A 72,089-nucleotide genomic window follows, 5' to 3' on the forward strand; every position below is an offset into this window, starting at 1 on the left:
AAACCACGCTCCTTGAACTAAACTGTTCGCCTCAAGGACCTGCGGCACAGCTTATCCATAGATAAATAATCCTCTTGTACATAAATAAATATCTAAATAAATCATCTGACAAGAAGAACTATACAGAAGTAACACAGACACAAACCAGTCAGCAGATAACGCATTAGATGGGCTGATGTTTGGATGTGATGCACTACACTGTTTGAGCAGTTCAAAGGGGAGCTTCCTCAGAATATATCAAAATCTAATCCACTAAATTCAAAGTCATCTACTCTACCAACTGTATGTATTGATACTACTCTAAACATCGTTTAGAAGTACAAAAAAGTCTACCTCGGCTATATTTGCAAGGAAAAGATACAAAATTGGTTTTAGAAAGTCTACAAAGTATAGTTAGTTGAGGGTAAACGAATCGAATCTTTCTGATAGTGTCATATGTACTAACAGTGATGACAGATTCCACTTATATAGCACTTATTGAAGGTGGGTGAGATGTTTGTAATGCACCTGCGGCACAGAGTCCACAGTCCTCACAGAAATATATTGAATGTGGCTGATGTCAGGCAGTGATTATTACAGTTAGAGTAACGCTGACGTGATAAATCGACCTTTCCTGGTGCAGAAAAGGACGCTGGGCTCTTCTAATCTAAGCTAATATTTAACCACCTTCTCACTGCTCGCTACATTTGCTACGACGCTTTTTCATGCACTGACTTTTCAGCTTGGTTTAACTCACAGTAATAAATCTGAAGTGTCGGTGTGTGAACGCAGCAGCAGCAGCGTTTGATACAGGCTTACACCTCTGCAGCTGCACCCTCTGGCTGATTTTTTTTAATGTGTATTTAGCAGCCGGTAGTTTCGGTAGCTTGTGAGTATTTCTTTGTATTGTCCAAATCTGCCATGCAATACTGAGCAACACATACATGCCTTGAAGGGCTGTGTTTTCTACTGAAAACAGCCTACGCTATGGTGCTAGGACTAAAGGAAGTGTTTTATTCAAACGCATAATGACACAGTTGCACATTCTCCGTGGCCCTGTGAGAGTCTGTGGAGTGAAGTGGTGTCTGCTGTCTGACCTACAGACTGTAAACAAAGCCTGGAGAACTTCAGACGATAGACCTTTGTTAGTTCTTTTAAACAATGTGCAGGCTTTCCATTAAAACAGGACGTCTTTTTTAGCATGTCTGGTACTTCTTTTGTGCTCAGGTGGAGGGGCAGAGACGGATTACAGCAATCCCTTCCCACAGGACCAGACATGTGATGTGTCTGCTGTTAGCTGTCACACCAGAACGTCAGACGGTTCATAGTTCTCTGACTAATAGTATGTAGATGTTTTAGTTACCTCAAATGAAGCGTGGCCTGGACAGTCTGTTCAGCGGAAAGATTGAATACTAGATTTTCCCTTAAGGCATTGCATGGGTGCAGACTAACGTCCTAATTAATGTTTTGATTAGGATCTTGTGTCCTCATCGATAAGCTGTGCACTGAACATCGACGACTGGGATCAGTTTTATTTGTAATTCACTGGCTCTTGAAAGGAAACTAACACTGTAACGTCTTGTTCAACCATCCACGCGTGTTTGCACGGCCGTGCTGCGGTCACTGACGGCAGCGGATTAGTCTGTCAGAAAACATGTCACAGCCGCCTGTCACTACCCACAATGACACAGTGATGACTGACTGCAGCTCAGTGTCAGCACCTCAGGTTCCTCCTGTGTATTCTCTGCTCTGTGTGAGCACATATTTGGTCCCTCTGAGGAGGAAAATGCTCCTCTCAGACGCTCCACTGCACCAAACATGTCTTCTGCCAACGCACAAAGCTTTATACAATAAGATTTAACATCAGGGACCAGCTGGGGACTAGTTTCTGTTAACTGAGCACGCACACACAGATGCAGATATGTCATTTACAGGTGGACTTCCCTTTTACATTGTATACATGTGACTTGTTATGTGAAGATGCTCCGTATCTGGTTATACATGCAAAAAGTAATCCTTCAGTTTGACGTACAACCATCGTTGTTTATCCACTCTTGTATGTTTATTTCTCCTGCTTGTTTGCCCAGCTAAGACTTTAGTCTTTCTGTAGGACCACCAGCAATCCTACACCCACTAAAACCGTCTTCACTTTTCATATTTTTGGGATCTGTGGCGCTCCAGTCTGTGCGAGGATTTTCAAAACATTTGAACTTTTCTGGCAGAAGAAGCAGAAATCTGACGGTTGTTTTTCTTTTCTGTTTGTCGTAATTTAACCGTCTATACAGGAAAGTATTTTTTTCCAGTTATTTGTTCGGTTGGTAGGCATCACCTGCCTACTGAAAACACTACACTCTATGTACACTCATTTTTACTATTTACAGCGCGCGTGGAGAACCGCCTTCATCTATACAGTGTATTAGACAAGCATCACCGCTCCTGTAGTAAACAAGCTTAATGTTATTGATATTGTAAACATTTCACTCCTTTTTTCAAACAGCGCTTCGCCTCCTCAGCGAAGACACGTGAAGCTGTACCAGTAAAGTTGGTGATACAGGAGGATGCAACTCAGATGGATTCGTTTTGTTTGTGTTAGACCCTCTCCTCTATCGGTGGTCTGACGGCTCCTCCAATCCAACCTGCCTTTATAAATAAACTGGCCATGACCCTCTTTTCAACTTCACCGTCAATCACTCTTTTTCTCTCCCCAACTTCTCTCTGCTAACGTTGCTGCAGCAACCTTTGGTATTCACACTCCTCGTCCCTCAGAAACACTTCCTCTCGCCCTTCGTCACGCCTGTATCCGTGTGTGTTTGTTATGATCTGTTTACACATGCGTACATATAGTGTGTGTGTGTGTGTGTGTGTGTGTGAACATGTATCTGAAGTATTTTAGCATCCCTGCATCAAAGACCAGGACACCTCCAGGCTGCTGTGAGCCCCTTTAAACAGATGAATCTTACACTTGTTTCATGTCGAACTGTGGACTGTGTGGACTGTTAAAGTATATGTGTGTGTTGCTGTGCAATGTTCTTCGAGAACTTCCTCCTTCTCCTTTTTAAAAGCCGTTGATGTGGCAGTAGGCCTCCAGGCTGGAGAAGAGGATGTAGAGGAACCACAGACCCAGGAACAGCAGGCTGGTCAGCAGGCGGGGCACCCTGGGGCCGCCGAGCTCTCCCCCGATGGAGGGCCGGCGTCTGAACAGGAGCACGGCCATGGAGATGAAAGCGAAGATGGTGAAGAGCGTGACGGAGAAGGCCAGCGACCCCGGCTCCACCTTGAACTCCTTCCCTTTGATCTTCCAGTAGATGGCGGCCACTGACCACGCCACACCGATCCCCAGGAACACGTTGACAGCGTTGCTGCCGGTGACGTTACCGACAGATGCATCGGCGTGCTGGTCCTGCATGGCTGCCACTTTGCTAGCAAAGGTGTCTGGGATGAGAGAAGGGAGGTGGAAGAGAGTAAAGCACAATGAGAGCACACACTAACAGAGGTAGCTGCACTACGAGGGGAGGATTCAGTCCAAAACATGGATGCGGATTCATTTTGGGCTGCGTCCCAATTGTCACAGCCAGGGATAACACCAGTGGGTGGGCCGACTGGACGCATGACGACTGTGTGACTGTTGGACCAGTCAGACCAGTTGTTCTCACCTTGCTGACGATGAGAAGCTTTGAGAAACTGGTTCAATAAGAGATACTGTGGCACACGGAGGGTGTGGTGGCACCACTGCAGCTTTATGCAGCCCTTACGCCTGTTGTTTCAACAGAGAAACGCCCCTCTAACGTTCTCTGTGGATGGTTTGTGACTTTCTTGACAAACAGGTCCTGGTCTGTCAGGGTCAACACCACAGGATGTCCCCAGGGCTTTTCCTCAGTTTTTATTAGCTCGTACATGAAACTGAATGTCATGTTTGTGCTGTGATTTATTCTTGCAAATGCTAAAATTGGATTAATTACATTAGATGAATTGGATTTATGATTACAAGGACATAAAAGCAGGCGTCTGTGTGACTGTTAAGTGAATGTTAACACTTTCTTTGGGAGAGTCGATCATAGAACTACACAGAGACACAAAACAACTCCACAGAGACACAAAACAACGACACAGAGACACAAAACAACTAAACAGAGACACAAAACAACGACACAGAGACACAAAACAACGACACAGAGACACAATATGACTACAAAGAGACAATAACTGAGTGCAAAGACACACAAAACTAACAGAAAGAGACACAAAATGAGAAAATAAACAACTACAGACACTAAACAAAGAGACAGAGAACATCTAAATTGGATTTATTGGTTTTGGATTGATTGGATTAATGATTACCAGGACATAAAAGCTGCCTCCACACAGTGACAGAGGATCCTCACTCACCTGGGATAGAGGTCCCCAGGGCCACAAACACCACAGCGGTCACCGTGTCCCGGAGCCCCACGGTGCAGCCGAAGTGCGACGCCAAGTCTCCGATGAAAGCGGTGAGGAGGCCGATGACGCTGATGGAGACGAGGAAGCACGCCCAGCCGTTCCAGTACTCTGTGGGCGGCACGCAGGCGAACAGAACCTTCCAGAAGACGGTGAGGAAGTGCATGACGTAGTCGTAGCAAGACGGGAGACGCTCCTCACGACCCTCCTCATCGTCATCACTGTCGCCTACGGAGGGGACAGACAGGAGCACACAGCACATTATAGGAACACACTGATGTGAAAACAGACAGAAAAACAAAGTAGTATATTTACTGGACTGTACTTAAGGACAGTTTCAGGTACTCTTACTTACCATTTTATAAAATTTCATACTTCTACTCCACTTGTTTTATTTAACAGATTCAGTAACTAGTTTATTTCAGATTAAAATTTTGTGCTCTTGTTAAAGATTACACTCATACACACACATACATAATAATATAAGCACATCTAGCTGATTATACTTGAGTATTTTTACTTTTTACTTGTAAAAGAGTATTTGTCCGTTGTGGTATTACTACTTCTACATGAGTAAGAGATTTGAACAGTTCTTCCTCCACTGACAAACAGCATGAATACTGATTATTACACCTGAACAGGATAACTACAGTCTGCAGTGGGCTCTTACTTCCACTAGATGGAGGCCTTAAATCATAAATCTGACTCCGTCCTCCCTCCCTGTAATGTGTCACTGTGACAGCTGCCTGCATCTGTGTGTCTGTGTGTTTAAACATTTGCAGACAAGTTCCCATTACTAGTCACAAAACAGACAGATGGGGTGGAGATCTTTGTCATCATAATAAAACAAACTGATTTAAATATTAATTAAAAGTTACTGTGATAAACTCATCAGCCACACACACACACACACACACACACACACACTCACCTGCGCTGACAGTGACCGCCTCCACAAACTGCTCCCTCCAGGAGTGTGTGCCGATCACCAGCGCCAGGTTGGTCTTCTTAATGAGCTTGTCGACGGTGCTCTGCCAATCAGAGGCACAAAACACTTCATCAGCAGCTAATTAGAGCCGAGGACAGGTGAGAGAGCCCCCCAGGTGAGAGAGCCCCCCCCAGGTGAGAGAGCCCCCCAGGTGAGAGAGCCCCCCAGGTGAGCCTGAGCCCACCATCTGTGCTGGGCGTACATATCACATCTGAAACACCACCGGCCTGTTTCTGATGACACCTTTACACTGAGCTCAAAGTTTAGAGACACTAAAATGATGGACAGATTATAATTTAAAGGGGCCTTCCACCAATTTCACACATGAAGTTCAGTTTAGTCATGAGGAGCAATATGATTTTATGACTCGGCTCTGTTTATTCCTATGAAAAGTGGTGAATGACGCAAAAAAAAAAGTTCTGCTATAGTTCAATTATATATGTGTCATATAAAATTACCAGGATCTTCTGTTCTTTGTGGGTTCTTTGTGGAGTTAGCAGGCTCCTCCACTAACTTGAATGGGGGATAAACTGATTTAATTGTGTGGCTCTTCTAGACTTTCTGAATATTATTGAACCAAACGGATCAAATTCTGTCATTTTGGAGGAAAAAGTGAATCCGCTGATTTACAGAGTTCTCTGTCACAATGGAAGTCAATAGAAATGACATGATGGGACGCTATTGTTGTAATTACACCCATGTCTGTCTTAAGAGAACTGGATGCAGCATCGGCTCCGTTCATCTCTATCAAAGTTTCTCGGTGGCACATGAAGCCAAAAAAGTTCCACTTCCTGGGAATAAAAGTACCCGAACCAATAGAGGCAGCTAACTTCAGGTTAGCTTTCCACTAACGAGAACGGGGATGAAATTATTTAATGCAATCTTTATTATTGAACCGTCATTTCATGGAGGCTGTGATGCACCAAAAAATAAATAAATTACAGATGTCAGTCTATGGAATAAAGTCTATTTGGGCCGAATGGCATCACGTGATGGGCGCCATTGTTGTAATTACACAGTTTGGTCACCATGCCAAATCACACCTGGAGTTTACAGAGTGGGAAGAGTATAATGAACGATGAAAACAAGTTGCATTGTGGGAAATGTAGCAGGAAAAGTCAGGATATCTCTGCTGCTTCAGGGAAAATATACTTATATTTATATATTTTAGCAGTGAGTAACATGAGGATTGATACCACTGTCGTATGTGCACGTTAAGTAAGCATTTAGCCAGTTAGCTTAGCTTAGCTTAGCTTAGCTTAGCATAAAGACTGGGAACAGCTAGTTAGGCTCTGCTCAAAGGTGACGAATCCACCAACAAAACCCAAATCAGTAAGTTAAACCCCAAAATAAAAATAATGAGCAACCTAAGACACACACACACACACACACACACACACACACACACACACACCATGCAGCTCCATTCCTAGAAACATCATCGCTCTCTTATCGTCTCGTTTATTGGTGCACACAACAAACTGAGTCCGCTCACATTGATCTCCTCTAAATCTAAATGTCAATCACACTGAACTCCATTATTCCAGCGTTGGTTCTCACCACAAATCATAAGAGACAGAACTAATTTTATGTCCACCAGGAGTCACTTAACTTTGTAATCAAATAGAGGATGAGAGTATTGAATTTTAGCGCTGTGTCCTGACTGATGATGGAGAGACGCTCTCTCATTTATCTGTTCTTTGTTCAGGGCTCATTTCTTTTGTTCTCTCTCCCCCTTTAGTTCTCAGACACGTGACGCAGGTTTGTTTGCTTCCTCTGTTGTACTGAACTTTTCCATTTTCACATATTTTGTGGCAAGTATTCATCGCTGTATGTTATTAAGGGAAAAGTGGAAAAACAGCACAAAAGGGGGGCTGAAAAATGCCCAAACACACTGTGTGATATTTGAATCATTTATTCTGTGAAACAATAAATTAATAATAAACAATTAACAATAAAATACTTCTGTCTGTGCTTCTGGTGAAACAGGTTATGATTTAGCTCACAGAAAGTTAAACGGCGCACATGAAGGAACTGGAACTTGATTATGAATCCATCGTTTTAATTTTCTCAAGTGCAATTAAAAAAGACGGATTAGCAGTAGAGCATCCCTCTCAGTGAAACTCGGCTAACTTTGACTGCTCGGAGGCCGTGGCTGCTTCTGTTTTACTTAAAATACACCTGAGCCCAATGCACATTTCAATTATTTGGATTGCTCGTGATCCGCTTCCTCTGGCTGAGGAAGCCTGAGAGGAGCACGGAGCAGCGCCCTGTTCGTGCCCTGAGAGTTTGAATTCTGCATGTCTTCGAGTTAGCGGCTGTATCGAGGGCATTTTTAATAATTAATACCCGTATTAGACCTGTCCACCTAGAGGGAGGGGACAGAGTGTAAAGGTGGATTATGTAACATGTCCAGTACCACAAACACCGTCTACAGTGCAGAACATTCCTGCTCTGGTTTCTGGCTTTAGAGAAGAAATATTCAAATATTATTCGACATGCTTTTAATTACAGTCTACTGTATATATTAAGTCTAACATTTTGGATGTTCAGATGTTGCCTGCAGCTTCTCTGTTATTAGACTGCTGCTTCAAAAACTTTAGTCATTTAGGCTTTAATGTGCAGCCTTCTTTGCCACTTCTTTTGTTTCTATTCATTTATTTTTTTAAAGATTACAATAAAATGATCTGGATGTGTAAGAAAGCTGCTAAAGGCTGCCATCAATAAGTCATCAACACATTTATTGGCAGCCACTGCCACCCTGCAGTCCAGCTGCAAATGTCAATCAATCAGGTCGAGCTTATCTATAAAGCACATTTTAAAACAAGCGGAGCTGCCTGGAAAATAAATAGCAGCAAAAGTGCACAATAAAAAGTAAACAAGAGTAAAACTTGTTGGATTAGATTATAAAGTGTTTAAAATCATTTGGAATGATTAATATTAAAACCATCGACATAGTTTCATCTGAAAAGTGTCACATGAGGAGAATAAATGAACGAGTGTTGCACCTTGAACTCGTACGACTCCTCGATGACCACCTCCAGACGGCTGTGCTCTCCCAGGATGGGCTTCCCCATCTCGGCTATCCTGCGGGCCTCCTCCTCCTCAGCACTCATCTGGCCCTCTGCGCCCTCTGTGGGAGGAGAGGGAGGGAGGGAGGGAGGAGAGGAGAGGAGGAGCAGGGAGAGGGGACACCGACAGTCAGTGTGGACTAAAACTAAAATGCAGGTCACAGATATTTCCAAGTTCTCCCTGCATCAATAATGGACAGTGAGAGTGTGTAAAAATCAGAGCAGTGGATCTACAGAGAGGAATGAATGGAAAATATTCTATTATAGCTTTAATATTCTGAGACATTCAAAATGAAATCTTTTACAACCAAAGTGACGTGCTGGCTGAAAGCAAACCAGAGCTGTTCCCATTCGTAGCTGATTGTACTTTCACTGTATGATGTGTGTGTTTGTTTGTGTATTTTACATGTTTATCATTGTAATTCCATATCTGTGGTGTAATGTGATTTTATGATCTGCATGTTTTAACGATTAAGAAATGAGTAAATGAGTTTAATGAGTAAATAAACTCTCGTGCAGGATTTAGTGGCATTTAGCGGTGAGATTGCAGATTTAACCGACTGAACAACCTTCGCCTCACCCCTCCCTTTCCAAGCCTACGGTGGCTGACGAGGATTCACGCTACCTTTGCTTTTTCTCGCGCTAATTAATAAGAATGCTCATTTGTCACAAGACAAAATTGTCCAACCAACAGTTCTTATTCCAAAAGACATTCAGCTTGCAATAGTTTAATGCAGAGTAAAGCAAATCCCATCATTAGGAAGCAGAGAGTGTTTGTAAGTTTTGGTTAATGAACTAAAACGATTATGATATTGTTGTGATAAATTGTCGCGTGGGGCCTCGTCTACTGTCTGAATAGAGATAAAAACAGATGTGGAGAAGCGAGTGTCACTTCTCACAAAGCTTAACCTTGTGCCTGTTCATGAAAATGCTCCACACACACACACACACAGAGTATCTGAGGGACGGAGAGAAGCACCAGTGACTTAAAAGAAGAGGGTGATTAATACTGACTCACTGCCAACCAAGCAGCAACAGCAGCTACACCGACGTGCAGAACATAACTGAGAAACGGAGCCGATCCGGGACTCTATTACTCTTGGTAACAAAGAGAGGCTGCAACAGTCTGGTGGTCCACAGAGAGCTTCAGAGACACTTCCATCCCTCCCCTCTCCTCCCCTCTCCTCTCCTCAAAGCCGGCTAATTACAACAAGGCTGTAAGAGTAAAGCAGCATATGGCGACCGTCCCTGCAGAGTTCACGAACACTGTTTCACACTCTCAGAAACACACTCACACACACAAATATGGCTTCGTCTTTAAGCTCTCACCAGATAACAGGCGTCAGTGAGGCAACAGTGGGATGAGGTGAAGACTATGAGGTGTCAATATCACGTCTGCAGGACTTCCCATCTGATCTTTTAGCCTCTGAATCCTGCTCTAGTCATTTGAGGTTAAAGCTGGAGCTATCTCTGTTTTCACATTCCTTGTAATGAGCAACAAGAAGTATTTTGAAATCCTTCATCAGACAAAAACCACAAGTCAGTGACCTGTAAACACTGCGGGAATAAATTAACACACAGTAAATCCTCTTTATTGGATACTAACCGCTCCGGATGCACGCTCAGTTTACTTTTCTTTGGATACACTCAGCTGCTGCTGTTTGGTTTTCGTTTGTTTATTCTGATTTGTCACAAACTCAGAGGACTTCCTGCTCCAAACTAATTTCAAGTTGATGTTTGGGAGCTTGATTTAGCTGCACTATTTCAAAACTCTCTTTGTTTCAATTTCCATTTAATGTAAACAAATCCACTGCTTCCCTGCAAACCTCTGAGGATACAGTTCTTTTTTGTCCACCTCAATATTTAAGTATAGTATGATATATACCACAAAGCACAGCCGTGGCACGGGTGATTTATCTGCATCAGTACACAGAGTGCGGAGCGCCGACTCACTTGTAAGCATTCGTGTCCAAACTGTATTATGTTGAGTTCAGGCTCACACAGGCAGTTCTGCAGTGATCCAAATGTAAACAGACAAATACCCACACAAAGCTGTGAGAGGGAGGGTATTTCATACACTGTGTGACGGAGTAAACAATGTTTTGGTGAGCGGCTGCAGGGAAAACAAGTGCTCGAACCTTGTTCCATCTGAAATATAAGAAGTTAAACTAGTGTTTGACAACAATCAGCGTCTTCATGGACTTCCTGATTTCAAATGAATTCAGCTTTTTAGCATTTATCTATCTGGGTGCATTGTTATGTTCGTAATAGGATTAATTAGGTTAAAACAAATGGGATTCTGAATGTTGGACAAAGTAAATAAACACGGTGAGACTTCTCTGGATAATTACAGGCTAGAAACTGGCAAAAACTGCATGACATCCAACTGTACGCCTGCAAAAACATGTTTTTTTCCAATACGTTGTCTAAGTTAAGGGACTAAACTGCTGTGCGGAGGTGCAGTTCAGGGCATTTAATGTTTCTTTTTTTGGTAAGAAGGCAAAATAAAGAGGAAAGCAGCAGAGTGAACAGGACGACTGAGCACTAGTGAGGCTGAATTTATTCTCTTTTTAAATTCATTCATACTCAGATGTGGGTTGAACTACTGCTTTTAAATATTTATGATAACATTTCATCAGAAATGGGCTTCATGGCCGTGTTGGTCAGTTTGAACAGTTGGATTCCTCATCAACAGATCAGATCAGCCTCCTGTTTAGAGCTGAAACTATTAGTTGATTAATAGGCAACTATTTTGATAGTCAATTAGTTGTTTATGTCATTTTTTATCAAAAGACATTTCTATGTTTCTGCTTCTAAACTGTGAGGATTTGCTTCTTTTCTCTGTTTTATATCATTATAAACTAAATATCTTTGGGATTTGGATTGTTGGTCGGACAAAATAAGGCATCTGAGGAAATCCTCTTTGGCTTTTTCAGTGTTTTCTAACACTCAGAACAAACAATACTAAATCCTGAAAATGATAATGAATCAGTAATGAAAATGAAACGGTTTGCTGCAGCTCTACTTAGATTTCCTGACAAACCAAACCAAGCTTGGATCCTCAGTTTGAAGTGAAGGGAACAATCAGACGCTCTTACCTTGGTTGAGCAGCAGAGCTGTAAGAGAAGAGAAGAAGAAAGCAGCCGTGAGTAGTGACACATCTAATAATACAACCAACTCCACCCGTCACTGTCGTAGAACTTTATTTTATCTTAATTTCATCCTGTCACTCTCTTCTCAAACAAACATACCAATTTATGTATCATCAAGAAAAAGCCCTTGTCTCATCCTCACGTCTGACTTCTAAAAGAAATCCTCCGACGCTCTAATAAATGCCCCCCCCCCGTTTCTCTGCATCTACAGAAACAAGGAGGCGACTTGGCCCTTCTGTCGCTGTCGTGGCAGGAAATGGATGAGTCGATGTGTGTGTGTGTGTGTGTGTGTGTGGTTGTGTGTGTTTGTGTCGAGGATGAGAGCGAACTTTATTGATTCCTGTGGGTGAAGTAGGTCAGTGAAGAGGCTTAAAAAACAAAACCAACACAACAAGAGACAGAAGCAGAAGAAGAGAAGAAGAAAACCCAAACCAAAGCTGCACAAAACACTTGGATGTGCTCACTTAGCAGAGCTTATTTAAATATGAGCTACAGATTACAAAGCCAGAGACGTAACATGTAAAACAGCATCACTCTTATTGCTTGTATTTTAAATTACATGTGCAGCAGTGATGAACCTGAAAAAATCTGCCATGAGATGAAAAATAAAACAGAGTTTCATATTTAGGGCTGAAACTGGTGCACTGGTGTTTCAATGAGGCACTAAGAGTTTGAAAGTCCCTTAAAGGCAGGGTATGCATCTTATTTTAGAGGCATTTCTTTGTTAGATTTGTTGAAAATCTCATCGTCTGATTAAAAAAAAAAGAAAATAATCTGGTGTCTGGAGGCTTCCACAAGGCTAAAGCTAGCTAGCTAGCTGCATAAGAGAGCCAGAGACTGCTCTGTGCTGCTCGACGTCAAAAATAGACCTGGCGGGTATCTTTAGCGGAGCGGAGCGCCGCTTCGGACATGCTTCTGAAATGCGGCACAGCGCTTCTGGTAGGATTTAAAGCATTAACTAAAATGGTTGTGATCGGCTCAGGCAGTCATTCCACAGCTGGAGAGTGACGAAGACGCCCCTGGTGGGTTTTAACCATTAGTCAGCGTGAAGAAGAGAGCGAGAGAGAGAGACGCCTGTCGTTTAGTGAGCGAACCCGTTAGCACCATGTATGAGCTAAAGTCAACATTACATTTGTTGTGGCTGTTTTTCTTGTGTTTATATGATTGTGGCATTGAACAGAGTTGTTTATTCGTGGACTCTAACGTTAATTAGAAAGCACGTCCATGTTGTTGTGTGGCTTTGAAGCGAGGGGGTGGGATCATTTTACTGCTGCTAGATCCTCCAGGGTTACAGACCCTGACTTTAGTTGCAGCCTCTCCTGCGGCTCCAGCTGCCGACCGTGTTGATTAATGGGAGAAAATCTGCAGCCAAACTACAGTAACTAACTACAAACACCAGCATGCACCTGTCATTCAATGTCACCTCGTGCAGCATCTGTCTAAAATGTCTCCCTCTTCTGCCTCACAGTTTGAAAAGCTGTGGTCCAGGTGACTTTAGTATTCGTTCCTCCTGGTTTGTTTGTAATATATCAGTGTGAACAAACTACCAAAGCAGATGTGGGAACTAAAACTGTTAACATTTTGAAGGACATCTGTATTTTCTGATTCAGTTTGATTGGTGCGAAACGTTGTAATTATGGCTGATCAACAGCGCAGGGAGGCCATAACGAGGTAAAATAAAATCTCATCTCATCTCATTTTCTATACCGCTTGTCCGTGAGGGTCGTGGGGGAGCTGGAGCCTATCCCAGCTGACTTTGGGCGAGAGGCAGGGTACACTCTGGACTGGTCGCCAGCCAATCGCAGGGCGTAAAATAAAATAATCACATCAAATCAAATCAATAGTTACATACCTGAGATTCCTCTCTTCAGCCAGCGTGGCTCCTCCAACACAATGAAGAAATTCTCGTGTTTTTCGTATTCTTCATCATCAATTATCCTCACCTGGAATGTCTGACTGCACACACACACACACACACACACACACACACACACACACACACACACACACACACACACACACACACACACACACACACACACACAAAACACACACACACACACACACACACAAAACACAGAGAGAAAGAGACAGAAACAAGAATTTTTAACAAACTTAAAAACATTTCGTTTTTCTGAAAAGAAACATTCAAGGGATACATGTACACACACACACACATACACACACACACACACACACACACACACACACACACACACACACACACACACACACTCAGTGACAGACACACAAATCAAGAGCAGCATTTCATCAATACGTAATGCAACGCCTGCAGAGCCTTCACTGCAGGTCGTCTTTGCTATCGACATGCTGGTCTCGCAGACCTCACGGCTCATGAATGTATATGTTACACACACACACACACACACACACACACACACACGGTGGTCTCCCTCCTGTTGTCTCTCATCAGGACCAGCTGCTGTGTAAATCAGAGCAGAAGGAAACGGGACGCAGAGAGAAGACATGGGATCAATACGTCCGTCAGGGGTGGGAGCATTGGAAGTAAAACGAAGAGGCAGAAACAGATTAAGAATAAAAAAATAAATTACACATTTCAAAAGAGATTGAGACGGATAAAAGAATCAAAAGTGAGGGAGAGGTTCAGAGGAAAGACTCTGTGATGGATGATTAAATGGTTTTGTTGGTGTCAGGAGATCACAGAGCACAGAGGGAAGTTAAACATGGTTCATTTGCATACACTACCCACACTATAATGACAGAAAGCCAAGTGAAAGGAAAGTTTGTTTCATTTAAACCTGCAAAAACTGATCTTTCAGCCACCTGGGAGCCGCAGAAACAAGCTGCGAACACACCAGTGACGTGTCTTCACCTCTCACGTTGATATAAAGAACAAAAGATGCTTATTTACTACATGAAACAGTTACAGAGCAAACTTATCATTTCATTTGGAGTCGTGTTTGTGTCCACCGCTTTCTCTCTTTTACCTCTGTTTAGCGGTGATACATTTCTAGAGGTGTCAGGTAGTTTGCACTTTGTAATCTGACACATTTAAACTATAACAACTTAAAATACAAGGAAGTCAGACAGAGACTTTAAGTGTGTTTGTAGGATCTTCAGACACAGAAACTTTCCAGTGGAGACATTAAAGTTTGGGAGGTCGACGGCACGAACACGGAGGAGAAAGGGAGCTTTTATGCCATCATGACGTCGGCCATTTGTGAGGAACAAGGAATGATGGGTCGGTATTAGAGGAGAGGAAGCGATGATGACAAGGCCTGTTAGTGTTTCTGAGGACCGGCAGACTGAAATGTCACTATGGAAACCGGCTCAGCGAGAGCAGAAGAAAATGTGCACTGACAAGATGCAGAGACGGGGAGAGAGAATAAAAGATAGAGGTAAAGGTATGGAGGGGTGGACAGGAGAGAGGGAGGAGGAAGAGGAAGTGAAGGAAGGGCAGAAGGGAGGAAGAAAATAGAGCATGCAGGGAAGGAGTGAAGTGGAGAGAGCACAAGGAGAACAAAAAAGAGACATGAGGAAGGTCTAGAAGAAAAGGGTGCATACAGAAAAAGAAACGGCAAAGAGGAGGGAGAGAAATAAAAGTAAAAAAGGTTGTGAAACAAAGAGAGAGAGGAGACCTGCGGTGAGGGAAGACTGAAAAGCAGTGAAGTGAAGGATAGACAGAGAGCGAAACAATGAGATAAGATGGAGGAGAGAGAGATGGAGAGATGCAATCAGTGGGCGGTCACCCTGACTGGAGACCAATGTGGCGTGAAAATGACAGAAATGAAGGATGGAGACGATTAGATGAGGTGAAGTTTAGCAGACAGAATGAGAATAAAACAGCAAGGCGGGAGAGATACGGCGACGAGGACACTGCTGAAAGCTAGAAGCGGTTTTTCCATTAAAATTAATGTACAAACTCCTAAAAAGTGATAATTTCATGTTTCACAGCCCATGTCAATTAGTGGTTTTACTCACTAATCATTTACTTCGATCTAATAACCGTTAATTATCTATCACCTATTCACCGTGAGGGTCTTTGTAAAACCTCTAATGCTCCCACACGCTGAAAAGAACGACTATAAAAACAATAAAACAACAATAAAAGCTGCCGGCAGCATTGATTCAAACACAAGCGTGACGGGGCAGAAAGATACGCTTCACCAACAACTGAAATCATTTATTGGTAGAAGAAATAACAGATGGATCAGATGGAAATAACAGGCATGGTTTTTACATTGTTTTGTGATTGTCCACAGTACTTGATACCTAAATGAAAGTATGGAGTTTATTCTGAGCAGTGCACCAAGAGAGTCCTTTTCGAAGTCTGAAAGTCTCAATATTCTACAAAACCTCTAACAACCTTTTATCATTAACGTCTTTTCTACACGGTGACCAAATTTGAGGTGGATGTAGTAAACTGTTTTGGACTAGTTCATCAATTTACAACCCCTCCAAATGGCCAAAGACACAGCAAAAATCCAAAATGGCCGACTTCCCTTTGGGTCTAATTATGGCACCAGGAAACTTTTATGTAGGTCTTGAGGAAATACACGTGTCTACCAAGTTTGGTGCATGTCCGTATCTCCGGGGATTGAATTTTGAAGTCTGGGACCCATAAAATCTAAAATATAAACATACCTCAAAAGTATTATCTCAGCCCAACCCTGCAGAGATATAAAAGTACTGCAGAACTGCAGCCACCATGATTTTCACAGCCAAAGTTGGATCAGGAGATTTGTCACTGCATCATCAGCAATTAATCCACTGAATGTAGTCGGACAGAAGCTAAAGACGACCGCAACGGGCAGACAGAGGACGCTTGTGGCTGCAAATGAGGTGAAGAGGATGAAGACATTGTCAATTCAGCTGCAGAAATGTTCCAGGTATTTGATCTGAAGCTTTGGGCGAAGGTGACACATACTCAGACACCACTGGAGGGTAAAATTGGAATAAATTCCGCCTTAAAAGCGGAGCTACGGTGGTGCTGACACTGTGAAGTTTGAGATCCACCCACTCACACATCACCAGCCCTGTCTCTCCTAATGCGGGTTTCTGTCAGTCAATGAACCTGCCAGTTCACATCAGTTTAAGGCCGCTGGGATCAATATCACTCAAGAAACGGTCCATTTGAGTTTGTCACATGTGCAGCACAAACATGAAACCAGTCCTGTGCAGCAACATGTCAAAGCTATTAAAAGATGGCAGCACCAATTTATTTGGCAACTAATCATCTGGTTATTCTTGAACGCTGTGGAAGAAAATTAGAAAACTTGGGCGACTCAAGCTGCAGCCGAGGTGAAGAGAGCGTCCGGTTTGGGAACCTCAGAATTACATCTTGGTCCGTTTGGGTTGGCAGCGAGTTGCTTCTCTAAGAGCGGGAGTTCGAGTATCTCAGGGTAAAATTGAGCGTGAGATGGACAGACGGATTGTTTGAGCTCTGGGTAATAACCAAAAGAACGAGATTGCGGATACAAGCAGTCGAAATGAGTTTCAGATCACAGACAGGTGGAGGAGCTGAGACATCTGGATGGAGCTCGGAGTAGAGCTGCTGCTCCTTCGCACTGAAAAGAGCCAGTTGAGCTCAAGAAACCTCCTGCACCTCCCCTTGGAGGTCTTCCAGGCAGATCCCACTGGGAGAAGACTCTGAGGGAGACCCAGAGCCCGCTGGAGGCGTCATATTTCCCATCTGGCTTGGGAAGGCCTCGGGATCTCCCAGGAGGAGCAGGAAAGCTTTGCCACGACGAGCCGACCCCGAATATAAGGAAGAAAACGGATGGACGGATTCAATAACTGAGAAATGTATGCTGTGCAGCCAAAAACCACATGAATGTGCATCTCATTGACACGTCGTGCTGCTCCGTGTATGAACACCGGATTCGGTGTTTCAGAATAAAAAGTGTCTATGAGATGGGAGGCAGCATCTCAACAATATGGAAGTCCTGCTTGTGTCAGCCCACTCAGACTAAGTCCAGTGACAATCCCTCCAACATTTCACTTCAAACCACACGTGGGAACTCCTCTTGATGGTAGAGGAAACATCAGGAGATCAATAAAGTCATTGGAGATACTACGATTTCATAGTAGAAATACTTCAGTGATCCACAGTGAGACATTGCCATCCTAGGAGCGGCTACAGAAGCTTTCATGTCAAATATATTTTATCTATAATTTCACAAATACAATGAATATTCAGCCCGTGCTCCACATTTGGAGCAGCTCCATGTTTCATAGAAGACTCCAGAGGCTGATTAAGAAAAGGAGATTTCAGCCCAAGCGTCAGTGCTTTCTGCAGCTAAATAATCACATTACATTCACACAGCAACGAAGAACCTGAAACACGCTGCGAACTCTCACTCCTCTCTCAAACAACAACATAAGCGACCCCTCGGCTCTGCCCTGATGAATAATGGATGGGAAAGTCGTCTGGCAGGCACAAGACTGAGGAGTGGAGCTGAAGGAGGTGAGGAGGAGAGAAAAGGTGAGAGAAAAGGTGAGATTAAATGAGTGGAAAGGTGAGGAGGGGGCGACAAGATGATGATGAGGGTGGGAGAGGAGTAAAAGGGTGATGAGAGGAAAGTGAATATTCACAGATAAATTCCCTAAAATGCAGCCCGAGCTTTGCAGGAATAAAGAGGTGAAAGCTTATTTTCCAAAAAATGCAAATGTGTTTTTGAAATCAACCAACGATGAGGTTTTTAGACACATTGTGCACTCATGAGGGATTATTCAACATATGAATCAGAAGCTCTTAGATAGTGTAATCCCCTTGTGCAGGTGTAAACATGCAGGCAGATTAGCTGAGCGAGTGCTGCAGGGCTGAGAAATATTCCTCAATTTAAAGGACACAAGACCTTTATCGTGAACAAGCAGGATGGAAATCTATTTTTTATTTCCTCTCCCAGTCTGAGAATCATTGGCGTAAACAACCAGAACATTTTCATTCAAGAGAGAAGAATAATAAAATAAAAGCTGTAAGTTGGACGGACTCCTACAGGCCAGAGAAGCAGGTCTGTGGCCTCAACGTTGCCGGTTTGAAAAGCAGGATGTCAGAAACCATCAGCAGAAGAGCCCTGAGGCAGCAGTGATAAGAAGCACCGCCCACAGAGGGAGGGAGACTCCAACGCTCTTCTTTAGAAATAAAACTCAACATCAGCTGTTCTCGATCTGATCTGACGTCCTGATCGACGGCCGGTCGTCACCCAAAGGCCTCAGTGAGAAAGAGGATCAGTTACCGGTTAAATCCTCAGTGTATCACACCTTCTTTCTCTGAGTGTATTCATATTGAGTATATTTATTCCACGTCTGTATCCTGTGCCAGTGTTGCTTGTGATTGTTTATTCCTTTGTGCTTTGCATTTTTTTTTGATTGATTCTTGTGTTTCAGTTGTACTTTTCCTCTTCAGGAGGGATTTTTTCGCTGTTTAAAATTAATTATCCTTTTTCCCTTAAGAGTGGTTTTCTGTTTATGCATGTTGTTTCTTCGCAAGCACGATTTTCTGTTGTCTAACAGAATGTTTCATTAAATACTCAAGTTGTGCATTTGGATTCATGCCTCAGAGTCCCGTCGTGACACAAATTTGATGTTTAGATGAAGACAAACAGTGAAAACTGTCATCGAGGACGCTGTTTGGATCTCTGTTAGAGGTCAGAGGCTGCAAAACATACCTGTAATTACTGCTTATGACCAAAGGTGCGGCCAGAGAGAATGAAACAGTGTAAACACACTATTGTGCAAAGAACTAAACCTCCATCAAAGATGCTTTTTGACCAGCAGATGGAATTTGTACAGAGAATGCAATGAAAAGCAATAAGGTTTAGTCTGACTCACGTGGTCTGGTCGTTGGTGAACTCCAGCTCTCCCCGGGCGTCCTCGTAGTCGTCTCCAGCCTTGGCGGAGCCGGACTCGGTGTGGTACGGCAGGATCACGGTGCCGCGAGCACCTGAGTTGCGCACCACCGTCACCTCCATGGTGCCCACGCTCTCACTCACCCGCACCATGCGCTCGCTGAACGTGAAGATGCCGGCGTGGTCGTCGTCCAGGATGGTCACCGTGGCGACCAGGGGCTCGACCAAGCGACCTTTGGGGATGGCGCCCACTTCGTCGCTCTCGAACATCCCTTCAGCATCACCAACACGCAGGTTCAGCAGGCGCACAAAGAAGTGCTCGTCCTCTTCGAATATGTCGTCGTCGATTATACCGACCTGGAGACGCACAAAGAGACAGAAGGTCGTTATCTTTAGGACACGTGACCGACTGCAGCAAGACTCCAGGTGTCAAACTGTGATGTTCAGGTGTAAAACTGTGATGTTCAGGTGTAAAACTGATGTTCGGGTGTAAAACTGTGATGTTCAGGCGTAAAACTGTGATGTTCAGATGTAAAACTGTGATGTTCAGGTGTAAAACTGTGATGTTCAGGTGTCAAACTGTGATGTTCAGGTGTAAAACTGTGATGTTCAGGTGTCAAACTGTGATGTTCAGGTGTAAAACTGTGATGTTCAGATGTAAAACTGAGATGTTCAGATGTAAAACTGTGATGTTCAGATGTAAAACTGATGTTCATGTGTAAAACTGTGATGTTTGGGTGTAAAACTGAGATGTTCGGGTGTAAAACTGTGATGTTCGGGTGTAAAACTGAGATGTTCAGGTGTAAAACTATGATGTTCAGGTGTAAAACTGTGATGTTCAGGTGTAAAACTGTGATGTTCAGGTGTAAAACTGTGATGTTCAGGTGTAAAACTATGATGTTCAGATGTAAAACTGTGACGTTCAGGTGTAAAACTGTGATGTTCAGATGTAAAACTGTGATGTTCAGGTGTAAAACTGTGATGTTCAGATGTAAAACTGTGACGTTCAGGTGTAAAACTGATGTTCAGGTGTAAAACTGTGATGTTCAGGTGTAAAACTGATGTTCAGGCGTAAAACTGAGATGTTCGGGTGTAAAACTGATGTTCAGGTGTAAAACTGAGATGTTCAGGCGTAAAACTGAGATGTTCAGGTGTAAAACTGTGATGTTCAGGTGTAAAACTGATGTTCAGGCGTAAAACTGAGATGTTCGGGTGTAAAACTGATGTTCAGGTGTAAAACTGAGATGTTCAGGCGTAAAACTGAGATGTTCAGGTGTAAAACTGTGATGTTCAGGTGTAAAACTGATGTTCAGGTGTAAAACTGAGATGTTCAGGTGTAAAACTGTGATGTTCAGATGTAAAACTGTGATGTTCAGGTGTAAAACTGTGATGTTCAGATGTAAAACTGTGACGTTCAGGTGTAAAACTGTGATGTTCAGATGTAAAACTGTGACGTTCAGGCGTAAAACTGTGACGTTCAGGTGTAAAACTGTGATGTTCAGATGTAAAACTGTGATGTTCAGGTGTAAAACTGTGATGTTCAGATGTAAAACTGTGATGTTCAGATGTAAAACTGTGATGTTCAGGTGTAAAACTGTGATGTTCAGATGTAAAACTGTGATGTTCAGATGTAAAACTGTGACGTTCAGGTGTAAAACTGATGTTCAGGTGTAAAACTGTGATGTTCAGGTGTAAAACTGATGTTCAGGCGTAAAACTGAGATGTTCGGGTGTAAAACTGATGTTCAGGTGTAAAACTGAGATGTTCAGATGTAAAACTGTGATGTTCAGGTGTAAAACTGTGATGTTCAGGTGTAAAACTGTGATGTTCAGGTGTAAAACTGATGTTCAGGTGTAAAACTGTGATGTTCAGGTGTAAAACTGTGATGTTCAGGTGTAAAACTGATGTTCAGGTGTAAAACTGTGATGTTCAGGTGTAAAACTGATGTTCAGGTGTAAAACTGTGATGTTCAGGTGTAAAACTGATGTTGAGACGTAAAACTGAGATGTTCGGGTGTAAAACTGAGATGTTCAGGTGTAAAACTGATGTTGAGGCGTAAAACTGTGATGTTCAGGTATAAAACTCAGTGTAAAACTCCTGCAGTGTGTTTGAAATATAAAATAATATAAGACAGTCGTTACAGTTCCTGCACAGGCATGATGTTCATTCCTGATATTTTGGTGTGTAAACTGCACAAATCTTCTTCTAGTCTTCATCTCTGTTAAATATTAAAGCAAATGTTTGATGTGGAAATGAGGGTCAGTTGGATTCAGTGTCAGTTCTTTGTGGTTATTAATTATTCAAATCTGAGTGTGTCTGCATGATGCACATATGATTTATTATGCAGAATCCTGTTAGTAAAGTAATGGAGATCTGAATTCGCTTTCTTTGTCCCAAGAACCCACCAGAAAAAAAAGACCTCATGATGAGAGCTGCAGCGTCATTTTATGAATTTAAAGCTAATCGATTGGCCTGGATGCTTCAGCGTTGTGTCGTGCTGAATATTGAGAGCGAGCAGGGCAGAGAGCCAGACTTCTCCCTCAGCAGACACATAAACAGAGGCTCCGGTTACAATAGTCATCTATATGAGACTGTTATCGTCCAATCGAGTCACCACGCATTAAGTGACAGGTGGGAGCTCCAAAATCAGATTAGGGTTGGTGCAGTAATCCAATGAGTCGTTGAATCCACGTCCTGCCGTGCTGCATATTCTGGATGGAGACCAGCGACAATGCAACATGGAGAATGTGATTCCTTTTTGCAATAGGATATACATTTTCTGGTGAATGTTTCAACAATCAAATCATTAAAGTGAGGATAAAAGTTGTTTTTGTCCCCTTTGTGGCAGCGGAAACAAGTTGTGAAAGATTACATTGATATGTCATCACCTTTTGAAGGATACCTTTGTTATTTTATAGCACTCTCTGCAAACACACCAGATTCCATTGAGAAAAACAGTAATTTTAACTCTAAGGTTGCTGCTCTACTGCTGTCTTAACATGTGGGTTTATTTGTGTAACTCTGAGACTTTGGTGTTTCAAAGGGTTAGTTCGGATCCAACATAATATTTGTGTAACACAATAACTCAAATAAATTAACTGATTGAGGCAGCGGTAGACCAGCAAGTCCTGGTATTCTGTGAGGTAAAATTACTGTTTTTGTCAATGGAGACTGGTGGCTTTAAAGAGAGAGCTCTTACTCTTTATAAAAAGGTAGGGATCCTTGTTTGACTCTTTGAATAACAAACTGAGCCTGCCAGTGGCAAAAACAAGCGCTTAGAGGACTGGATTTGATTGCAGCCATTGATCTGCTGAACCAGTTATAAAACTTTTCATACCAACTTGTCATGTCAAAACCAAAACATGTAAAAATAATCCCCAGGTTTGAAATTACCAAAGTGATCTTTTAAGCTGATTTGGTAAAATTGACGGCAAACAGTTGCTTATTTTGTATCCAACAGATACGGATCACCATTAGCTTTGTTGTTTGTTTCCCCCTGATGAATGTAAATCCAATATTTACTCTCCTTAAACTCTGCTTTTGTTCTCTTACAACTCCTGAGGGAAATATGTGGCTCCTCAGCCGCTAAATGCTTCACTATGCTCACCAATTAGTTTCTAACTGTGTCTGTCTGCTGTTCAGTGCTGAGAAGTGGCTTTTTAGAGCCTTTTCTCTAAAAACTGCTGCCTGCTGTGGCTGAAAATGAATCTATGACCTGAAGTTGTGGGCTGGACAGCTAAACAATGAGCTGAGAACAACTATAAAGCTCCATGAAGCCGCTGGAGCTGCAGATTCAGCTCACGATTCTCTGCATTGTCATTTCATACATTGTTGTTGTGAAGATATTGACTATAGCTGCTTTAACTAAACACTCTGTGAAAAGTGGTTGAACCTCTCACGTCGCTGCGGTGATGTACAGGAGGACTCCAGGACACTGTGACATCATGTTGGGTGAGGTCTCAGGTGTGACACAGCACACCTGAGACCTCACATGTGGTCAAGGTCAGAGCTAAAACCCATCAGGGACGTTTGCAGCTGATCATGGCCGCTTTAGTTTATGTTTCGAATCCCACCAGTACCCGGCCCAGGTACGCTTGACCGTGTCAAGCAGCACAGAACAGGAAGTCAGGTAAAGAGAATTTTTCAAAATAAAAGCCCCATTGCAGACTTTCAATCGTATATTCCACCACCACATTAATATTCTTTTATCATCGGTGGCACCAGGCCAGACATCAGCTGGTCAGAGGGTTTTTTGACACCGTGGACGACGAGAGGTTCATCCTTGATTGTGGAAAAACACTTTTACTTTCACTTTAACCTGCTGTTGTCTGTTGGCTACAGCACAACCAAGTTGTAAATACATACGAGAAACTCCATAATCCATAAATCAGAAAACACTGTTGTGCTTTTTTTTTTAAACTACTTTCACTATGTTTTCAGGGAATAAAATGTTCTATAAATCAGGCTATGAATGATAAATGAACAAATGCCTGAATAAAAACCTTCAGAATGAAACTGGAAAGTTTGCTGCAGTCTCAGAATCTGAGAAAAAAAACAACACATTTTTAGAAAACGACCTTTAAAGATATGAATAGAGAAATGTAGAGATGCAAAGTGCAGTAAAATATCAGTGTGAATGTGTATTTTGGACATTTTCTTTCCACTAGTCTGAAAGAAGACATGATATGGGAGCATAAACGTCCAAAATAGAAGAAGCATGTTTTGGCCTGCAGCATGTTGCCAATATGGTGAATGGACGGTACTTTTGACCACTGAAAGCACTTTAACACTTCTTTCACTGCTGTTAGGAGGGAAAATTCACACTGACACAATGCTGAAGGAACGTTTTGGGGTTCAAGGACACGCTCTACCTCGCCTATAATCACTCCTCTGACACTGAGAACTAATAAAGTCTGCACACTGAAATAGTTTGACGATCAGTGCATTCGTATAAATGCAGTCGACGACCATTTGCATCAATATTTTTAGACTTGGCTTTCTGGCAGCGCTGTTATCTTCTACTGACTAGGTTGATCTTTCGGTTCGTGACTGAGCTGCAGATTAGAGTCACTCTGTAACTCAAATGAATGACTGTCGCCTGCAGTTTGATGTAACGATCATGTCTGTTCGTTACAACAAAGAGCGCCGCCGACGAGGCCTTTGATTGGTCCCGTCAACCCGATCTCTTCTGGGTTAATGCAGCCCGGGTCGAGCTGCCGGTGAAAGTGGAGCTTCAAGTTTAATTGGTTTCCCCACTGCTCATTTCAGGCACGGTGATCGATGAAATCCACTGGTATGCTGCTGAAATAGAAGCCGCTGACCTTTGTAATGTACTCACTCGCTGTTTCTCCATCCACTCACTCACAGCAGATGGGTCTGTACTTTTTTTTTTTTTTTTATGTCCAGTTCTCTGCATGTTTCTTTTATGTGACTCTTCAGGCTGTTACACCACTCTGGTCTCATCCCGCCCTCCCACTTCTTTTGATCTTCCATCAAACTTTGAATCTGAGGAGAGATTACCCAGCTTACCTCCTGCAGGACCGCTCTCACTTCAGTTTATATGAAGACATCATTTTCTAGGTTTCTGCTTCTCAGGAATTGGATTTTTTATTTATTGGTACATTTTGTTTCTTATATCTTTTGTTTTTAATATCTGTGTTATTGAGTTTAAGCACCTTGAGCTGCATTTTATTTATGGTATAAATAAAGTTTATTTCTTCTTCTTCTTCTTCTTCTCTTGCTCTCATCACTCCCTCGGTCCAGGCTCAAAACAAAGGGGGATGGTGCTTTTCCCCTGGCATCGCCCCCCCCCCCTCTATCAGCCGAGTTGGATCCACTTTTTAAAAATTGATTGTGCAGCACTTTGACTTCGACTGCTGTTGCTTTAAAATGTGCTTTATAAATAAAGTTGGATTGGATTCTCCACCTCCTCCGTAGGCTGAAGACAGCCGACCTCCAGCTCTGACAGTCTTTAATAGAGGAAACATCGAAAGCCTCACAAACCGCATCACTTCCTGGTTTGGCAACAGCAGCTCGGATGAGAGACAGAAACTGAACAGAGCAGAGATCATTTTTCCTCTGATGGACGTCTACAACCATCTCAAATGATCCCTCCATCCCTCTTTATTTATTATATCATTGCACTGAATGTACTAAATGCTCTAAATGGTTTACTTGCTGGAGTTTTGCAAAATACTGCTTGGTTTTTGTGCATAACAATAAAGAAACTGATTGATCTGATTGATTTCAGCCAAAGGTGAGAAGCCAAGCCGGCTGTAAAAATGTAAAACAGTAAAACAAGAGAGAAAAACACATCAGTGCTGAACTGGAACTGAATATATTAAAACACATTAATAAATATATAGAAGTAAGAAGATCAAATGATTTTGACTGAAAACAAACAAACCAAAAAAGAGATTCCATTATTTTAAACATAGTAAATTTTAAATTCCTTTTCTGCAGAACCTCCTGGTTCATTCAGTAAAGCAGCAGCAGAAATTAGTCGTAGTTTGTTTAGCAGCAGCAGCAGCAGCAGCAGCAGTGTTTCTCTGTCCCGTCCTTGACCCTCAGCGTCTGTCTCTCCTGCTGGGACTCTCATCATTTATCTCCTCATCCCTCTCTCCGCTCTGATCTCCTAAAGTATCTCTGCAGATTTCACAGCCACGCTGGAGGTTATTCAGGAGCCTGCAGCCCGTTTACGCAGCTCCACGGAGTAAAACTCATCTCAGCCCAGACGTGGTTATGGGGGAGTCAAGGCTCGTATCTTACAGATTGGTACATTTATATCCAATGAATCGGCTTCTATCTACCAGCAAGGAGCTCTTGAGATGAACTGAGACGAGGGGACACTCACAGAATACCCCCACAGGAATCATCAAAGTTTCTCCTCTGCACCCAAAAACCTGAATTACTAGTTGCTGAAATGCTTCTTTGTTTAGTTTCTTCTCACTTCCCTCCTCCTCTTCCTCCTCCTCCTCCTCACTCACCTTAATCTCTTTGCGAATCTCTCCGGGTTTGAAAACCAGCGTTCCTTCGCTGTAATCATAATCCGACCCAGCGTTGGCCGACCCGTCCTCGGTCCTGTAGTCCACGTAGAAGGTGTTCTCTCCCAGACCCCCTGAACAGCAGAAATAAGTAAGTGTACACACACAGGATCATCTCACGTTCTTTATAAAAACCATTTTGTGTTGTTAAAATCAACCCAAATGTCTGAATATATAATTTATCTTTGTATGAAGAGGTTGTTCTGCACACACACAGTTTTTATATCCTGATAAATCTAAAGTGAAAGTGTTCCTCATTATCAAAGCAAAGCTGCTGCTAGAAGTTTCTACTGTACGTCAATACGGCTTTACCTTTAACAGGAAGGAAAAACAGAGGTACATCTTTTTTTAAATAGAGAAATAGAGACAAACCTTTTACCTTTAACAGGAAAGAAAAACAGAGGTACATCTTTTTTTAAATAGAAAAATAGAAACAAACTTTTTACCTTTAACAGGAAAGAAAAACAGAGGTACATCTTTTTTTAAATAGAGAAATAGAGACAAACCTTTTACCTTTAACAGGAAAGAAAAATATGAATAGAAAAATGGAAATAAACCTTTTTTTGAACAGAAAACTAAAAATGAACCTTTTACTTTTAATAGAAAAGTAGAAATAAAGAAGTAACGTCCTCTTTAATCCAGTGTTGGAAGCACATTTACTCAAGTCCAATTTATTCCAACTATTTAAGTATTAATTAACTTAAAATGAGTATTTCTGTTTCCTGCTCCTTTATAACTCGACTCCTCTACGATTACACATCAGCTGCAGTTATGAAACACAGCATCTTACACGTATAACAACAGCCCTTCTATAAATCAAGAGATTAAATGCAGGAATCTCACTCATTAAACTGTGTTATTTCTGCTTTTACTTAAAGGAGAAGTACGCCAGTTTTACACGCAGTCTGTTTACAGGTCTTGGGGAGCAGAATATAATTTCCTAAACCAGTGCAGTCTTCTTTAGCTAAAAGAGCTGAACACTTTTATTTCACCTCTGTTTTAATCCGGTAAGTAAAGTGCAGGTTAGTGTGTGAACATAAGTCACCACGCTGGTGCTGCAGCTTGTTACTTGCAGAAAAATGTCAAAGGAGCTCAGAGAGTAAAACGTATACAGATCAAAGGCAGATTTGTTCAAATGTGAGCATGAATTTGAGGAAAAGAAGGATTTTATACTTTATTACCACACCAGCCTCAGCCGCCTCTGACTTATTCATGTGATCTCAACATTAGCTCGTGACTTATTTATCTCACTACCTTGGCAGACCACAGCCAGAATCAGAGTGCCGCAGTTCTCCATGCACTGACTGTGGGCGCTTTCAAACGAGATGCGGCTGCATATCCCCAGGTCCTCCTCCTCTGGCGCCTCCTCGTCGGTTACGGCCGCACGGCGAGCGTGGTCGGCTGCGTGCTTCTTCAGGACGTTACCGGCTCCGATCATCATGCGAGTCGCCTTCAGGGAGAAAGTTTGCAGAGTGTCATTCACATTTGTTATGATTTTAAGTAGGGTGTCACATTCCTAGACTGTATAAAAGAAGCACTGTGATGGATAAAGTGACTGGATACAGTGTTGGAGGCTCAGTGGTGCATGAAGCCAAAAAAGTTTGATTTCCCAGGTGTAAAAGTACCAGGATCTTCCACATTATTGGGCCCAGAGAACATGCAGTTCATTGGCTAAGAGTGGATCAAATTCTGATGGAGAAACTAGTCACTTCTCAAAAGTAAGTCTGAGGAATAAAAAAAGTCTTTCTGGGGCCGAGTTATTACACAGATTGGCTGCTATGTCAAATTAGCTTCAAAGCTTGGCTGGCTTTATGTGCGTCGCCATCTTGGTTTTTTGGAGCCAGAGGTTCCAAAAAACCAAGGTAGCCCCGCCCTAAAGTATATCCTGCTTTATGGTCTCTTTTCCTCTAAATAAAACCATAATTTACTAAATGAACATCCTGCTGCGTTGAAGAAGACTGTAAACTAGCGACTGAGATCAGAAATTCATCAGGAAAACATTTACTGAGGCAATAAATCAAGAGAGAAGTCATTTTCTCATAGACTTCCATTCATTCGGACCCCCTGCTGGATATTAGAAAGAATGCAGGTTTAAGACTCTTCAGCGTTGGCTTCACTTTTCAGATCTGGAAGCTATGAACACATCTTTATACAGTCTTTTTTTAACCTGTAAACTGTGAGTCCGACGGAGCGATGCTAAGTGTGTGTTACCTGAATGCGGTAGAAGGCTCTGCTCTTCTGCTGGTGCAGCAGGGCGTAGTAGTTGGCCAGCTCCACCAGCTGGTCCAGCTCTTTGTCGGGATATTTCTGCTTCAGCTCCTTCAGGATGCGAATCACCTGGAGGAGACACAAGAGGACACACTCATGATTAAAATATGTGCACAGCTCACACTGGCGACGTGCACGGCTGACCTGAGGTTGGAGGAATTTAAGCTTTCGGCTTCCAGCTCAACAACAAAATGATTGATTCTCATGTCCTTAAATGCTTAAATTTTCAGGTTTTGTTGGCTAATGGCCGCTAATCATTTCCATGTTTTGACCTCTGTTGAACTGTAAAGGCAGCGATGGAAACATTTGGGACAATTGCACCAAATCGTCAAAGTTTGTCCACTAAAAGTGCTTGTTTTCGCCACTGACAGGCTCAGATTGATATTCTAAGCATCTGACAACATTATAAAAAGGATTTTTACAGAGATAGACCTGGAAGATCCTCTCTGTTTAACCAGAAAAAGCAATTATATTGCTTGATTCAAAGCCACCAGACTCCATTGACAAAAACAGTAATTTTACACAGGCATTGCTGGTCTCGATCAGCAAGTTTGTTTGTGTTATTGAGTGACTTTGGTGTTTTAAATAGTTAGTTCAGATCCAAGAGAATATTTGTGTAAGAAACAATAATACAAGCTAACTGACTGATCAGGCAGCTGTACACCACCTATTCCTGTATTCTGCAAGGTAAAATCACAGTTTTTATCAATGGAGTCTGGTGCGTTTGAGTGGCGAGCTACAACAGCTGTTTCTGGTAAAACGTTCGGTTAAACATTGAGGCCAATTACCCCTAGCAGTCATTTAGACAGCAAAACATATAAAAGTAAGCTCTTATATTGGGTATTTAACATAATTCAGAGGATGAACCAAATCTTGTTTCCGTTCACCTCTTTCATTCGGACTTTGTCACTGTGAATGTTTCTCCCTCGTTTGCCTCCTGGACCTCTCTGTCCCTAATTATTGCATCTTAATCTTTGCCTGTCACACCTCCCACATTGTTCATCTCTCTGTCCTGTCATTAAACGTCTCATTTCCCCTCCTACTTGTCCTCATTAGTAAGAGCAACTGTCTCTTTCCAGGAGGGCTATTAACAGGTGTAGATGAGTGTAAATCTCGATAATGTAATCCTTATTCCCTCTGCATCTACTCCAGACTGTTAACAGTCTTCGGTGTGAAGTTAACGACAAAGTAAAGTGTTAAAAAGTTAACAAAACATTTAAAAAAAGATTTAAATCTAAAGTGCAGCCATTCATCACAGCTGGAAACAGCCCAAACATTTTAAGAGCAGTTTTTACTGTCTCCTGCGGCGAAATTATCCATTATTTTTCGCACCATTCGTGTCATAATCACAGCAGCAGAAATTGTGTTTTCCGTGCTAACTGCATTTTTCAGCAACAAAAAACCTGAAATGAGATTACAGAATTATTACAGAGAGCGATGTGCAGTGACAGCAGTGTCTCTAAATAACTTCTGCTGCAGCTCTGTGGGAAGGAAAAGCCTCCTTTGCTCTCTGTAAACGACCCGATGTTGGATAAATGTTGATGAAAGGAGTGTCTCGCACATCGTGGGAGTTTTTCTGGGTTTACATAAAGAGTGGGAGCATCATGAGCATTAAGACATGACGGGACGAGACATGAATACTTTCCAGGAGTTGTAAAATCCTGAATATTCTGAATATCATAAACCGTTTTGGTGTGTGATAAGCCTTCAGTCTCATGGATCTGTCCCTGAACCTGCACTTCCTGCATCATATTTATCAGAAAGTCTTCAGGATGTATCATCTCATTCTATAATAATCATATCAATACATAACTGAATATATATACGACACAAAGAGACAAAACAAACCAACGCTAAATAAAAAGAGCTTAGATGTTCGACTGAACACATGAAGGCTTCCTCAACCTGATCAGAGCGTCTTAGTGATTAATTTGACACATAAGGAACAAAAAACTGTTGTAGACAATAATGATAGATGATGTTGATGCACTTAAAAATAAACAGATTCCAGTGAAATTGACGCCTGAGTGTGTGTCACTTCCTCAGCGTTCAGGTAAACAACGTCGTCCATTTCTGGTGTTGGCAGCTGTGAAACAAGCCTCTCTCTCTTTCTTTCTGTCATTCGTGCTGGAAAAACTATCTTTGAGTCTCCAAAACTGTCTTTGTGGGTTTTATTCTTTGCAAAGAGGAGCAAACGGTAACAGAGTGATCATGCAGTCTGTTAGAGAAGCCCAGAGAAGGCCAACAGGCGTTGTCCTTTTATTGCAGTAGGACGATGGGGGGGGGGGGGGTTGCCTGCAGAACTGGCTCAAACCGGCCAGGACACATCCTGCAGAACACACGGCACATTAACGTAGCTCTCTTCAGTATTTTGCACGTTACATTACGATTTTACAGTCTGAAACAGTACAGAACACCAAAATCTACCTTTTTTATGTGGTTTAAAGGTGGTTTTAACTCACAGCCGTCCCTGAACACCCCTCCACCAACTTTGCTTCTATCTACGCCTGTATTTTCATCAGATGTTCTCTTTTTGGACATTTTCTCCATATTTACACCACTACTACAGTGTGTGTGAGGGTGTGTAACTGTGTGACGCCCCTCCTGCTGTGTTGGCTGACGTGGGAGCCTGTTTTGGTAAAAGTTAGAATTTAGTGTGACTAATAAAGCAATTGATTTTTAATGGTGAATTATTTGGCTTGTGAGCCTTGTGGTCTGAATGCTAAATTGACTTTAGGTGCAATGTAGATTAAAGTGCCTTTGGCATTTTTCAGGCAAGCTTTTTTTTCCCTCCTGTTTAGACTGTAGTTCATTTTGGTGGATGTTAAAAGGGAGCAGCATCCGTCCCCCTTCTGCTGCATGTAGCTGGTGACTATGGCCACGCCTCAGTAAGTAAGAGCCATCCGTCCCCTTGTCAAGCTGAAGTTGTTGATCTCTGCAGGACACCTGCCAGGTTGGTATTTTCACTTCAGTGTGGTGGAGAATGAGGGTGAAAACAATGTCTTGGGAGCATTTCAATGGTCTCCGGAGGGTCACCAGTGTCTGGTTGCCTTTCTGGTTCCAGTGGAACCAGTAAATAAGTACATACAAGTACATACAAGTACTTACAAGTACACAAGCAACTGGAATTGCACATTAGATGTTTATAAAACAAATTTCAGTTTCAATCTTTTTGGAAAACGAGGATGTTGCCTTGTGGCGGCTGCAGGCTGAAAAAAACGACACTAGAATAATTCAATTTCATGTCAGTTATCCAGCAGAGCTCTCCTCCCTCCCTCCCTCCCTCCCTCCCTCCCTCCCTCCCTCCTGCTCTCACCTCTTTGCGGCTCTCGTCCAGCTCCCTGCTGCTCTCCACATTGACCATCGTGCTGTTGGAGTTGGGCAGGTTGCCCCTGGCTCCCGTTGCCATGGCCCCCGCTGCGCCTCCAATGTTATTGGCCGCGGCGCCCGCTGGGCCGTCCTGAGCTCCGCCTCCACAGTTCTCGGCGGGGACCACGGCGCCCCCTCGGGGTGGGAACTTCCCGTCCATAATCATCTCCATGCCGCCCTTGTTGGGTGTCAAGTCTCCCTCTGTCTCCACGACGATGCCGTGGCGCTTATCGGCACGGTAACGCTTGCCCATGTACTTGTAGAAGAGCAGGCGGCGGTCGGCGATCCAAGCCAGGATGACACACACTGGGAAGTAGAGCAGGGTCACCAGGGCCTCCCACACCTGAAACACACACGGTCAGCTCATCGTTAAAAACATTTAAAGCTTCCTGAGACTGGATATAATCACAGAGACAAACACACAGGTATGATTCTGGTGCAACGCAACACAAGCCGATAAAGACGATGGATCATCAAGGTGATTAAATAACAGCCAATCACATCAGCAGGAGGAGGAGGAGGAGGAATGTTGTCCAGGTGCAGAATCGCCTCTGGAAATTCACAGCAGCTCAAATATTCAGATTTACATCTTCGGAGTCACCGTGTGATAAACACATTACTTCAGGAGACAATGATGCAGCTACAAACTGCACTCATTTGTATTAAGACACAGCATATTTTCATATCTGGGAATAAACCCTGCTGCAGGATGTATCATCTCATTTTCAAGTTTTTCACATAAAACAAACAACTGAATAACACATAACTGAATATATACGACAAAAAGAGACAAAACAAAGAAACCAAAGTTAAATAAAAAGAGTGATAACGTTAGATGATCTGAAACATTTGTCTGATGAGAAAACGAAACATTTTCAAATAAGCAAAATGACGACAGAAAGCTACGTCAAAGAAAATCATCGTGGACATATTTTTAAATTCTTCCGCTTGGAAATGTATCCCACAACAGGCAGTTGAGCTACCAAGGAAGCAACAACCATCATGTTTCTCTCCCCAGCCTCCATTACAATGACCGAAATTTCATCTAAAGTAAAAAAAATACATGTAAAAGTGCTTCATGCCAGAACAAGTGTCTCTACTAAACCTCCTGATCCGCATAACCTCCATTAAATCACTTTATCTGAGAGGGTTGATTTATAAAAAGGACACTACAACTGATGAAAAGCTCAGTGTCAGATTATTCCATCTTTCACCGTCTTCTTCTAAACCACGCGGACGCTGTCTCACCTCCACGACGCCCGGCGTCATGACAGACAGGATGAGGTAGAGCCAGATGTAGGCGAAGATGCTCCAGAAGGCGGTGATGAAGAACACCCTGAGGTGCTTGATCTTGCGGGACTCGCTGTTGGGGATCGTCCACACGCAGATCCCGATGATCACGAACATGTTGAAGGCGGCGCTGCCCACGATGGTTCCTGGTCCCAACTCACCGGCCTTGAAGTCGTGACCGCACACCTGTGAAAAGAGACAGATACTGATGGCGAGCATGCAGACAGACGATGGACGGAGAGCTTCTGCGCTAAAGTATTTTGACAAACACTCTTGTTTGGGCTTGTTTTGCTTTAAAATATGATAAAATATATATGTTAGATAGATAGCAGCTGACCCTGGATCAGATCTGCCTGTAGTCCAGCAGGAGCCATCACATCTGCCCCTAAACTGCCCTGCGCCTCTATTTCTGTGGCTCGTTTTGGCCCAAAGAGCCGTTTTCACTAAGGGATCTGTGCAGGTTATCGGCCCGTTGTGCAAAAACACACACAAGGGTGGATCTCTTTGTGGATCCATCTGTGATCCAGCTCAGTTTCATTTTGCTGCAAAGGAGTCTGAGTATTTTGCTGTGGAACAAAGAAATGAAACACTTGATGGAGATGAAGGAGCAAGAGAGAGGTGAAGGAAGGGAGTGCTAGCAGCCCCTATGTGTGTGTGTGTGTGTGTGTGTGTGTGTGTGTGTGTGTGTGTGTACCTCTATGACAGACAGGAGTATCTCTGGAGCGCTGGAGCCGAGAGCCATGAGCGTCAGATTGGAAACTGTTTCGTTCCAGATTCGAACCGTGGCCACTGAAGTTTCCCCGTTGGGCATCGTGATGGTCACCTCCTTCTCCTGATGATCCAAACACACAAGCAATGTTTATGTTTCCTGCGTTTGGGCCTGCGTAACATAATATACCTTCACATGAACTCTGTTTTATTCACTGTCGTGTCTTCGAGGTTCTTTATCTTCCTCCAGGCCGCCGTGACGAGCAGCTGCAGTCGTATCAAACCTGTGGCTTTATCACTAACAGCCTCTCTAGACTGTCTGCTGCCCACATTCATCCACACAAAGACAGATGTATCCATCTGCCGCTGCTGAATTCATCACTATATGCAATTTACTCAGACTCTACGTCTCCTATAGACTCATAAATCCTCCTTATATGAGAACACACACACACACACAGGACGACCCTCTGCACCTCTCTCTCTCTCCACATATATATATATATACTCCACATATGTCTCCCCCTTATCATTATTTGACACATTTTCCATTAAGTGCAAACCAAATGCTATTCCTTCCTAATGCGCTCCCATCTATTGAGAGTTCACACTGAAGTTTCAAACTGAACATAGAAGGAAACTCGGAGGCGATGCAGATGTGTGCAACGTCCGTGGAGCCGAGAAAAAGGTGAAAGCTGATTAATAAAAGTACTATAGTACTACCTCTGCTGAAACAGGCTGCTATGAGTTTAACTAAACAATATTATCACATACAAACCGCATATACACTCCACATTAGAAGCTGTGAGGAGAGACACTTGTTATTCTCCATCAGTCATTCAGTATTTTCCAAGAAGTGTCACCGTTTAGTAAAATCTTCAGAAGTGGGTGAAGGTGAGCTGCAGTTTAAACTTGTTTCATGGCACAAAGCGACAGTTCAGATTGTTTGAAGTGGGGTCGTCTGAAGCTTTTATCTATAGTCAGTGTTTCCCCTGGTTCCCTCTTAGCACAGGCGCTAAGCAATGTAGCAGAAAGGCATCTTTTAGCCCACTTGAAAAAAATCAATATCAATTTAAATGTACGCTATAATATATTTTCACCGCTTTACATTGCTGTCAAACAGCCTGTTAGAGCTGTTCTCTCTTTCTCTTTCACTTCAGCGAACCATTGAACGAACCATTGAACACCAAAGTCACACAATACCACTTGAAAGCTGAACGATCAGGGCAGCAATAGATGAGAAACTCCAGTTTTCTGCAGGGTCAAAATTACTATTTTTGTCAATAGAGTCTGGTGGCTGTGAAGCAAGCAAAGAGAAAGAGAGAGCGGCTTCAGTTTCCTGTTGAAAGGGCTTCTGACAGAAAGGTGAAGCAGTGAAAGTATCATAAATATAGTGAATATTTACATTTTTTAGGTCGTTAAAATACATATTTTGCTGCCCCCATCTATCTACCACAGACAACCAGTTATTGCCTTTTATTTCCTGCAGTCAGAGTCACAGCATAGTTTCATCAGACAATAGTTCTGTCCAAACTGTCATAATACTCCCAGACAGCGAAGTGGCCCCGAGATCACAGCTTCCGCTCATATAAACAGTCTAAAATGTTTCAGAGTGAACTAATAGGTTTCTCTCTGGAAATCATTTATACCCCAGATGTTTAGCGGAGCACTCTGGGAATCACTGAAAGCAATTATCAGAGGACAAATCATTTCCTCCGTCACATACAGAAGCAGAAAACGCTCCAAGCGACAACAAACTGCTGATGTACAGTAGATAAAATATTCACTCTCTCGCCCACCACACCAGCAGAGCTCTACGAGGAGAGGAACTTTTACTCCGCTTTGAATCTAACACTCTCTTGTCTTGAAAAATTCAGTTTAAGTTTACAACAAACAAGGTTATAGAGCAAATCAGACTACAGAGATGAACACGGGTACAAATACGACTTCACACAAACAACATCCAAACAATACTGTTTTTCTCTGTATCCCAGAGATCAGTCCTGATGCTCGGTCCTCCCCTGACAATCCCATATATCAACTGAGGAAATAAAAAATACAATCAAATCAACTCTAAACAGGAAAGCAAAGCTCTCCTGTTGAATTTTGTAAAGAATTTTCGGCCGAGCTTTCACCTGTCTTGAAATCTGTGTACAATAAATCTGTTTCCAGAGAAAAATGATCCCAGATCTTCTCCCACAATGTCGCTCATTTTTAGGCTTCAAATGAAAAATATTCTCATTCAGATCATCTCATCTCTTCATTTAGATGGAATAGATTAAATGTGTGTTTGAGGTATTGATACATGGAGAGAGTTAAATCAGAAGGCGGACTGGGTCTTCCTGATCTTTTATTTCACTATTGGGAAGTTAATATTTTGAGAAGGAGGAGTTTAAGTCCACTTCTCTCCATTTCTATCATTTCATTTTTGACCGCCCAGCTTCTAATACACATCAAAACACAGAATTTAAACTCACATTTAGTTATATAGAGCTCAAAGTTAAGATATGGGGCCACTTTAAGATTAAATAAATAAAGCGTTTCTATTCATTCGTCCTGTTTAAAGAGCACAACGGGCGCTGCATCCCATCAGGTGACATTTCATTATGTGAAATTCAGAGCAGCTCTGTCTTTCAGCATACTAATACCATCAGTGGACTGTTAAGGTGGGTTCAGTTCAAGCTCATGTTTATGTATATCCCATCATTTCAAAGAAGGAAAAACAGAAAACAGAAAGAGGACAAAACTCTGCTTCACTTTCAGCACAAAGTAAAAGAGCAAAGCAGCTTAACAAAGCTCCTCTAGGCACCGAAACACACAGAGCTGTAAAAACCACAGCATTTTAAACACCACATCTGATGACAACTGCAGCGTTACTTCATAAAGGAAAGTGTGAGGCTCTCGAATCTATCAGGTTAAGTTGCTTATTTAAGTTTAAGGTCTTTATTTGTTAAATAGTCTAATAAAAGTCTTGTTCCGAGGCTCCCACCTCCAACAGAAATAAAATGCAGTATATAATATAAACTATAACACAGACGTAGCCTGACGTTACATAATAAATCTGTCCTTTTCCTGTTAGCCTTATTAAACCTGTGCTGTTGGTGTAATGAGGACAACAGCAGACACAACAGAGTCTTTTGTCCTTCCTCTCTCCTTCCCGTCCTTTTTTTCTCCCTCCGGCTGACTTTCACATCTCCTCGTCCTCCATTCGAACCCCCCAGGGTCCTTCATCTCCGTTTCTACAGCGCTTACGACTGCATAAGCTCAACACCTGAACCCTTCCTGGCCGCCTGAGACGGCCTCGTCGGGCTGTTTGGAGCCAAGTGGACTCAGGTGAAGTCAACCTGCCAGACCTCTGTCCCTTAATGCAGTGAGTTAGTCTGTGATGCCTCACAGTGTGATGGCACCATGTGTTTGTTATGTAATTATGATTAATTCCAGCGTTCAGCTGATGTGTTGTTTGTGTTTTCATAATCAAGAATTGTTGAGATGGGTAAATCCATGGAGCGAATCTCCTTTGACATCTACATATTTTTTGTTCGTGTGTTTTGGATACAGAAACACTTAAAGGGGAAGTTCATGTAAAATAATTCTTATTCTTACGTCTGATATTTAAGCCACAGCTCTCTCTCTCACACACACACACACACACACACACACAGCTGGACAACTGTGTGTGTTGTACACTGAGAATGATCCGAGCTGTCCAAGCAGAATCACTTCAGAACTATTATGATCGGCCTGAGTAAACACTGAGGGTCACTTTCTCCATTACTGAGAATAAATGGATGGAGAGAGGGAAATCTATGTAATCCCCATTAAGGGAAGCCATCAGGCTTCGACTTGAAGTAAAGAAACAATGACACCATGGTGCAAACACGCTCACTGGGAGCTTCACTTCCTCTGTAGTCATCAAACACACTCAATAAACTCAACACAACAAGCGCTAATGAGAATAAAACACACATGTGACACCGTATAATTGAATTAAAGTGACGCAGGTCTATTTTTAGCTGCTCTAACGGCTGTCATGTGTGCAGAGACCCTGGCCTCAGTATTTACAGCCAATATGAGCGTAACACTTCCTGTAATTCTGGCAGCGCTGCATTTTTCCCGTGAAGGAGTCTTTGTGCAACTAACACATTTAAATCCAAGTAACTTTACGTGAAACATATCCAGGACGTTGGAGCTTCTCAGATGAGAGGATTCGTTGCTTTAAGAACTATTCTGTGGTCATTTTTGCCGTCATGTTACAGGTGATGATGAGGAGACAGACGTACAGTCTCTACGGTCCACTTTTCTGTTTTACATTATCAATATCATAACTTTGGGTTTTTAACTCTTGTTTGGACAAAACAAGCTTTTTGAAGGCTTTAGGCACTTTGACACAATCTGAAGTAATCATCAGGAAAATATTCCAGGATTACATCCAGCGTGAAGGATGACAAATTATTTTCCATTATGGTCGACATAGTTTAAAAAAAGAAATCACCAATGACTTGATCAGTGCTTGACCAGATTCACTCTGACTCACCTGTGACGTGATGACCTCTATGGACGCCATGAAGCGGTCGGCGATGATGGACACTCCCAGGAACATGTACATGAGAGACACAAAGTAGACCACAGCTCTGGCCACCTGGCTGCCGAGGCCGGGCCGGTCGGGCTTCCACACGGACAGAATGATGCCGGGCTTGCACTTGGGCACCACGTCACACTTGTCTTTTACGACAGTCGCGTTGCTGTTACTATAAAACATGGAAGACGGGAAGATGGAGGGGAACATGGAGGGCGAGACCGCTCGCAGGTGGGGGTCACTGCTGGCCTCGCTGCGCTGGGACTCTGGCTGGCAGGGAGGCAGCGGGAGGAGGAAGACGAGGAGGAGGAGAAGGAAGGGGGCAGGAGAGGTGGAGAGAGACATGGCGGCGTGTGGTTTCCACGAGAAGCAGGAGGAAGGGGTGAAGCAGAGGCTGAGGAGGAGGGAGGTGGGAGGGGTAGGCGATGGGTAGAGCTGAGGGTGGTGCGACTAGCTCACCTACAGGTGGAAGAGAGAGAGAGAGAGAGAAGAAAGAAAGAGCTAATTAGTTTGTGACACATTGAAAACACCTTTAAAATCCCAGCTGCACAAAGAACAGTGTGGACACACAGCTGACTCGCTCGCCTGAGTGGAAAATGATTCAACTTGGGCAAAAAATCCTGAAGCTTTGTCATGAACAAAGTGAGACAAGAGGAGACGGAGACCTGACAGACAAGAGAAAGACCTGTTTAAGATCAGTCTTAGAAACATAGACAGTAGAAAACATCACAGGTGCAGCTAACTGTTGCACTTGGACACAAAAATGGGACTCCCAGGTGTGCATGGAAGTCAAGAGCATCTCTTCAATTCACCGGAAATACAGAAATCATAGGCGTGTGTGCACCCTAAAGACCCCTGAGCTGCCCAGAAGTCACTCATTTTACCCACCAATAAACCTCCTAAAACAGGACTAGTGCTTTTGTGCATAAGTATAAATCATATTACAACTGCAAAATAACAAAAAATACACATTACTCTGTACATAACAGCTGCACAATCGGTCACCTCAGTGTTGAGAAAACCCTGGCTTCAGATAGAGACAGATGATAAAGCAAAGTTGTGTTGGGCTGAAATGATTCCTCGAGGAACTGAAGTGACTTGAATCCTAAAAATCATCTTCTTTCAGTTCACGTAACCACATGCAGCACACTGTGTTCGACTGTTACTGTCTCACACTGTGGACACTGGAGGAAGGGAGAGAAAATAGTGAAGGGAAAAGACAGATCAGAGAAAATGAGCTTCGGCAAAACATCTTCTATTAAGCCCAGAATGTAATATGGCACTTTAACACTAAATGGGTTCAGATTTGGCAGATGATATTGTCGTATGCAACCTAAGCAATAAGAATAAAGAAGGAAGTTCATTTTAAGAGATCTATCTTATTTTCTTGCTTGAATATTTACAACTGCTTTCTAATGAAGCAAAATTGTTTGAATAATCAATATAATACTTATTTAACCTCTTAAGACCCGAGCTCTTGTTTGATATGCATCAATCGGTCTTAATTTCCAGAAAACACAATAAAGTCACTCTTTATTTCCACCCTGTGTCATGTCTCGTCGTATCTGTTAAGTTGTCTGTGTTCACTTGTGCCTAGTCTTGTCTCTCACATCCTGTTTTATTTTGAAACCCTAATCTCTCCTCTCGTTTCAGGCTGTTTGACTTCCTGCCCTTGTGTGTCTCCCCCCAGTGTGATTGTCTCCACCTGTTCCCCGTTACCTTGTGTATATATTGTCTGCGTCTCCCTTTGTCTTGTGCCGGATTGTCTTGTCTCGTCCAAGCGTCATAGGTCCTTATCGTTCTGAACCAAGCCATGTTTGTAGTAAGTATATTTGTCTAGTGTAGTAAGTATCTTGTCCTGTAAGTTTCTGGTGAAATAAGAGCTTGTTAAAACTGTCTGTGAGCTCTCACTTCATGCTTTTGGGTCCACCCTGTCTCTGAGCCCTGTGCTTAACACCCTGAACACAGCAGTTTTTTTTCCTGACTGCTTTTGCATGTATTTATAACACATACAAAACATATTTTGAACATGTTTTGAAAATCACGGTGCAAAAAACAATATGAAATATCAACAATTTAGCCCACATACATGTCCATACGGCCCCAGCTAAGCAGAATTAACTACTAAGGTAATATAACCCAGAATGTGATGTCCACACATGTGTACGCCAGGTCTTTAGAGGTTAATAAGATGCATTTAAAAATATATATATATGAATTGAACTGCCACTTCTTATAAAATCTTCTTGTTTGTTGTCATTGGACCTGAACATAAGCACAAACAAAAACATCCAACTCTTGCTTTTCTTTTCAATTTCCGTTTCAGGAAGCCGCCCAGGGCTCGTTTCTATCGACATAACTTCGCCTCCGCTCATATCACATTCATATTTCCGCGGCGCACATCAGAGCGGAGAAGCTCCGCGAGTCCTTGAATATCAAGTATGAATTCAAGTGGGTGCATTCAAACATTCAACATGAGCACACACAAAGGAATTCTGGGAGAAAAGCACGATTCACGGCAGATGACGTGAGTCGGTGGAGACCCTGGCACAATCTATTCATGGTAGTGAGTCACCGGAACACAGGAAATTACAAAAAAAAAAGGCAGCGAAGAAGAAAAGAAAGTTAGTGATGGAAAGAAAGACGGACAGAACAGGAGGTCACGAGGAAGAGATGGAGAGGAGGAGGGAAGAGATGGAGGGAACTGGAGAGGTGGATGTGTGAGGCGAGACGACGAAGGTAAAGGTGTTGGTAGGTGTGACAGATTCATTTATTCTAGTTCAGGCCAGTTCAGCCTCCACAACAGCTACAGAAAAGCCATTCGTGCAGCATCTTCTTTAAATCTGAGACAATTTTCTCCTACAAGAGGCAATAAAAGTAACCTTTACCTTTACCTTGGGAACGAAAGAGGGAAAGTCAGATGGAGGAAAAAGAGTGAGAACAAGGCAGAGAGATGGAAAACAGCAGGCACACGGAGAAAAATGAGATGGAGAGGAACAACAAAGGCAGGAAATAAATGGGAGAGACAGAAGAAGGCAGTAGGAGACGAGGAAGATGATAGAAGAGGAAAGACGATAGAGTCAGAGATAGAAAGAAGAAGGAGAAGAGAGGAGGAAGAGACCGGGTCTATGTTTGTTTGTTTGTTTGTGTCGTTCTGTGTTTGGGTTTATTTGAGTCATGCAAACTCGTGACTGTTCACCAAATGCTGGTTTCCTGTCAATCACACACACACACACACACACACACACACACACACACACACACACACACTGACTGTGTATATATACTATATTTTGTTTTGAGGTAAGTTTTGATCAAAATGAGCTCAACTTTTTCTCCTTTTTGGATCCTCATCTTGTGTAACTCTACAACGACACGTGTGTGTGTGTGTGTGTGTGTGTGTGTGTGTGTGTGTGTGTGTGTGTGTGTGTGTGTGTCTCTGCCAACTGGTGAGATTTAAACCTCAGCGTGAAACCAAAGGATGGACAGATGGACTGAACCCTGTTATGTGCATCGGCCTTTAATCTTCTTCTACCTTTCTCTCTCTCGCTCCGTCTGTCCATTTGTGAGGAGGAAGGCACCTGCTAACACCTTCTGTTTTAAAACACACCTCCGCTAATCTCAGTTCATCATCATGTCTTTTCCTTTTATTTTTGCACATCCTTTGCTTCTCTGTGTCTCTGTGTTTCTGACCACGACATAAATGAGTAAAAATACATTTTAAAAGGATTCTCCATAATAGTTTTGTGAGTTTTGGTCTAAACTCCTACATCTAGGTGTGTTCTAATCTTGTTTTTGGGGTATTTTGATGCATGTGACATGATTGGTACATTAATAAGAAGGCAAACATGATAATAAGCATCACCTTTTTACAATTTGCATAAGACAGAAAAAAAAACCACAGTTGTATTATTCAAAAACAAGCACAAAGGGTTGATGTACACAATCACCAGCTGCGATGGACCGACGGCCTCCTGCTGCCGCGCTCTGATAACAATTCAAATTTACTTAACAAACCAAGGTCAGCCTTTTCAAATGTTGGACGGTGGCTGCAAACATTTTGACACAACAAACACGACAAGTTAGATATTTAGATGCTGTGTGGTTTCCCATTGGATTTGTGTATCTGGACACGTTTGCCTCTCTGTATCCACTAAAGGGCAGCAGGACGGTTCTGCCAACAAGCACAACGGGAACGAACTGAGAGTCGTGTTGTCAGGCTGAAAAGTGCTTAAAAAAACACAGATTGATGTGAACTGGTTCTGATAAAATGATAAAATGAAGCTTTAACTGTATAATAGTCAGTACTGGTGGTATATTCAGACAAAAACATACATAAACAGCAAGATTCACACGTGTGTTCAGTTAAGATAATGAACTAGTGAGTATTTCCAGCAGCAGCAGGGAGTTTGTGGGACTGAGTGGAAATAAACTGTGGTTCACTGATGTGTTTCTAACAGTGGAGGTCTACAGCACACAGAGAAACAGTCTGAGCTCCCACCGCTCCACATCTGACAGAAACTAAGTGTCAGTGCCTGTCAGTTCTATTGGCCATCTGAGCTTTGTTAAAGGTCAAAGTGATCTTTTACTTTTCTGTGGTTCAGCTTAAAACCCAGGCAGTTTAAATCAGAATCATAATAATGCCAAGACCACCTCCGAAGAAGGAAAACGCAAGAAGAGCATTAAAAGTTGATTATTTTCAAGAGGTAAGTGACTTCTGGTGTCAGAGAGGAAACATTAAAGAGGAGCTTTATTCAAGTCTTTCAAGATGTAACCTAAACTTTAAAGGTTTTCTATACAACATTCAGAGCATCAATGCAGCAGTAAACAACTATTTGCTATGTAAAGAGACAGTGGAGTGATGTCGACCTGAGCAGAGAGAGAAGAGCTGCTGCCCAGCGACAGACTCAGCTAAGACACTGAGCTAACAGAGTAGCACAAAGCGACTGCAGAGGCAGGATGTGAGGAGGTGCACGTGTGTTTTGGTCTGTGATGCTGAGATATCGTATAGATATTTATCACTAAAGAGGTCATCCTTAACTGTATTAAATTAATGACAGCAACCTGATTATGTTTCACTTACATAAAAATGAATAAAACGTCCTCATACCGAAACAACAGAACAGGCTGATTTCCAATGACTCAGAAAGATGGATACATAGATGATGGTGGAGGGAGTGGGAGACGTAAAAGGAGGCACTGAAGGAGGGATGAAGGGTTGATTAAAGAGGAGTAAAAGAGGTGATTAAACGAGGACGGCCGGATTGATGGAAAGGACGAGAAGAAAGTGAGATAGAAGGAGAGAGAGGAGGAATGGGAGGGTTGATGGAGACAAAGGAATAATGGGAAGTGAAAACAGGGGATCGAAATGGCGGAGGGGGGGGTGATAGGGGTGAGGAGGGTGGGGGTGAAAAAGGAGGGAGGGGGTGACAGTTGGAGGAGGGTAATAAGAAATAGAAAAAGACGGATGGGAGTCGAGGAAGGGAGGGATGCAGGGGCGACGTGGGCCGAGGTCCTAAACGTGTTTATAGTCGCCACTCGGAGTACAGGCGCAGCGTGTTGCTATGGCGACGGGGGCAGAGGTTTGGTGGGGCAATCGATCACCGGGGATGTGAGATGGGGTGAGAGAGAGAGAGAGAGAGAGAGAGAGAGAGAGAGAGAGCCTTCATTCATCACCGGGGCAGACCGAGCTGAGGGACGAACCCACTAATCTCTCCCTGCTGAACACACACACACACACACACACACACACACACACACACAAGCCAAGGGCACGACAAGTTGTCTCAGCAAAAAAAACACACACACACACACACTCACGGTGGATTCTACATAGACTTACATTCATTTCCTGAAGTCTGAACCAAAAATCACCCCGAACACTCGGCTTTTGTCCCCAAATGGACAAATATGCTTTAGTTTGTTTTGTGTCCCCAAAGGAAGCCTACGCCAGAAACACACACACACACACACACACACACACACTTGCCTTTCACGTGTTCTGCTGCTTTGCCATAATTGAAACCCTTTAAAGGGTCAGTTCGTCCTAAATAATTCAACAGCAACATCTATTTCCTGTCGCAGGACCCCATCGACTCTGAATAATCCACAGAAATCACTGTCAGCTGTTTATAGGCACAATTTATTCCTGAAAAGCAGTTTTGAAAGAAAAGGCTTTATTTTACAATCTTTAATTTCTGAAAAGTTTCCAAGGAAGTTTGGTATTGATTACAGGCTGAATGGGAATTTCATAAATATGTTTGTTAAATTAGACAAAAGTCACATTTGCTTTTGTGCACCGAATAAATGACAAGGTCACATTATTCACAATTATTAACTGGAAATTGGATACCAATTGAATATTGCCTCTATTTTCCCTGCAACTGATAACATATATTAGTTCTTTCTAGAGAGATTATACCTCAAAACCTTGACAAACAAAGCAAAAACTATCTGCATGGCTCGATTCCACAAGTGGGATATGAATATATGTTTATTTCCTGGTTTTTTTTGCAACAACTGAACCCAAGTGATCCACTTTCTATGCACGTATCATGAAATAAACAGTGCTTCTGCCTGTGAGTGTTATACCTGCACACGCTCACATACATGCTCCCTATCCATAGACCCGATCGCTCCTCTCCCATTATACAGTAAGTGCCATCATTAGCCTCTGACTGTAATCGTCCACTCATCAAAGAGCCATTTAAACAAGTGCATTAAACAATGATTGCTGGTGCTGATAGGTCTCTTCCTATTAATTCCTTCTGAGGGCGACAGGAAAGAAAAGGGGGGATTTATAGCTGTTGCTGTAATGTGTGTGATCTGTTGCACACACTGTGTTTTCTCTGTCAGTGTCCCGCCTAAAAGAAACGCTTCCTGTAAGGGTTCGGCTGTGCGTCGGCCCGAGGCTCGGCCTTAGTGGCTGTCGCTCGATATAACAGGCTGTCAGACTGAGCGGCCGGCTGTACAAGTGGGGCTGAATGTCACAGCGTTCAACAGAAAGCAGCAGCAGCACCACGTGAGAGCGCTGGGCGGCACGAGGGGCACAAAACGAAGAGGCCGACAGCAGAGAGAGAGCCGAGGGCTTCTGTTTGGGGTTCGCTTCCATTCAAAACAACCACGACTGACCGGTTTGGCGGAGCTGTGGTTGAACGTGTCTGTTTGCATCGGCATATTTGTGACACACTCTTCATTCACACACACATCCCATCGTTTTAAGCTTATGAAATGCATATGAACACAGTCCTTATGTGGCATTTTAAGGAAAATGTTGATGTTCCCAATGGCCTCATACTTCCTGCACTACTGTTACATTACCTGCTCGCTAGCTAGCGACATTTTTAGGTGATGGTTGGTTGGTTGACTGCCATGTTTTACAGCGAGGAGTCTTTTGGGATCTGTGTGTCGTGTTGCAACGGTGCTCCCACGATGTAACCATCCGAGCATGTTGTCATGTCTCCTAAATTGTTTAGTTTAGTCTTGTCTTGTGATTTCTGTCACCAATTGGTTGCAGACTGTCATTTTGAAGCCTCGAGTCTGCCATCTTGGTTTTTTTGGAACCAGAAGTGACATTCGTTCCACAAAGACCGCCTCTCCTGCTTTATCGTTTGTTTTCCTCTAAATGGGACCATAATTTACTAAACGAACATCTGCTGTATGGAAGAAGACTTAAAACTAACGACTGAGACCATAAACTCATTAGGAAAATGTTTACTGAGGTAATAAATCTAGTGAGAAGTTGGCTCATTTTCTCATTGACTTTCATTCATTCGGACTCCTTTTTGCAACCAGCAGAGTTGTCACATCTAATGATCATTAGAAAGAATGCAGGTTTTCACTTTTCAGACCTGGAAGTCACGTCCACTTCTTTTATAGAAACGCACCAGTTAGCTCTGTATCGCCTCGTTGAGGACAAGAGTTTGTCCTCAATCGTTAATGCACTGTATAGTATTGTGTAGTATAATGGATCAGACTTCTGTGGTTTCTGTCTGCACTGATGAGCAGCATGAAACCTCCTGCTGAACCCACCTCAGAGCTACGATGACATTTTGACCCCGAACCACTGATCAGAACGACTAATAAGCCTTTAAGGATCTTCACTGCCGCTATTTCTATGGTCGCATACTGATCACCAGCAGACAATTAAAGACACTTCTGAACATTTTGACATTAAGTTTAAATGCACTACTGAGGGAAACCTGATCAGAATACATTGATCTTCCCCTCTTGCCGACAGTAATGAGTTCTCACATGCCGAATCACACACACATTATCGCTGTTTTATCGTCTAACAGCTGCTCAGTCATGGCTGCATTCTCCGCTGCACCATAAATGACAAATCGATGTTTGATATCAACAAGTAATTTGTGCAGAAACAGACGGTGCAGCCTGTGGATTTTATTACAGCCGTCCAGGTTTCCACAGCAACAAACACAACTAAGTTTTCAGAGGAAAATGCACTCAGATTGGATCACAACACCGAGGCCTTCTTGCTTTGTAAGAAAAAAATGAATGATCCCCCCTCGACCGTCCCCAGTGGAAATTAAACGCTTGCACTCTACGTGCTTCTACTCCTGTAGCAACGAAATACTCTGTTCAAGACTCACTTTGGCTCTTTTACATCTGAGAAACACAGAATTATACGATATTTGACTGGAGTTTGGAGAATCGCTTCAAAGACGCAGTTATATGTAGATAACGACTGAAAAATTAATAGTCATATTCTCGGTTCAGTAACTTCCTCAAGTCAAAACACTGAAACCAGAATCTTTGTGACTCTTCCAGTGTTTCTGATACAGCAGATAACAAGACCTCTTACACACCATCTTGTTTCACCTCTAAAATAATGCCCACAGTGACGTCTGGATTAATCTCATCTTCAAATCCCTCTTTTTGGGATTCTGGGATAATATTTTGCTCTGCTTTTAATGCTCTGAGGACTGAACCACTGCATGTGAAGGTGTGTGGGTCTAATTTATTTAACATGTAAGTTAAGTTAAATGCTCGACTATCACTGGGTCTCCCACTCTGAAAATATAGTGTTGGTGTCCCTGAGGGGGTAATTATCTTTTTACGTATCAGCCTCCATGGGGAGGTCAGAGGTCTGCTTCTGAACAGGCTCCTGAGCCGTTGGGGATTTAGTGTCTTATTTCTTTGCCGTCATGCAGGTTTGCACTCGGGCGCTCCAGTGGAGGGGCACCGGCTGGAAATGCCAACAAGCTGTTTGCAAATAAACAGAGCAGAAACATCCCTCAGACAATCATGCATAAGGTTTCACAATCCAGCAGGCTGCAGTGTCCTCGTCTGTCCACAGCCGGTGTGCAAACAAAGTCGCTCATTTAAGGCAGCTGACGCATTTTCAACAGTCTCGAAAGTCCGAAATCACCTCCTGTTGGCCGAGAGCTGCCTGAAGCGAACCTGAAGTGTTGATTCAAAGTATCAGACACGATAAAACAACAGCTGTAGCCACCTTGTTGTTCATGAGCTGCTGAGAGCAGAGAGAAGAGTTGCCACTCCGTTTGTCTCAGTCCTCTCGCCTCATATAGTAGTTTTACTTTTTACTTTTCCCTCTCAGAAGGTCAAAGTTTCTTATCCTCCCCTTTCTCTCTTTCTAATTATGTTTAATTGGCTCAATCTGATTTGGCTAAAAGTTATAACTCTGATACCTAAGTTTGCTCTTTGCAAACAGAAAAGAGAAAAGAGAGATAAAAGGTTCAATAAAAGATCCGTTAAATGTCACAGCTGATGAAAACTCAGTCTATCCCGAGGGGAACTGGATCCAAAATGAAATCAGCTACAGGAACTCAATCCTTGGGGTTTTTTTGGTCTTTATTGGGTGACGAAGCCGACAGAACACGGAGGAGGAAGATGGTTACGACCATGTGATGTGCTCTGTGGCCTTTCGGCTACCAAGTTTACATGTTAACACCCTATATAATAGATCCTGTCTGCATGTTCTGAGGGAAAAACCATAAAACCATCTGTCGTGGGACCTGTGAGGGCCTGCGGGATTAAAACAGGGTTAAAAGCTGTGAGTTGCAAAGCATTTGGCAAAGTCCTAAAGGGCAGTGACTCAAGGACACCTGCCACTCAGAGGGGCTTCTGAAGCGGTGAGCTGTCGAAAACACTCGCCTCTGGTCTCTTTAAAAGCAGTCGTGACAGCAATACTCTTCTGAAGAGAGACGCTCTTCTGTCCCTGGTGCTTTTCTCAGCCTATTTCTGTCACCCTCTCTCCCTCCTTCTCCCTCCTAGTGTTCACTTCTCCAACACAGCTGTGCAACTTTAACAACTATCCGTCAGTGAAGTTGTCCTTCAGCCAGCAGGAGGTCATTTTAAAAAAACCTCCTTTGTCCAAACTTATGAAAAACAACTTTGCCGTGTGTGAGCGCACGATGAAAAGACAGGAAAGAGAAAAACTGTCCTTCACTTGGCAAATAAACAGCTCACCTGGCGCCCTCCCCCTTCCTCTCTCCGCTCTGCTTCCTCCTCGTTTGCAGCATCTCGTTTAGTGAAGGACTATTTGTTCGATCTCTTAGCCGCTGCCAAAACATCAGGCGGTCTAGATTAGGAGTGTTTGAGGCTTTCAGGCTTTAATCTGCAGATCAGAGGCAGTGGACCACTCTGGCAAACGAGATCAAGAAGTGACGTTCTCCTTTGGTTTTAACCTTTATTCGTCTCTTCATCAGAAACTAGTGATAACTTGTACTCCTCTAATCCTTATTCTGATTTAAATTCTGGTTTTAGCACATCTTTGTTTGATTAAGACAAAAAAAAACATCTAATGCCACATACAAGCTGACTGTTCTTTGTTTTAAACACTGACGACGACTGGGAAGCACAAAAACACTCCATTCATACGTCATATGCTGCAGTGAAGCCCTCATCACCTACTTGTCATGACTTCCTCCCTCCATTAAGTTACTTTCATGTTATCCATCATCAAACAATTCCTGATGGTTGTGACTGTTGATGTGAGGTTCAAAATACTGCGGGCTGAGCCGAGCTTTTGGAAAAATCTCAGTTCCGACTTTGGAACTACAACCTGTTGACGTGACCAGTACTGGGGATTACGAGAACTCTGATGTGACATGAAAGCAGCATTAGCCAAAGTCTTGAGTGCTGCTTCATGTTGTAAACGCTGCAGACACGAGTTGAAGCCTGCAGCGACAGGTGATGAGTGCAGCTGGTCCAGACTTTGTTTTGTGACATCAGTATGTTGTATCTGCAGTGGATCAATCAGCTGACCAACAAAATGACATGACAAACATGTTTGTGGTCATTTTTCAAGCAAAAATACCAAATATGACAGTTTGCTGGTTTTCTGTGTCAAACAGTGGCAGCCGCTACCAACTGCAAGCCCCCTCCTGTTTCCTGACAGGGTGCGTTAGGGTTCGTCCACCCTGTTCCTCAGGACATTGAGGGGGATTTGAGTTCAGCCAAGTCCCCTGCAGGGGCCGGGTGATCCTCCATGGATCTGTCAGATCCTCTCATGGCCAAGCTGGCATCTCCAGCTGGCTAAGATTTTAATTCAACTCGACCACATCCTTACTTTCATCATCTTCCCCCAGGTCAAATGAACAACCTTCTGATACCTGATATCTTATATTGATTATAAATACTGACCCCCCCCCCCTCTCTTTTCCCCTCATGCACCACACCCTCCCTCTGTGTCCGCTTCCTCATCCCACATACAAGTTAAAGGGAACTTGATGAGCGACACCTCTGTAATATCAGCCAAAGCATCTGGCGGAGGTTCAGTGAAAAGCTTTCGCTGCTGTAAATTTGGATGACACTAATTTCAAGGAGGGGATGATTATAAAGTGTTTCTCCGCGATGAACCCCAGCTGTCAGGGATGTTAATGAATGATTCAGCCTTTGTGTATTGAAGGAGGAAATCAGCAACAACCCAGTGTGTTTGTGTGTGTGTGTGTGTGTGTGTGTGTGTGTGTGTGTGATGATAACACCATCTGCTGCTGACTTGACAAGAGAGAAACATCAGAGGGACATGAGGAGGCTCTCTGATGTATTCATTTCAATATAATAGACAAGTGCTGATTCTTATCTGTGACATTAAATGCTTTCATTGACTTCAATTACAAAAGCAAGTTTTTTTCACTTCATCTCTAGAAGTAATCATACAGATTGGTTTGATTGGTGTGTGTGTGTGAGCAGGCCAGTATCCATAGGAATCACACCCATACACTTCATGATTTACATCCAGTGTCAGAAATAAAGTGTGTTTTTATCAACTATAACCACAGTCTGTCCCTAAACTCAACTATAGCGTAGCTGCTATGCACAGATATAATAGAAAGCAAGAATTTTAGAAGTGCTGACATTGCAGATTTAGTCTTTCTTGTTATGTTTTGTCTTATTTTCTCTCCAAAATTGTCCAATACGTGTGTGTTTGTATGTGGGTGTGGTGCCCTTTTGGGAGGTGATGTCACCAGTAACTGGCAAAAACACAAATGGAGGCATCTGTGTAACCAGCAGGATCTCAACACACACACACACACACACACACACACACACACACACACCTTGGAGGACATTACGCTGATGTACTTTCCTAAACTGGTAGAGAAGTGATCTGATGTGTTAAGTACCAAAACCAACCAATCTAATCTAAGACACAAAGATAATCACTTTATATTTAATATAACTGTGTTTTTCCCATTCAGAACATGAATCTTACCAGTTAATTACGACTCAAAGAAGCTGTAATCAACTGGAAGTATTCTTTATCATAAACCAACAGCAGAGGTGGCAAAAAAAAAAAGTGTTTTAATTAAGAATCCCATAATGTGAAATATCATATTTTTCTATTACACACCACAATGCGGCCCATTAATCCACATCCACACACCATTAACACACCTTATGCTTGGTCCCATTCATTATGAGTGACCTATAGACATGCATAGCACACACACACACACACACACACACACACACACACACACACACACACACTGTGTCCCATCCATCACTACAGCTTCATGAATAGTGCATCCATCCAGTCTGTACGTGTATAAGCAGTGTTAGTTAGCAGCTCCAGGCAGCCAGTTAGTATGATGTATGACCAGAGCTGGCAGGGGGAGGCACTAAACACACACACACACACACACACACACACACACACACACACACACATGTATGTATGTATGCAGTTTTTCCTCCATGTGTTTGGAGAGAAGGTTGAGGTGCTGACTCTCCCTGTGTGTCTGCTGTATCTGTTGTGCTGCACTTCAACCCAAGACACCCAGAGGATCATGGGAGGTTTGGTCGCAAAAAAATTCCATAAATCCCTTTTGGAAATGTTTTGGATTAGTGTTTGCTTGATATAGTTTCCAACAGTACTGTGGAAAATATGAATAAACAATATTTAATTTAAACAGCTCCAGGAAAAATCTTTAATTTTTAAAGGACTAGTCTGCGGCTGCGTTCAGACCGAGTTTAATGATTATATACACATGCTTGGTAAATGATTGGTAGTGTGAATGTTGTGTTTGTGCTGTTTACATCATGATTACCGTGACAAAAGGGTTGTAAATCCTCTCTGTGTTGGTGTTTCAGACCGCTGTGCAGTGTTCAGGTGTCTGATCAGCCTTTAAACACATGAATCTGTTACTCACACTGAATTTATGGGATCATGCTTCACTGTCTCACTGGTGCCTGACAACACGCCCCCTCTAAGATGGGACAACTAATGACCATTTTCTGAATAATCAATTCGTTGTTTGGTCCATAAAATGCCAGAAAAAGGTGAAAGTGATGTTGTCAAACCCCAAAATATTCAGTTTACTGTCACAGAGGAGGAAAAGGAACCAGAAAATATATATTAATTTGTCTTCACTTATCACAACAGCTGGCGATCAATTAAATTGTTAGCAGCTAACTGATAAATCACTGCAGCTCTACTCGGAGGCACTCTGCACTCGATCAGCGGGAGAATCAATCAGCGTCGTTGTTTTTGTGTTGAAAGAGCTGAAAGTTCAGTTTCTGCTCTGACTTCAGTGTCCAGTCACACGAGTGACTGAACTTAAAGCCTCCTCAGATTTATTAATGGTATTAAAGCAGTTAATGAACAATATGTCTTCTACAGTTCCCACTTTAACCTTCCACTGTAAACAGACACTCAAAAACAGTGTGTACTTGTTAGTTAGTTGATATTTAAAGAAAGGGATCCAGTGTTTCTGATGCAGGCGAGTCACTAATTCATCGATCCACAGTCGGTTTTGAATCCAACCTCAGATCAGCAGAGTTGACTTTGGTACTCTGAGCTGTAAAGCATTTCATTTGTGGTCCTTCGCTCCTCATGTCAACAAGTCTTTGTTTCTTTGTTTGTTTGTTTCTGAGCTCCACTCAGGAGGAAAATAATCACTTCGACGGCCGATCTCGTCCTCTGTGGTCCCTTCGACTCATTTCCCCCTGAGAGGACTCAGAAAATGATATTATGACTTGAAGTTTCAGCCTGAAGGTGTGTGACATCTCTAATTACTGATTAATTTTCCAGAGAGGATGCATGTGTGTGTGTGTGTGTGTGTGTGTGTGTGTGTGTGTGTGTGTGTGTGTGTGTGCGTGTGCGTGCGGTGAGCTCCTGTCATGTGACTCTGAGCTGTTATTGTTTTGTTCATGCTTCTGAGAACAAACCGATCAGGTGTTAAGATCAGGACAGTCCCCGCTGTGTGTGTGTGTGTTTGTGTGTGTTTGTGTGTGTGTTTGTGTGTGTGTGTGTGTTTGTGTGTGTGTGTGTGTGTATGTGTGTGTGTCTCTCTCTCTCCTAATCTTTTCTCTATCCTGGTCTCTCTTTCTCTTCTGGGAAATGTCAAAGAGCACAAGACAAACAGCACTTTGGCAACAACAAGTGCTGCTTAGCAACACTCAGTGGGTACACACACACACACACACACACACACACACACACACATCAATCAACTCAAGGTTGGAGTGTCTACCAAACATCAGGAGAATCAGTGGATTTAGAAACCAAATAAAATCAGAGAAAAGTGCTTTTATGTTGTTTCAGTCTTTCAGAACTAATGAAGAGCACATTAAGCACTGGGCTGCTGAACCACTTCAACATTCACTCTTTCTTTTTTCATTCACTCAGTCGGAGCTTTCACACAGAACTTCTGCTAAGTGCACCAGTAAAGTAGAATCAGCCAGAAGTTGTGGATGGTCTGCATGTCAGCCAGTCAATAAGGAAACAACACCGCCAAGGACGCTCATGAATATGGAAGAACATTTCCAGCATCTGTGAATTATTCATGTCTATGAGCCAGGTACCAGAGTAAATAGAGAATGTGGAGTCAGTGCATAAAAGAGCTGATATATATTAGTGAAACTGTTGCTTTATTGATTAATCTACAGATTTCAGTCTCCTCGTCGTGGGGCTTCCTCAACCATTTCCTGCTTCATCTACATTTTCACAGACTATTTGGCATGCATTTGACAGAGTGTCCCCTCAGAGATGTAGACGTGATCGCTTCTTTCTAAACTTGTCTGACAAGACAGAGGGCAAAGTGATATCAGCATATAGAGATGATATATATTTCTCATTTCACTAGTTTAGAGATTCAGGGAGAGACAAACTGCCCGACAGAGCCGACTGTAGGAGCCCGAGCAGCTCTGCAGTCAGTGCTCTTATAGAAAATATATCAATACAGCACAGTTAGAATAAATTACATATTAGTGTTAAAAACAGAAGAGAAAAGTCATGTCAGGTTACAAGTCTTTTCACTAGAAAGGTGCTTTGATATTTTTGAAATTGGTGCTAAATGACCAGAGAAAACAGAGGGAAAGTGCACTGCGCCGCTACTCTCAGCTGTGGCGGCTTCTTCCTCCATTATTCCTCCGCTCTGGACTCTGGATCATATATTTGAGCCAGAATGTGTGATTCTTGCTTTGAATCTGATCTGTAGTTCGAACAGCAGGCCTACAGCAGAGGTAGACCGGTGGTTCCTGGTGGAGGCCTGTGTGTTTTACTACTACAGCAGCAAAGGGAGCTGCTTACCTTGATGATAAGCTGGGGGTGGAGGGGTGGTGGGGGGCTTCATCTAACAGCTCACTGAGGCTGCTCTCTGTCGTCTTGTTTTTCGCTGACGTATTTCTAGCGATCAGTGGCGGCGTTAACCTCCTGACTAACACATCACACATCCTGTGGCGTCTTTACAATGAAAGCCACCCTGAGGCTTTCACAGGCTTCTATCAGTGAGATGCAATTATGAACAGCGACTCTGAAGAACACTCAAGAGCTGCGTGAAGGCACTTTGACTCCTGTACCTCTGATATACTGTAGAGAGGTAATTACTGAGTGGAAATGTGTTCAATGGCTATTACAGAAGATATGCTGACTATAAATAGAGTCAAAAAAGAGTATAGCTGTTCACTTCTACTGTTAAAGGCCACCGGAGTGAAAAGGTGGACTTGGATGAGAGGATCTCGGACTCGCTCTCTCTTTAAATGGGTTTTCTGTACATGAGAATCAATACAAATACAAAATGATGCGTTCAAGTCTCGTCTTTAAATGTACGACATCCACTAACCCCTGAAGTAATTCTCTGTTTTTCTCCTTTATGTCCATCTATCTCCATCCATCACCCTGCTGTTACACACACACAGCATGTGGGACATTAGTTTTCATGGAGTTCACTGCTTCACCACGTTAGTTGTTAGATTAGGTATTAAGGTTTGCATTTCATTTAAAATTTTAATTACACTCAGTCTGTCATTTGATCCTGTCTTAACACCCCGTAGTGCAAAAACCACAGCACCTCCTGAGCTCTTCTCTAGCTCTCCTTCTGATTTAATCAATCTCTCTCCCTCAAATTATTAGTTCATCCTCTAAACCTTGGCCCCTCCTGCTGCCTCCTTCCTTTACAGAACTACAGTGCGTTAAGTGTGATGTGTAGTACTGCCATTACTAACTATGATGATGGTGTGTCCAAAGTCTTGGGTCTGATAAAACGTAGCTTCTGGGTCTGAAAAGTGAATCCAATACTGAGGAACCTTAAACCTGCATTCTTTCTAATTGTGTAGAAGTCTATGAGAAAATGATAAATTGATTTATTATGAGTTTAGGGTCTCAGTCGCTAGTTTCAAGTCTTCTTCAGTACAGCAGGATGTTTGTCTGCAGGCGATGCTTCATGGAACTACGGTGCGACTGACCGATCAGAGGCGGTCTTCTTGAAAAGAACATCACGTTTGGGTCCAAAAAACCAATATGGCGACGACCATGAAACCAACATGGTGATGCTCATAAAGTGACATTCAAGGCTTCAAATCAGCCGTCGACAAACCAACGAAAGATGTCATGGAGGCCCACTTGTTTTCTAGTCAGAGGAAAAGGCTCAAAATATTCCAGACTTCTATTATTATTGTTAACAAAACCAATGAAAAAAACAACCCTGTCTTGAAAATGCTGTACTTTTTAAAATGTCAATACATACTGCAGCTCACAAAGGACGTACTGCTGCATGCAGCGTGCATACGATTGGGATACAGTAATTCATCAATGAACTCTTCTGACCTTTTCCTCACACATCCATCGTAGCTTGTAATGCAAAATTTGAATATTGTTGAAAGATTGGTTGGCGCTACATCTCATATCTTGGATTTACAGCAAAGCAGAGCTTGACAGAGCCGCATATATACTGCTGCTGCTCTGTCATCTGTCTGCGCTCGCTTGACGGCTCAGTCGATGTAACAGATCTTCTGCTGTGCAGAGGATTGTGTGTGTGAATACGCAGAAAACAGACCACTAACAGACTGCTAACCGGCTGCAGTAGGACATCCTGGTGTTTTTGGACGCTGCATCACTGAATAGTCTTCTGGCATACTAAATAGAAGTTCATTGGTTCCTGCTGAGGAGTAAATCTTCAAACTATAAAGTGTAAAAACGGTTATAAAAAAAGGCCACTGTAAACGGAGCACATCTGCTCTCGTGTGCAGCCATCCCATTCACCCTACGCTCAACATCGACTATAACACAGACACAGCATGCTCATGTTCTCTTTCTCCTTTTTTTTTGGTCTATGTCATACATTATGTTTATCTCATTGTAATATCAGACAGAGGAACTCCCAGCGTCCACTGGATCTAAACCTCACATGATGAGGGAGGCTAAACAACCCACTCGGTCCCACAAACACTCACACAAACCCTCATTAGGATAAAGAAAGGTGAAATCAGGGAGCACATTGGTCTCCCAACGAACATTTTCTTTATGCCTGCTGAGCCTGAGATCAATTGGATGACACAATCAGTGTCAGTCGACAGAGCAGAGACGCCCAGCGAGGGAGCGGGAGGATGTCACAAAGACAGGCTTAAAAATGCAAACAGAAAATCTCTGTGTGGTCCCAGAACTGCTCTACAGGCGTGACGGGAGAGTGTGTGAGTACGTGACTGAAAATCAGAACAAAGAAACGCCTGATACCCGAGCTGCTCTTCAGCTGAATGTCTCAGACCTCACAGATTAAGTCCCAGCGATGGTAAAATAAAATAAGTTAAAATAAGTTAAATACTTCAAGAGATCTATTTGTATCTTTTGCATATCTGCTCATTTCATTGCCTCTACTCTTCTGTTTTCTTTATCTTTAACTTGAAATAAGGTTTATAAGTCTAAATTGTTCGGTTGTTCTACGTGTTTCTCTTCAAAAACACAAAGCAACTGATGCAGAGAGGAGATCCTACACTGGTGCATATACAGAGAAAATAAACCTGAGCCTCTGCTGTCCTTCAAGCTGATTTATCGACTGTTAAAATGGGACATTTTGTGTGGATTACTGTGCTTCTACCATCACAAACGCTGCACCAAGCTCCCTGCAGCCAGACCCTCACAGTGTACAGTACAGCTATAGGCATCTACTTACTGGATCTACTAATACAGATCATCTGGGCACATAAGTACAGATGCTTTCACTGTACAATAAGTCACTCTAGATAAGGGCACTGAATGAATGACTACAATGTAAAAGCAGATGTGAAATCAGAGCACAAATGGTGGTTAAATAGGGCGTGAAAGGAAAATGTTAAGGAAGAAGAGGCTGCGGAGGAAGCAGGAAAGCAAACGGAGGCCAGGGCTGCGTGTTTACTCCGTATTCTGAGTGTTTTTCTATTGTAGTCTGTTATAAAGACAGTTCTAGTCCTGAGGCTGCTGCCAAATAGCTCCACAGTCGGGGAATTACAGCTGTGCATGCGAGTCCGCTGGAGTTGGTCCTTTCATGCGTACAAGTCTGTTTTCTGTTTGTAGTTGTGTGTATTTGTGTGTGTTCTAGTTTCTCTGTGAGCATCCTCTCAGCCATGAAGCCTCCCATCTACCACCTCTGTTTTTAGCTCGCACTTCTCTAAAACTTTTCACCCCAACTTCTCCCCTCTGTATCCACATATTCACACATTTGTGTTTCTTCACATAACATTTCAATCTAGAGACTACATACTGTTTTTTTTTTTTGGAGAACTGATTTTGCAGCTTTATAACCACCTAACCAAGCAAAATCTTAAATGCCAAACTTTCCCCTCACAGCCACCGTTCAAAAACCGTGACACAGATCCCTCTGAAGCACACTCGCAGCCCGGTTTGACTCACCAGAGGCAGGCTGCCATTTACAGTAAAATCATGCCCCGACACCACTGAGCTGCTGCGACTGACAGTTTGAGAGATTCACTGGCTATAATCCTGCTTTGAATGGTCACTTAGCAGCAAGTCTGCAGCAACCAGCTCAGACCTGCGAGGGGAAAAAAGATTCATACTCTACGGGCACGGAAAGACTCCAACTTTGTCTGAAATCACTCCACTGCTCAGTCATTCACTGCTCCCTGTATAACACACTGCACTGATCTAAATGTATTTAAGAGACGCCATCACTGTCACACAGCTGTAATTCTTGCAGCTACAGAATGAAAAGCATTGCATTGTGGGGTTGTTAGCAGAAAGCAGATGTCATGCACGCTCTGTTTTCCATTTTTGAAGCCACCATATAATCGATAAGACTTCAAGATGTCAGACACTCAGATGAAATGGTGGCCAGTAAATGATTTCAGGGACAGCATTCGTGTTGAAGCTGATGTTTTGAAACAAGATTTGTGCTTTCATTAAAGCAGAAGAAGGTTTTGGATGAATACACTGGAGCCCCATTTGGACGGGATAAACATCACAGGGGGAGGTGGTGACTAACAAGCGCGCTGCTTGCTGTTTTAATTACAGGATGTGGTCTCTAATAGATAAGAGACATGCTGCAGGACCAAGAGCATCAGTGCCCGCCGGCTAACATCAAAACCATTTAATGATCTCTGGTTGATGTTTTTAATTTGTTTGTTAGTAAAAACATGTTTACACCTATCAGATGAGCAAAAATGTTTCTGACTTCCTCCATTTTCACACAAAAGACAAAAAGTCACACTGAGCTGATTAAAAAAAGTCCAGTCGGAGGACAAGCAGCTCTTCCAGTGGATACAACTCAGATCCACTCCATGGGTTTTTGCAGGAGGACCAAAAACAGTGATAAGTACTGAAAAATTACCCACACGAGTCACTCTGGGTGGGATTAAAACCACTGAGTGTCCAGATCACCCACAAATCCAGTCCGAGTGGGGCTTAATTCTGCATATTTGCATGGTTTTTGGGTCTGCTGCTTTGAGTCAAAAGGCAAAAATGGAATCAGCATGGGGATTTTTGTTGACTTGAGGACACCCTTCTGAGTGATAAAGTTGTAATCCGTCAGGTTTTCCAGGTTAATCGACCGACCTCGACAACAGCAGAGCAGCCGGTGCTTCTGTTTACAGTCCAGCCGAGTAAACTCACGTTGTTTTAATTTAAAAAATCAGTCAATAACCAGCATTTTTCTATCTCGAGCGACCGAGATCTGATTTCATGTTGCACGCTGCCTGAGTAGTTTTCACACAACAGCAGGTTTGTTGCTTGCTGAGTAGTTGGAGGTGTGCAGCCTGTTTCCTGTGGCTGCTCCTTCCACAATAAAAGCCTCACTTGGGTGTTATTGATATTAAGGGATAATTGGCGGAGCTCTGATACGACAGTAAACAGTGAGGCTAACATCAGTGAGACTCCACCATGAGCAACAAGCTACATGAAGAAATACTGATATACTGTGATATATAGTTTCAAAAATTAGGTTTGATCTGATGAAAATTATCATTTTTGATCGTTCTACCTGTTCCGATCTGGGGAGACGATGATTTAACAGTCTGGGGGTTGTTATTGATTAGCTGCTCAGCCTGTTGATCACTAATCGAAGGGTTATAATTCGAGCAGTGAAAATGACTGATGAGTCTTATTATTCTTCTACAAAGTCAAGTTTTATCAGCTCCTCAGTTCTAAGACATGTCGTCTGTATACAAAACAATAGGGACACACAGACAATCCTAATATTGATTCTGTCTCTCGTCTCATCTAATCCTTAAACTGTTTGTTCTTTGTCACTGAAGTACCCAAATCAACAGGAGACCTCGGTGCTTTGAACTTAATCCACTCCTGGTCTCAAACAAACAGATCTGGGGATTTGAATCCAGCTTGAATGATGCCGAGTCTCTGTGCAGAAATAAGGAAGACTGATCAGCTGCTGCACGTACTGAATTTATTTCAGTGATTTTTTGGAACATCAGTCGTCTCCATTCAACTTTTGTTTACCGGATCACAAGAGATCTACAAGAGCTGAGTTTTGTACCAGATCTGCATGACTGGCTCTGTGTATCTGGTGCAGGAACTCTGCAACACGGCTGCATTATAATTCCAACAGGATTTATTTCAGATTTCTGATCCTGGCACATTTTAAAGCTAAAATGAAGCTCTCCTCTGTCCTGTCCTCCTCAGCCTGCCTACGATGCTTCTTTATGTGAGAAAATATTGGCAGAGTACAAAACATTTAGCTGCAGCTTCTTATTAGTCAACAACTATTGACCAATAACATTAAAGCATTATCTCAAAGATCTCTATTTGTATGTGTGGTCGACCGACAATAACGGCACTATAATGTTCACCAACTGTGTAATATATGTATTCATCTTTTTACCTCACTTCACAATGTGCAATATTTCTTTTTTTATATCCCCCCCTATGTATATTGTTTCTATTTTTATACTTCCTCTGGGCCTTTTTGTTTTAAATAACTCCGCCTGTTTGCTTTAATGTTGTAAGTTTCCCCGTTGTGGGACTAATAAAGGAACTTCTCATCTTATCTTTGGCAGCAAGCATGACGCTGTGTTTGAACCTCACGTATTACCAGACCGCGCTCACTTTCTAGAGACAACATCTAACGTTGCCTTTGTGACTTGAGACCAGAAAAAACACAAGTGAGACACTGATGGGAAATGTGTCACTGTGTCCCGCTTGTGATTTCTCACCACTTAGACCCAGTTCTAATCTTTTTACCTGCTCTAACACACCTGAATCACATGAACGGGTCGACAAGCTCAGGTGTGTTGGAGCAGCACATGCAGGGCAGAGGGAAACACTGGACTAGTAATACTGCAAATGCAAGAGCTTTTAATGGGTGGGCTGAGGGCTGTGGGCTGTGGGCTCTACCGTCACTGTGTTACCTCGCTCACCAATAGATAGTCACATCTAAATAAACATCTTTGAGGTTATAACTTAAATTCAGTGAGTAAGCTGACCCGGCTGTTTGTCTGCTCCCTGCTGTCTGTGCTCTTCTGCAGAATATTTATGGGGTAAAAGAAGCTTCACTCAGTTAAACCAGTGAGTGTTTCTGTGGTTCAAACGACGACAGAGTGATACGTCTTCTCTCGAACTGATCAATTTCAGGAAATTAACTCATAGCAATAATACTAAAAAGCTGTGGCTGATTTCAATGTGTCAGATACATATTTAACTAACATTTAATTAAAGATGAGTATTGGATCGAACTCAGCGTCCGCAGATACCGAGGGAGGACTTGGATCAGGATCAAGGCCAAAAAAACTTGCAAACAAAAAGACGTCCATGATGCTGAAGTACAAAGTTTCTGCACACATTCACCTCACGAACACGGAGAACCATCTTCTGCTCTACATTGCTGACGCACAACAACAAAGCTCAATCTTTGAAATCACCATGAAGCCTTTCAAACAACACGTCTCCTGTTTTGCGGTCGTGAATCCTCACATAAAGTATTCTGCACGACGCTCAAAGAGACATTTTGAGTCTTAACACCTGTACAGGGACACAGACAGGCAAAGCAACATGAATAATTTACAGCTAAATTCCTATGGATAGACTCCACATTTCATTTCCACATAAAGCAGATCTCATTGCTGTGGATTAACGTCATAATCTCATAAGAAGGAAATAATGAAAACTAGCGTGCAGGCGGAAGTTGTAGAAAAAGTACACAAACACGTAGTCACACACCATCGGTCTCTTTTTTTTTTTTTTGTTTTGTCACAGCTTCCAAACAAGGAACTCCGCTAAAGCGGTAACCAGGATCAGTGAACCATTTCCACTGAAGGATGGAGAAACATTTTCCTTCTACTCCCTGCACAGACTTTAGGTCAAAGCTTGACTATCCAAAGTTTCCCCAACTTTTATATGCACGCTGTGTGATGCAGCATGGGAAATATGTGTATTTAACTTATAGCTGTCAGTATTAATTAAGGGCCTTTTAATATTAAATATGAGAAAGATATTGCTGAATAGGAGTTCCCTATGAGAAAGGCAATCCAGAAGTGCTGAGTAATTTGGAGTCTTTTTTTTGGCTCATCTCTCTGATTCTCATTCATCCGATGGAGGATAATTCATTACTTTCTTTGATCGTTCCCATCAAACGTCTGCTCTGCACCGTGATATCGATGTGGAGGAGCAGCACACATGTAGAGTTAACCCGACTTAAAGGGCCTTGATGCAGCAGGAGGTGAACTATCTCACTGGACATGGATTGGTGTGTGTGGAGCTCTCGGTGTGTGTTAGTCCCAACATCTGATAACACTCCTGGTATTTTTAATGACTGTAGAAACGTTAATTCAGTGCCTGATTCGACTGTATCGCTGCAGTGGGCTCTGACATGTTTGTGACCAAGATGGTTAAAAGGTTACTGACAAATCCCCTTAACGCTCCATGAATAGGAAATATCTTATTATCTTTCCCTCACATAATAATAAAATGAGCTTAAAGAGAACTCATATTTGTACTTGGTTATACTCTCATGTCTTCTCTTCCTTCCTCTGCTCTTCTGTTTAATTTCATGTCATGTAAATGCAGCCAGTATTCTTTGTTTTCTCTGCTCTCCTCTGCTGAAGCTTGTGCGGCACAGACGGTGATTCAGCAGCTCTTACTTTTCCACCATCCATCTCACTGAAAGGTTGTGTTCCCTGCACTCCTGCTCTTACCCATTTGTTACCTTAACAATATAAAATGCCCCAAAGTAAGGACAATTTCAGATAAAAAGGAAAAGTAGAGGGGAAATTTTTCAATTCACTGCAGAAAACTAGTGCACTCTTTGCTCACATCCATCCATCATCTCACTGTGTCCTGCAGCAGGAGAGCTGACGGACTAATGAGAAATTAAACGACTGTTTTGGAAAAGAAGTCATGCCTATTCTGCCTCGGCAGGTCGGTTGGGTTTTTGAAGCCACATGCACAGGCCAGTCTCGCTTCTTAACTTGGGTTGAACTTAAACTCACTGATGTAACCATCATGCCACAGATTTCATGAAAAACAAAAAAAGGGAAAAGATTTGGAAAAACACTCAGCTTACAGGCCGCCGGAGCTCAACCCCTCTAAGAAGAGGAGGAAAAAAGAAAAGAAGGGTAAGCTAACAATTCATCGTTTATTTTAAAACAAACTTTCATGCATAATAGACATGAAGAATGTGAATCTCTGCCTGAGCATAAAAAATGGAAGAGAAATTGTGGGAGGAGAAGTTCAGCCTCACTGAGACACCTGGGTGGGTGAGTCCAGTAAAACAAGTCCAAGGACGGGGTCTAGTTTTCTGCTCGGATGAAATTAAAGTTTAAGGTGCTGCACATTCCCAGCAGAGAAAGAAAAAGAAAGAAAGAAGAAGAAATTGCAAATATGCATTTCTGTTTCATATTCGATGCACTTTTTGGAGAAAAAAACCCTCTAAGATCACATCAAGGAGCAAAAACACAGCCTGTAAAGAACACAGAGGAAAGTTCAGACTTTTAAAAATGGGCCTGAAAATAAATAATGTTACCAAAAAGTGTCGAGAGTCTACAAGGGTTTTCCTTTTTTAACTCCCTCCAATATGCAGATATGTCTTCTTCATGTGCTCTCTGTTACAGGAAACAGCTCTGAGACTCATCCGCCTCACACACACACACACACACACACACACACACACACACACACACACACACACACACACACACACTCTCACTCCACACTCTGTTAGTTCATTTAGCGGTGCCACACGTTGCCTAACTGCATCCATTAAAACATCTATCAGTGTCACATCTGGCTGATGAGAACAATTCAGCCGACACACACACACACACACACACACACAGCAGTGATGCACACAGCGACGCAAACACACACAAATCATTCTGATGAGGCCATGTTGGATGATACAAGTGTGTTGAAAAGCATAGCAGGATAATACACACACACACACACACACACACACACACACACACACACATATACATACATCCTGTTATGAGAACAAATGAACAAATGGGAGTAGAAGAGGGGGAGGAGACATTATGGAGAGAGGTAGAGGGAGTGTGTAATGCTGGAGAGAAATAATGGGAATGTCAAGGCTTAGCTGGAGGACGTGTGAGATGTGTGTGTGTGTGTGTGTGTGTGTGTGTGTGTGTGCATGTATTTGTATAGGTGGTCGTCCATGAGGAGACTCTAATTGATTTCCGTTGCAGTTTTCTACCTGACAACCTCACACAAGCTCCGAGCTCCATCAATCAGCTCAGGGTGAGGAGTGCTGGATTTACAGAGACCCAGAATAGACAATACACACACACACACACACACACACACACACACACACACACTCAACATTAACACTAATTACCACACAGATGGGAATGAACACCACAAGCCCACATATATAAGAAAAAAGTAGAGAAAAAGATACACACATGGTTGATGATGCATCCGCACACACACACGCACACACACACACACACACACACACACACACACTCACGTGTACAGATTAGAAGCAGATAACTAGTGCAGAGTAAAACAAAAGTCTCGAACAGTAACGGTGCCCCAACAGCTCCCATTCATCACCACTTGGCTGGGCTGCCGTGGGATACAATTAATGAGCCATTACTGTGCTGCTACCCACAATGCATTGCCTTTGCCCTTCAAACCCTAAACCTCTTGGTCACTGGTCGACACGCACGTGTGACTCTGTATGTGTGTGTTTGTGTGTATTTGTCTGTACCATCTGTTTGTGCACAGATACTGTAGCTTATATTGTAAATATATCTATCTTATACATCTTGTATATATATATATATATATATATATATATATATATAATGTGCTTCATGTCCACTGTTGACATCAGATTATTATGCATAGTGTGTGTGTGTGTGTGTGTGTGTGTGTGTGTGTGTGTGTGTGCACAGTGTTTATTAATTAGTGTGAGTCACAATGCCTCACTTCTTGAAATCTTATGGTCAGAAAACTAATTCAGGGTTTTCTCTAAATTCCTCAGCAGGAGTTCTTCTTCTTATTATTATTATTATCATTATTATCATTATTACCAATTCCATTACACAAAGTAATGAACTAAATAAAGTAATACATTCTAATCTAAGGACGTACTCTGAAACGTGCACATATGAATGTTTCTCTACTGGCAAACACACGCTGTAATCTGTGAGTCACTGACGTGACTATTCATCTCCATTATGGTCAGAAACATACACTGACATGTAATTTACCTCCTGCAGGTACAGCACACAGTCTCACTAATGATTTAATCTACAGAAACAGCTGCAGAAACTCTCTCTCTCTCTCTCTTTGTGTCACTAAATCTATCAGGCTCTCCAAAGCAGAACTCATCCGTTTCTACAGTTTTAATTCTGCAGGGCGGTTGTTCCCTGATTGGTGCTTCGTTATCTCCGAATCACGACCCACGCTTCTGAATTTGTGAGGAAATTCAGAGAGATCTGGTGTTGCTCTTGTGACTGTCTGCTGGATTAAAGTTGGTGAAACTACCCAGTTGTAACAGAGCAGAGAGATTAAGACGTCTCTCTCTCTCACACACGGTAAGTGGATGTTCTCTGAAAGCGGTGGCTTGTCACCACTTTATTAAGTTTACCTGTTCAGCTGCGTCTTAATGCAAATATCTAATCAGCCAATCGCTGACAAATCACTTATTGCGCTCAGCCGTGCACTGAACTATATCTGACCTACATGCATGTCTTCAGAAATATCACGGTTGTCACATGTTGTTGCTGTATGTGTCTGATGATTCTGTAGAGACACGCTGTCTTGAAATCATCTCATCAACTCTTCTGTCGAACACAAGCCGCTGAGACAGGCAGTAAAAGACGCTTAAAGCTTGTAAACGAGTTCTGTCTCCGATTATTGTACAATAATATTTTAAATCAATCAACCCATCTGTGTTTTGCGCATTAATTCACATGTGCTGAGTCCTTTGCAGGAAAAATCTCCACCACAAAGTTCAAACCAAACCATCACAATGTGGAAGAAAGGTGAATAATTCAGAAACTGCTGATCTGCTGGAATCTTATGTGCAGCCATACCCAGAAAATACCCAGCCTGCAGCAGTTCTTTGGGGCGGAAATGCTTCAAAAAGCTGATAGAAAGGCAACAGTAGGTGAAATTACCACTTGTTAGAGCTCAGGTTGACAGCACGGTGACTCTTAAAGCAGACGGGCAGCAGCAGCACACTTCATTAGGTGTCCTTGCTAACTAATGCTGTGGCTGGTGAGTGTATATTCTGATGTTTATACAGCCTGCACTGATGTTAGCTACTAACCCACCAGCACCAAGGAAACTGGATAACAAAAGAGTGATAGAAATCTGCTAATACAGAATGATGATGCAGAATAACATCAGTGTTAAACTACCAGCTCTGCACGCCGACATCAGACTGGAGATGTGACCTTTACTTTTTAAACTGAACATATGTTTCATATTGTGATACTGAGATGTTTCTTTACTTGAAATGACACAATACAGCATATATGTAGCAGCAAGCAGGTTGTTATTGTGGATATCAGCTCCCTCCAGCCAGCTGCCAACTTATTAGAGGAGGGAGAATCGACACCTCAACAATGTGTAAGGCTGGAGAGACAAACTGTGGCTTCTACCAGACCTCTGTTAGGGTGTGACATGCTGCAGGGGAGGTGGATTAGATCTGCTCTTACAGTCCTGAGACACCTCTTCTTCCCCGTCTCCTCTCAATGTCAGTGTCAGGCCCAAATTACTGCAGAGAGAAGAAAGTAGGACCAGAGTAAAAAATGAGCTAACTCACCACTAGTCTCAGGCGCTCCTTCTTCAACTCTCGATCCACATAGAGCTCCTATTCACTGGCAGGCTGCAGAGAGAGAGCAACAGAGGACAGGCTTTCACTTTTGATGCAGCGTTAAACATTTCACAGTTAAGAAGGAGGCGACAATGCCGGAGAGCATCTTCAAAACTCTGCAGAATCCCACAGGCACGCACGAGAAACCAAAAAAAACAAGCAGGCAGAGCAAACACCGAGCAGCAGTATGGAATAATACATCCTAAATAAGCTCAAGGACAGAGGGAGGTGAGAAAGGCAGAGAGAGAGAGAGAGAGAGAGAGAGGTGAACAGAAGGAGACAGACAGATGGCAGCGATAGCAAACAGAAAGTGAGAAAGGAAGAGATCAAAATAAAGGGAGAGGCAGAGAGAGAGAGACAGAGAGAGAGAGAGAGAGAGAGAGAGAGAGAGAGAGAGAGAGAGAGAGAGAGGCAGAGAGAGAGAGACAGAGAGAGAGAGAGAGAGAGACAGAGAGAGAGAGAGAGAGAGAGAGAGAGAGAGAGGCTATGGGTCAATGATCAGGTCTCATTCATATAGATGTCAGATAATTATTTTAGGTGAGCAATTACCTCCAGAGATGGGTCACCAATAATGAGCACACACACACACACACACACACACACACGAGCGAGATGCCAGATGTTGTGAGAGCAGAGGGAGAAACGGACGGACGGACGGACGGAGAGAATCGAGGTGAGACTGATGTACTGGGCTGATTTGGGCCTTTTTTTGGCACAGAGGATTAAAGCAGAGAGAGAACTCGCTGACCTTCGAGCCGAGAACCTGAAGGATTTTCATTATAGATTCTGTCCGATAACAGTTTCACATGAACTTTTGCAAAATAAAAACTGGACAAATCTTAAGATATTGAACGACGCACAAACAAGTAGGGGTCGGCTCTCACAGAGCTTGATTAGAGGGCACTGTGGCGAGACGTCATGGTGTTTTTTTCCCACCTGGTCAGAGCAATTAATCATTCCATAATCAACCATTTATTAAAAAAGAGGAAGGTAACAGCTCTAGTTTTAGTTTCTACTTTGTGGTAGCAGCATCAAACCGTTGGACGTCTCACCTGTGACGTCCATTAGATGTTACATTCATAAGGAAACTATGGTTTGAATAAAAACACTGTAGATTCCTTCGTTTTACTTCTCATTACGGAGAATGATTATGAACATAGACACGTACCATTATAGAGATGGAGATTCTCTTCATTTTAAAGCTGATTTGGTGTCTTGAGCTTAAAAAAAATGTAAAAACGCACAAATGTTTGAGAAACAATCCCGAACAAACCCGACAAACAAACCCTGGTCTCCCCTACTTGAGCTGAGATGAGGCTAAAAACTCCCTCCTGTATCAATACACTTATTTTAGCGAGCACTCTTTCTTCATTCTCAGAAACAGCTTTAAGTTTCAAATGACTCGGCTCCATGTAGTGAAGTTTAGACCTGCTGCTCCTCCCCAAAACCTGCCTTGTAACTGACGGTGCATTCAGGTGCTCCTCATCAAAACGTTTATCACCAGGAAACCTGGTTATTTCACCTGTTATTTCAACAGAAGATGGACTCTGTGTAAACACTACATTTAATCTCTGAATTTACTTATTTAAATTAGTTTCTTTGTCTTCTCTGCGACTCACAGCGTGTCCGGGCTGCTTTCATTTCTTAGATCCTGCATTAGCTTTTTCACCTGAATGCAAATGCCGTGTAAATATCAACTTAATGCTCCATTAAACATTCAGGGGAGGATTCACTGCGTGCAACCAGTAAATCAGAGGATGTCTCTTCTGGTTTTGGACACAGACGGAGAGTTAAAGTCCTCTGTCCTTCTTCATGGGGTCTTGACCTCTATTAACACGTCGATGGAGCCTCTTTTTCACTCTGTCAATAGCTCTTTATCTGCTGAGAGGGACGGCTGCCCAGAGATGGGCAGAGCGATGACCTCCCACCCTGTGTGGTCAACTCCTCTGATACGATTCAGTGCATCGAGGAGAAAACACACACACACACACACACACACACACACAGTATTTACATCTACCTTCTGACTGTCTGCACTTGAACGCAGCACGTGTACATTCACACGATGCATCAGATCATGTGTGGGGAGAATTTAAACCAATACCTAAAACTGAGCTTGTTATTCATCTTCTATAACTGAATCATGATGTTTGCCATCATCGTGTGATTATGAATCAGGCTGGTTGGTGTTTTCTGTGAACAGGCTATAAAAACAACTAATAGATATCATATGACCATGAAACTTCTCAGCTGATTACTTACATTAAGACTTAACTATCTTTTATAGAAAAAGTGTCATGAAATGTAATGTTTACATATGCAAATGATGTATTAATATGCACTCATTTGCATATATTTCTCTACACTCTTCACTGGTTCAAAATTCTTATCATGTTCATATTAGAGCCAAAGGTTTTTACAGAAGAAATGCTGGACATCTTTTTTATCAATCCACAAATCAGAAAATACTGTCAGCAGCCATTAAAAAACTATTTTCACCATGTTTTTCAGGATAAATTATTCTTTAAATGAAGGATGAATGATATAAGAGCTTAAAGTGGAATAAATCTGGTAAGTCTGGTGTAAGTGCAGTTAGATACAAATAAATGTGTATTTTGGGTGTTTTCTTTCCACTAACCTGAAAGAAAACATGTTATGGAGACAAAATATCCCTAAACAACAGTGCTTGAGCCTGTGGTGTCTCACTGAGGGAAACTGGAACGTGTTAATCTTGTCCTCACTTCTTCAAATGGCTGCTAAGATTGGTTGCTTTAGCCACATTTGGACTGAAAGCTACAAACTTTGGTTATTTTTATATTGTAGCTGTGAAATGCTTTCGAAAACATGCTTTTGAAACCGTCGCCTTGACAAACCACGTTTGTGTAAATGTGTAATTAAAGAGCGGCAGCCTTGTCTGTGATACTCTGATAAACATCAGGCTTCTTCCTCCACTCCTCGCTCGGCTGTCATAAAGGTCTCAGCTAAAGGTTGGCGGCTACACGTTCGTTACGGAGGCATTCATCAAGAGAGGAGCCACTAAAGTTCACCACCAAATAATCTCCCTCTCCGAGCTGTCTCTCTAATCGCTGTGCTCTTTTATTCTGCATATCTCCGTCCTTTCTTTCCTCTGCTACATGCGGTACACTTCAGTTGGTCATCGCTGCACCTCTCTGCCATTGTTCTGTCTCTGCCTCTTTATCTCCCTCTGACAGTTTTTCTAAAGGTCGAACCAAACAACACATCCAAATTAACATCCATTTAACTAATACTTGAAATAATAGTAATACTACAAAATGTTCCTCAAGGACAAATGTTTCAAAACTCATTTTCTAATCCATCTGAATGTTGGTCACTGTGGCAACAAGGCGGCGTCCCTGAAGAAACAATTATATCGTGTACTGAAGCACTCGGGACTACGATCCTGCTGTGGGTAGACTTTAGATGTGTGAGATTGCAGGGAGGCGTCTCAGGGAGAGGTCTAGAGTAAAGTCATTTCCCAGAGAAAATGATTTCTCTACAGTTCTCGGTGCAAAAATAAATCACATCATAATGGAGTTGTTGTGTAACGTACTCTCCGTCCTCTGGGGAGGTTTTGTCGGGATTTAAACCTGCAGCAACACAGTTTCTCCTTTATAACCAAACATAATCACTGAATTATGAACTGTGTACCTTGTGTTTGTAGCCCTTTTAGATTTCAGATTCAGATTCTGTTTTGTGCTCAAAATATTGACGTTCAATAACTGCTTGATTATCCGTTTGCAGGAAACTTGCGGCCTCTCTGAACTGAAGCTCTCTGATCAACACGTTGTGCAAAAATCTACGAGTAAAAACCATAATTTCTATTCTGTTTGTGACAGTCCTGCTCATGAAATAGTCCGGTACATGTTCACACTGCAGCCTCTTAAATAAATGAGGTTCGATGTGCTGATTTCGTTGGGCTGGTCTGTTTTTAGCCTTTATGCTAAGCTAAATTAGCTGCTAGTGGAGGCTTCCTACTGACTGTACAGACATGAGATCTGTTCATTCTTCTTACATCATAAATGTCCTTTAAAACACAGTCTGAGCAGAATGTATTCTGGTTTATTACGGCTAAAGCTCTCTTCTACGTAGAGCCTTTTACATTTACCATGAAGTCTATAGAAAGACACAGTCGGTCATGGAGATAAAATACTATCTATTGGTCACAGCTGTTTACATTCGTCAGCAAGAAAACACAGAAACTACACAGACTCCACACTGTAAAACATCACAGCCCCTTTTAGTTATGTCAATTTACATTTTCTCTTTAACTCAAAGTGCTCTGATAAGTTTTAGATTTTGAACTCAGCTATTCTAGTTTTTGTAGGTTAAATTTACATTTATTCACTGTCTTGACTAATTGAACATTTTGTCAAATTGACTGAACTTGACTGAACTTTATCAAGTTATCAGTTGAAAAAACAAAGGGGAGGATTCTGTTAATGATCCTGAGGCATCACCTTCATATTGTGGCATCGGCAGGGCAGCGCCGCAAGGACTTATGGGTAGAGGTTAATGTGTTTTGGGGAGAACCATAAGTTAGGTGGACATTGGGTTCAATAATAAATGATTTTCTGAAGCAATACTTGTTGTGAGGTTGAGAGGTCAGCCACTTCTGCCATCTGTGACCCCGATGTTTGCTGCAATATGATTCTGGTGCTGAACTTCCTCTTGGAAATGGAGAGGTGATTAAAAACCAGCTGGCATCTTTATTTCTCTGCATGCAAACCATTTTACATGTTTCTAATTCAGCAATACAGGAATGAGTTACTTGACATTGGAGAACTTGCTGGTCAAAATATTAAGGAAATTATACAGAAAGTCAACTGTTAATTGTGATTAATAAATCAAGCAAACTTGCACTA

At 42.5% G+C, this 72,089-nt stretch overlaps 1 protein-coding gene across 1 annotated transcript; it reads right to left on the reverse strand.

The window, feature by feature from the left end:
- Nucleotides 1-3,034: 3,034 nt before the first annotated feature.
- On the reverse strand, nucleotides 3,035-38,935 carry slc8a2b (solute carrier family 8 member 2b). Its single transcript, XM_070828785.1, has 14 exons — nucleotides 38,669-38,935; nucleotides 34,121-34,258; nucleotides 33,385-33,612; nucleotides 32,084-32,479; nucleotides 28,711-28,836; nucleotides 27,754-27,949; nucleotides 26,443-26,573; nucleotides 19,440-19,813; nucleotides 13,477-13,580; nucleotides 11,571-11,588; nucleotides 8,410-8,534; nucleotides 5,345-5,444; nucleotides 4,366-4,641; nucleotides 3,035-3,411 (listed from the first exon to the last, which is right to left on the reverse strand). Exons 1-14 carry the CDS (start codon nucleotides 38,918-38,920, stop codon nucleotides 3,035-3,037), a joined length of 2,841 nt encoding a protein of 946 aa, XP_070684886.1. The 5' UTR covers nucleotides 38,921-38,935.
- Nucleotides 38,936-72,089: the final 33,154 nt, after the last annotated feature.

This window comes from Pempheris klunzingeri, chromosome 4 (genome assembly GCF_042242105.1).
Source record: "Pempheris klunzingeri isolate RE-2024b chromosome 4, fPemKlu1.hap1, whole genome shotgun sequence".
In the NCBI taxonomy this organism is placed as follows: Eukaryota; Metazoa; Chordata; class Actinopteri; order Acropomatiformes; family Pempheridae; genus Pempheris; species Pempheris klunzingeri.

What these genes read in the sequence shown, in the direction of transcription:
- slc8a2b (XM_070828785.1), bottom strand. Translation starts at nt 38,920, where the DNA reads ATGTTCCCCTCCATCTTCCCGTCTTCCATGTTTTATAGTAACAGCAAC. An exon ending in TACTCCTGTCTGTCATAGAG is followed by an intron (nt 33,613 to 34,120) that starts GTACACACACAC and finishes CTCTTTTCACAG; the next exon opens with GTGTGCGGTCACGACTTCAA. An exon ending in AGATTCGCAAAGAGATTAAG is followed by an intron (nt 19,814 to 26,442) that starts GTGAGTGAGGAG and finishes GTGCGTCTCCAG; the next exon opens with GTCGGTATAATCGACGACGA.